Here is a 72,089-nt window from a genome sequence, read left to right as displayed (position 1 = left end):
TGAGAATGTGGTTGGGGGAATGGTGATTAATTTTAAACGTGCTAACAGCTGCTGATTCTTGGTGACTAATCCCATCCTAAAGTTCACAGTTGAGGATCAAATGATTTAAGTCCCCCACATTCTAAATCCTGAGAATCAGCAGCTGTGGGGGCCAGCTCCTTAGGATAGAACTTAAAAAATCAGCCAGGAAAAAGAAGCAGCCTCACCAATGGACATCCTATTATAAAATCAAGTTGAAAGGGAGAGTCAGATGCCTTTTGTGGAGGTAGGATACTCAGGCAGGGTAGTTCATTCCCTAGACCAAGGGCAGAGGCTGGATCTGAGTGGCATCTTGTGAGTGCACAGGTTTGTGGGTATCTGATGTGCTCTCCCTGTCTGGACAATGGTGGGAATCACCATTCCCCCAACCACATTCTTATTCTGTATTGGCTTGGTAAGGGATACCTTACCAAGGTTGCAAAGTTGCTGCTGGGAGCAATTCCCAACACCAGATGATGATATCCTCCACAAGACAAAGAGGGGAGTCTCACAAGAACATTTCTGCCTTCTTTTTCCTTCTTCCCTGACCAGTGTCAGCAGGGGATGTGATGGAAGGACAGGTGTGTGGGAACCAGACTATACCCTGTTCTTCCGCATGGGTGAGAAGAGGAGAAGAGAGCCATATAGTGGATATGAAGCTAAAGCTTAAAAAAACAAAAACAAACAAAAAACATTGAATCATAAAGATAGGAGGTTATTATGTTTTAACAGCTAGCGGTAACTATTCAACTGACCAAAAAGTATAGCATTGAGATGAAATCATTAAGGAATTCCACTTTCCCTGGAGAATGGGACCTGGAGCTGGTCACAGCAGTTATGGCCCTATTGTGAGCCAACCTATGGAGAGGCCCAGGCAGGACTGAGGCTGAGCAGCAAATTAGGTCCCCTGGCTGCTTTGTCACTGACTCAGTGGGTTCTTGTGCTCTCTGTCAGAAGAATCAGATGAAAGCACAACTAGGATAAAAACAAGACTCTTCATTCTTTTGCTTGAGTCTGAGGAAGGTAGCACAGGGGACAGAAATCCCAGGCTGGCTCCAGGGACAAAGGGGTGCAGCTTTCATGGTGTCCATGGGGTAGGCAGGGACTTGTCCTCTTGATGTCATCACACGTAGAGGTGGAGTTTGGGCTGCACCCCTGCTCTGCTTCAACACACCTACTTAGTCTTTTGACTCTTGCCATCTAAGTCTCCACCCCGGGGTGTGTTTTTAATATGCTAATAAAGTAAAGGCAGCAGGTCACTTCAGTGACTATTCTACACATGTGTTTGTTCTTCACCCACCAGAAATCTGCCCCTTATCATCTCAGAGAATCCCTATTATTATTTTCAGGACAGGGTAGACTAATGCCCTGTCTCTGAAGGTTTGATTTGAGTGAGTTTGTCTTCCTTGGCTCCGGCTTCTTGGCATCTCTGCTGACCCTGTAGCCTTTGAAGGCTGAACTGACTTCTCCCCTCCTGTCTCCAGAGGTGTTATCTTCATTTCACAGCCTTGAGGACCTGCCGCTTTTTAACTCCTCATGTTCTGATATGTCTGCCAACCCCGTAGGATCTGAGAACTAGCTTGGATATCTCATTCCCCTCTGAAACGTATTACTCCCTCAGTCTTCAGGGTCCTGTTTTTCCCCGGGGGGGTCACTGCAGTGTCGTGAGAAACTCTGAGACAGAACCTGGACTAAGACACCCCTGGATTCCTGACCCTTGGGCATTGGGAGGTAATAAGTGTTCATTGTCTTAAGTGGTTAGTTTTGGCGTCATTGGTTATGTGGCAATAGACAATGAATAAGAGCTGTCCCAAGTTGGGCTAAGGAGGCCTGGCCTTTCTGTCTGACTCACTGGTTAGTCACTGCTGCAGACTGCCCCCGAAAGGAAGCATGACTTTGAGGCAGTTTTCTTCAACCAGGGCAGCCCCAAAGAGGGCAATCAGCTGGAGACTGCTTCCCAGCAACATTCTCAGCAGATGGGTGACTAAGTCCCTTATTCCTGAGGTGGGTTTGGGCAGCTCATTGCAGTTTGTTCTATAAAGCATTTGGTTTGAGGTACCCATGGGCCTCTAGAAAGAAGCTTTTAGGAACTCACAAGGTAGATATCAGAGTTTGAGAAGCCCAGAGCCTCACACCAGGTCTTCTAGTTTCTCATCTTTACCATAGGTCTCCTTTTAAGTGGTGACATTGGCTGGTGATGTAGCCCAGTGGTAGAGCACAGGCCCAGCATGTCTAAGGCCCTGGGTTCCACTCCAGCATCGCAGACACACAAAGTTGCTGTTTTTCCAGTTTCTTCCTTGATTGGCTCCTTCATCTGTGAGAAGAAAAACAGGGTCCATAAATCCCAGGAGGAAGAGGGTTTATAAGGAGAAAGGTAGTGGTCCGTTGGTATTCACTGAACCTATTTGTTGCGATCTTGGGACAAAAGAGGTGACATGCTCAAGGGGAGGGACAGAAACCAGCTTGACAAAGGGACCCTATAGAATTGTGGGCAGGGGTAAGGGCACCAACAGGGACTGTGCAGTATTTCTCACCCCTTGGCCGGAAAGGGTGAGGACAGGGAGTGAGAGGCAGCACTTGGAGACACCAGTTTTCATGGGAAGAGCTGCTGGTCAGGAGCTTGGGCCTCAGAGAGGTTTATGATACAAATCAGACCCTGGGCACAAAGCAAGGTGGAGGAGGGTGGGAAGCAAAACCGCAAGGGCAAAAATGAAAGGAGTTCAGCAGATAAGAATTAGACATGCTTGTGAGTAATGTCTTAGTAATTTAAAATGTATCATAAATGGACATAGTACTGAATTTTAAGGATGGAATCAGAGAAACTACTGCTCTCTTCTCCCCCAAGTGTTCGTGGTGCTACTAACACTTTCCAGCTGATTTAGTAGAGTATCACTTTTCTAGGAAGTTCTAGTCATTGACCATATTGATTTCAATATCCTACTTATGATACTGAATCTTAGCTTGAAAAGATGTTATCATTAGGGGGAGGTGGGTGAAGATTCTAGGAGATCACTTTGCATTGTTTCTTACAATTGTAGATGAATCTAAAATCACCTCAAGGTAAATAATTAAAAGTTATATTCACTCATTCATATTTTACTTGTTCCATTTGAAGGTATCACAATATGCTACTCTAGAATACGCAACTTTGACATTGGCTATTTTGAGTTAAAGGCACTTTAAAAACAGTAAGTGCAAGAAGATCACTCTGATAGTCTGTTTCTTTCTATTATTTTTAAATTTGTTCGAATTAGTTATACATGACAGCTGAATGCGTTTTGGTAGTATACAATGTAGAGTTGCATCATACGTGCAGTCATACATGTATCAGGGTAATGATGTCCATCTCATTCCACCATCTTTCCTACACCTATGTCCCCCCCACCTTTTCCCAATCAAAGTTCCTCCATTCTTTCCATGCCCTTGATATTCTGTTTCTTAATAGCAGGAGATGACATTCACATGTGAAAGATGGCCTCCATATAACAGAAGGAAAGTGTCATTCTTATCAAGGATGGGAAGTTGAGACCAACAACAATCTATTCAGACATACTCTTTTAAGGGACCCTTATGTCCCTAGTCATTTCTTTACCCAATTCCCTATCCTAGCCTGAGCCTCTTTGCCTTATCACATTTTCATAATTTACTACTCTATGCATTTCAGTATTTAAGCACTCAACTCTAACTGCTTCTTTGGGTCTCTATTTCTATAGGAGGACTCCCATGCCATGTAAAACTCATATTATATTTGTATGCTTTCTCCTGTTGATCTTCCACAGGTCAATTTTCAGGCCCAGTTGAGAAACCCTAAGAGAGTAGAGGTGAAATATCGTCTCCCCTACATACTTAGCAATAATTGAATTTAAGCCTTTAAAAAATGGATGTGGAGTTTCCCAGAATAACTGGGCCAGTTTGTATGGTAATCGAATCAGAACAAAAGCTCTAAGTCAACTGGCTGTCCTGACTTGGATCTTTTTTCAAACATAGCTGTTGTTACCTTGAATAAAGAAGAACAAATCAAAAGTCCAGGAGAGTAGTGTAAGAACCTTGAAAGCCAGTAAACCAAACCATAATTTGATCTGCCACATGTGCCTTCAGGAGTTTATCTCTTGCACTAATACTGTAAAGAAATTTCTCTGATAATGATTGTTCTCTTACTGACAGATTTTAAAATCCTTGTATGCTGTTGCTCTCTTAGAGGCTTTTAAGTTAATGAAATTAACTAGCTTACTTGTCTTTACAATAAAGTAGTAATTAAAAAAGATAAAGCCACATTAATAGGCTCTTTTGGGGAACAACAGCAGCTGCTCCAATATACCAGAGGAGAAGGAGGAATTAAAATACCCAATGCCAGTCAAAGATATTTCTAGATTCAAAGTGCCTCATGTCTAATTTAATTGAAATGAGCGTATGGGATGTATGTGGAATACATAAAGTTCCCATGTCCTTTTCCTCCCCCATATTTTATTTTTCCTCCCCCATAATTTATATATATATATATATATATATATATATATATATAAAATTTTTTCTTCTTTTTTTTTAGCTAAATAAATGACTTGCTAGACTAAAGCTACATAATCCATAATCCTTGGTCCAATGTACAAAATTGAGAGGCAATGTGTTCTTTATTTGTATCCTTGAAGATTAATATTTAATTGGTTTTTTAAAATATTCTTTTTAGTTGTAAATGGACACAATATCTTTATTTATTTGTTTACTTATTTTTATGTGGTGCTGGGGATGGAACCCAGTGCCTCACACGTGCCAGGCAAGTGCTCTACCCCTGAGCCACAACTACAGCCCTTGAGTGGTTTTTGTTTGGGGGTAGAATGTGTTTCATGCTGGATGAATTAGGATGCCTTTTTCTAGATATTATTGTTACAATTGGGATTGAAATTTATCATCCATTTTCTCATGTGAAAATATTGACTTATTAAATGGCTCTCTACCAATAAATACAGGAATTTTAGTGAATAATCCTAAATTCATAGTGATCACAGTGAACAGGCTCAGATTCAGAATAGTGCTAGAACTGATATTTATACTAATATCGATGCCATACGGTACATGCCTGATCAATTTCAATGGAGTTAGTATTTAATGTGTGGGATAAATGTAATGTACATCACTACCACATACAGCCATGCTTGTGAAAAGATGAAAAGTCATTATGGCATAATTTCATACCAGAATCATACTACCAAGACCCCTAGATCTCATGTAAAAAATAGCATCTTCCCTAGGCATAGTCACTTATATCTTGATCATATAAGAAAGGTTGTTCAATGAACATCTCAGGCAGAAACACAAATCCTCAATTTAAAAAATTGTTTTGTTATAGCTGACCCTTTAAATAACTCACTAATTACGTTCAAATAAAAAGGGTAGGACAAATGAGATATAATGGGATTTGTGTGTGTGTGTGTGTGTGTGTGTGTACGAACACCCAGGATTGGACCCAAGGCCTTGTGCAGGAAATTTAGTGGAATTTAAAACAAGGGTTTTCATACATTTGCATAGCTGTTTTGCTAGAATATATTTAGCTATAAGTTATATTTAGAGTTGCTGCTGTTATTCATCTTCAGTTTCTTTTAACCTGCCATCATCAAGGTGAACTGCTAGAGGTCCTACACAGGGGAATAAACTCCCCCAGCCTCTCTGGTAACATCCTTGGAAATTTTTCTTTTCTATTCACCTGTCCTGATCCAGGTTCACAGCCTGGATTAATTCTTGTATGCAACGTGTGATGTTAAGAAACTTAAATATGACTCTCCTGAATTTCAATTTCCTCATCTGTAAAAGGAGAACAGTGTTATAGAATTCAGAAGTAATGTACAAGGCACTCAGCAGGGAACTCAGCCAACAATAGACCCTGAATCAATAATAGTTATCTGGAAGAGCATATCAGTGGGATTGATATGAAATTTCTTTCTGCTTAAGATATTTCATGATAATGAGCCAGAGTAACAGCCTTTCCTGTCTGGTCTCTCCCTGATAAACCTTAGGAAACAGAACACATAAGGTTTGATTTTTTTAAAAGACTATATAGTGTCCTCTAGTGGTAAACAGAAAAAAACATCTAAAAGACATGGACCTTTTTTTTTTTTTTTTTTTTCTTTTAACTTTCTACATAGGGTTCATGCTGAAATTAATCACAGAAATATGATAAAGCTATGTGATCAAATATAATTAATATTTGGACAGAATTTTAACCTTCATGCTATCCTGTGAAACAATATAATAAACACCCTTATCCTTCTAGTATATAAAAATCATAGTTTAATTACATGAGCAACAAAAGAATCAGAGCCAGAAACATTTTTTGTGAGTTAAATGTGAGTACCTTGGATTCATTTTTGTACAAAAAAACTATTACATTAAAATGATTTCAGTAGTACCTTAAGTCGAGTGAACAGACTTCTTTTCATGTGCATATTGTAATAATTATTTCAGGATTTCTGATAGTCTTTGATAGTTTTGTTAAAAAGGGTCTGAGTACAGTGGTACACTTCTGTAATCCCAGATACTCAGAAGGCTGAGGCAGGAGAATAACAAGTTAAGGGCAGCAATTCAGTGAGACTGTCTCAAAAATTTAAAAAAGAGCTGTGGAGGTAGCTCAGTGGCAGAGTGCTTGCCCATCATGCGTGAGGGCTTGGGTAAAATCCATAGTACTGCAAAGAATAATAAAAGTCAGGAAAGAGAAGGGAACTTGATGTAGCAACTTGTGTAATGACTCGGTCTGAATACTAGCTGTGAACCTGTAGAACTTCCCTTCATGGCACATTGGGGGCTAGTTCTCATATAGTTGTTGAATTCTCACAATCTTCTTTTCACTAACACTGCTGCCTTTGAAATTCAACAGAGCAGCACAAATGGTGGCTGAAAGTAAGAACTCTGAAGCCAGACTGGGTTTAAACCCCAGCTCTACCATTCAGTGACTGAGTGAGCTCTATTCCTCAGTTTTCTGTGTAGAACAGCAGTTGTTAATATAGCTGGCTTTCTCAGGACATTCTAAGGATTAAGCTAATATATGCACAGTAGTTAGAACAGGTCCTGAATCACGATTGAGCAGCTAGTATATGCTTACACCCTTTTAGGTGTTAGAGGGATTGAATCAGAGTCTTCAGATCTGGACCCTGCCTGCAAAGGGTATTATTACATGTGAAAATCTCGCTAAAGGAGCGGGCCTTTAGCCCACATCATGGTTTATAAGAGGAGGAATTTTCCTTAAACATTCCTTTGGCTTTTCAGCTCCCATTCTTGTTCTTCCAGTAAAGGTGGGTGACTCACTTGGAATGGCATGACTTTGGATACAATCCCACAAGGAGAAGGTGATGTATTTTCCAATCCAGGTAGGGAATTTGTTCAGCCTTCACAACCTACAATGTAGCTCCATCAATAACAAAGGTGAAAACTTGAGCTCATCTGCCAGCTATTTGCTATAGTTCTCCACTTGTCCAGAACTCAGTCTGAGAAGTAGAGAACTATTTATTAAGGTCACTCTTGGTGACCCTGACTGAACACACTGACTCACAAAAGCAATTCAGTGCTAAGTTCAATGGCATGGTGTGGTGAACCTACCATGCACCCATTTCCAGAAATGAGAGTCTGGTGTGGGCTGAAGCAGCGTAGCAGAGTGTCACAGAAGTCAGACTTCAACTGGCTCTTGAAGAAAAGGTTAGAATTTCTTGGGGAGAGGTAGGAAGAAAGAGCCCTCCCCAAATCAAAGCAATTATTTTCTAAGATTCATAGTAGCTTGTATTTCTATACAATTACAATAAAATATAAAATATTGTTCAGAATGTGTAAGTCATATTCTTGCTTGATGTCGTGTGGTGACGTAGCCTATCTATGCCAGAGATATGGATGACATAGTTCTTCCCTGCCTTTCTAATTACCAAGAATGGTCTAAGTACTTTGCATATATTAAGTCACTTACTTTTTTATTTGTTCATTTTTACTATACATCTACTTGAGATGTATTTCAACATATCATACATACATGGAGTATAACTTCCCATTCTTGTGGTTGTATATGATGTTGAGTTACACTGGTCGTGTATTCTTATATGAACATAGGAAAGTTATGTCCAATTCATTCTACTGTTTTTCCCCCTCCCCCTCCCATTCCCCATTGTCCAATTCAGTGAACCTCCACTCCCCACAACCACATATCAGAGATAACATTCAGCCTTTAGTTTGGGGGGATTTGCTTATTTCATGACAATCTCCAGTTCTATTCATTTACCAGCAAATGCCATAATTTCATTCTTCTTTTGGCTGAGTAATATTCCATTAAGTCACTCACTTTTAAAAACAACCCTGTGACATAGATATTATTTACCCCATTTTAAAGCTGAAGATAAACCAATAAGGGATAGAACTAGGATTTGAACCCAGATTCTCTCACATTCTTCTTTGTGAATTTTTTAGTGCAAGGGAAGGGGTTGGGTGGTTCTCCCTTGCAAAAGGGGTCAGTAAAGAGAAAAATCTGACCAAAGCAAAGGCTTGGACATTGGAGGATGCCATGGGAGGATGGGAGGGAGGGAAAGCTGGTTGGTGGTGGCTTTGAAAAGTCCAGCACAGGAGTTTGGATGTGGGAATATAAAGAAAAGGGGAGCTAGGTTGGTTTCATAGCTTAGTTATTGTGATTTGAGCTGCTATAAACATTGATATGGCTACATCACTGTAGTGTGCTGATTTTTAAGTCCTTTGGGTACAGACTGAGGAGCGGAATGACTTTATGGCATTTGCCAGTAAATGGATGGATCTGGAAGCTATTATGCTAAGTGAAATAAGCCAATCCCCCAAAACCAAAGGTCACATGTTCTCTCTGATGTGTTGATGCTATCACACAAAGAGGTGGGGAGGGAAAGAATAGAAGTCAGATTAGACAAAGGGAATGAAGGAAAGGGAGGGGGGCAGGAATAGCAAAGACTGTGGAATGAATCTGATTTAACTCCTATGTGCATATATAAATACATTGTGAGTGAAACTCCACACATGTACAACCATGAGACTGGGATCCTAACTAGAATAAGATGTACTCCATGTTTGTACAATATGTCAAAACATATTCTACTGTCATGAATAACTAAAAACAAATACAAAATAAATAAAAGGGTGATTCATCCTATCATGCTCCTGTTCAAGAATAATTCCATGTTGCTTATTATATTATTATATTATTATTTCCAAAAGAAGATTCCAAGGGTTTTGTATTCTCTCCTCCTTTTTCCCCAAGCATCTGTCTAGAAGACAAGTAAGGCTGGAGACATGAACTTGAGATTTCATTAATACTTGAAAGCTGAAACTCCAAAATGTGAAACTCCCTGACAAAAAGATGTTAAAAGAGGCAGAAGAGAGGCTGACTGAGCGGGAGTAAGGGCAGCCCAGGGCTGTGGAACTGTACTGACTTGCACAATTTAAGGAGTTCCTAGTCACTACTTCAAAGAACTGTAGAAATAACTTGGGTGAAGCCAGGAAACTTAACAATGGGCTTAGGAGGACTGAAAAGAGGAAACGAAAGTTGGCTTCTGCCCTTGTCACACTACTGCATAGACAAAGAAAACAAAGCCTGGTTACTGTCTGGCTCCTCACTCTTCCCCACCCTCCCAGGTCTCTGAAGTTGGCTAGGCAGGTGGAGAGGTGAGGGGAGTGAGGAACTGAGCCCTTGAATTACAAAACTGGAGTACTTTGTTTTTTTTTTTTTTTTTTTTTGTATATTCAGCTTGTCTCCTCAGCATCACACCTAGTTCTCTCTGAAGTCCGCCCCTCTTACTCTCCTGGTCCTTTGATAGTCTCTCTGCAACCAACTGGACTTGCTCACATCAGAGGCCATTCAGGTTGTGGCTCCTGCTCCTGTCCAACTGCACCTTCAAGGGGCTGCCCCAAGCCTGCCGCATGTCTCAGTCAGCCCCTGCTCTAACCCACCCTGGTTCTTTCTACTTCCTGCCATGAGGACTAATTAGCTATCATTTTTGTCTTTCTGGTTCTACTTACTGGTTGCTACACTCTGCAACCTTCAATTACCTTGAAAGAGCCATAGGTGCCTGGAGACTTATTGCTTTGTGCATCAACCTGCTGTCTGCTTACCCCACGGGTGGTGTGATGGACACCCAGTAGGCCACTCTAGTGAGTCATGCCCTTGTATAATCCCCTCCCCTTGAGCATTGATAGAACCTGTGACTTGCTTCTGAGTATGGCAAAGGTGATGGAATGTTGGGGTGTTGATCATGTTTTGTTACACAAGACTCTTGGAGTGAAAAACTCACTGACTTTGAAGATGGAAACTGCCATGTTGTGAGAAAGCCATGTGGCAAGGAACTGTGGTTGACTTCTAAGAGCTGACAGAAGCCTCAACCAACAGCCAGCCAGAAAACAGGGACTTGGTTCCTACAATCTCAGAGGAACAAATTCTGCCAACAACTTGAAAGAATCTAGGCACAAGAGTGATTTCCCTCCAGCTAAGCTTCCAGAAGAGCACCAGCCCCATGCACATCTTGTCTGTGGCCTGTGAGACCCTGTGCAGAGAAGATACTCAAGCCAGGCCTGGACTCCACCCACTGAGGAACTTGGAGGTCATAGATGTGTGCGTTTTTGGAACTGCTAAGTTTGAAGAAAAATGCTTCACAGCAGTAGATGACTAAGAAAGGCAGAAGAACAGAAAGGCTTGGAAATTAAAAAGAAATCGGGAAAGGGGCAGCAGAGTCTTCAAAGCTATTTTAAGATAGGAGAACTTATCAGAACACGCAGCCCATGTTGCCACATGCCTATAATCCTCCTTATGTAAATACAGTGATTATGTTTTTGAGAAGATATTTGAACTGATTAGGTTCCCACCAGGAAAGCAGAGATCATCATGCCCCTTGAAATTAGGGGGACGTACTGCACATAGTTCGTTATCTAGGTGATGAAAAGCCAGAGGGCAGGGAAGCAACCCAGAGGTCAGCAGCAGCAGGAAGCTGCTCCAAATCTGAAGGGTCACAGAGAAGAGGCAGTGCTGCCAAACTCAGAGGCCTGTTTCACCCAGCAGAAACTGCCAGCCACGGGCCTCTCGGGAAGTGGGACAATGAAGAGGTACCCCAGCACTGCCTTTCTCCCGCTCCAAAAGCTCCTTCCAGAACCTTCCCGAGGCCAAGCCCAGCTGAACATATGCTGACAGGAGAGCCTTGGAAACGCAGCCAATAAGGGTCAGCCCTGTCATGGGCTTACTCCTGTCACCCCCAAATTCACATGTTAAAGACCTAACCCTGAGTCACTCAGCATGTGACTTGTATTTGGAGAGAAAGTATTCTGGACCTGAATGTCAGGGTCCTTCTCATATTCATACATTAAAATATAATCTCCATTGGGAGGTGGAACATTTAAGAGATTATTAGGTTGCAAGGGTGTCATTCTGATTCAGAGGATTAGAGTCTTACAGAAGAGGACGCAACAAGGCACCATCATTTATGAAGGAAGGAGACCCTCACCAGACAACAAACCTGCTGACCACCTTGGCCTTGGACTTCCCAGCTTCCAGAATTGTGAGAAATTAATATCTGTCATTTATAAGTCACCTAGTTTATGGTATTTTAATATAGCAACCTGAATATCCCAAGACTTAAGGCCATTTAAGAGGTGATTAAGTTAAAATTAGGCTGTTAGGGTAGGACCTAATCCAATCTGAGTGGTGTCCTTATAAGAAGAGGAAATTTGGACACACAGAGAGACAACCAGGACAGACATACACAGACGAAAGACCACATGAAGACACAACAAGGTGGCAACCATCTGCAAGCCAAGGAGAGAGGCCCCAGAAGAAATGAACTCCAATGATGCAGGTTTGGGGGAAAGGAAGAGGAGTTTGATTTTCAGCAAGACAACCTTGAGGTACATGTCTTCACTACTATAGTCCCAAGAGACGAAAAAGAAAGAAACTGTTATTTCAACATTACCACCTGAAATTATTTTTCAAATATACTACCAACACCAAGAGGTAGTGTTGGGGCTCAGAAACTACACCCAGAATATGTCACTTTGGACTTCAAACATAGAACCACTGGTGAACAGTAAATGCAGGGAAAAGCTTTCTCTGAAGATTCCTTGTCCTCATAAACACCAGAGCCACAGAGAGAAACATCACTGCTTTCAAATATCATACCAAGGCAGAATAACCAAGGCAGATTAAACTCTTATCACAGAAGAAGAGACTGAAAATTAAACACCACACCCAAGAAGCTGGGGGTGTGGCTCAGTGGTAGAGGACTTACCTAATATGCATGAGACCCTGGTTCAATCGTGCGCAGACACACACACACACACACACACACACACACACACAACAAACACCACATGCAGAACCCAGAAAAACTTTGTTTCAGGCCATTGTGTATTCTCTGGGCTTATTCTCTTTCCTAAAAATAATTTACTACAAGTCTAGTATTGCCTATGGCCTCCCTACTTCCTTCTCCACTGTGAAGAGGATATGTAAACCTCAACATCTGGCTCCTTGTGTTTCTCATTTTGTATGGCTCCCACGCACATGTGCATGTTTTGTTTTTTGACTCCAGGCTGACTCTTGAACTTGCAATTCTCCTGCCTCAGCCTCCCTAGGAACTGGGAGTACAGGGGTACACAATGAACACTACCTTTTTGTTAATCACTGTATATATCTTGTCTCCTGTTGATTTGCTTATTGTTAGTTTGTTTCAGTAAATTTAATTGCTGAGACTTCAGAGGTAAAAGTTTAACTTCCCTTCAGTAGCCAGATATATGAGGAAATAAAACAACAGACAACAGAAACATATCTACAAATAATCCAGATACTGTAATTATTAGAGACAACGTGTAAAACAGCAATGTTCCAGAAAAAAAAAATACAGAGATCTTATCCACATCAATTTATTACAGTATATTTTCATAATTATTCTATTTTACCATTAGTTATAGTTAATCTCTTAATATGCCTAATTTATAAATAAAGTTTTATCCTAGATATGTATAGGAAAAACCTAGTGTGTGTGTGTGTGTATGTGTGTGTGTGTGTATGTGTGTGTGTGTGTGTGTGTGTGTGTGTGTGTGTGTGTATATGGAGTTTGGTACTATCTGTAGTCTTCAGGAATCCCCTGGGGAGTTTAAGAATGTCTCCCCATGGATAAGGGGAGACTATGGAACTGTCTTTACCATCCTTCTCTCACCCTCCCACAGACATTGCTTATCTCTATCATGTTTCATCCAGAATCATTCAGTTATTTCCTGAAGGCATTTCTAACTTCTGATTTACCACCCTCAGATAGGTCTGTCTTACTCCTGCCTGAGCTTTTTATTTCTTTCATTCCAAAAACCCTCATCACATTCATCCACATACCATCCAACTTTCTTACAAGGTAATTCCTTCAACCTCACACCTTTGTCACTGTGATATTATTTATGTCTCCTATTTCCCAGTATCTACCATGCTGCCTTACAGCTTTGCATCCTTTCCTATGAGGAACACCAATCTTCTCTTTGACTAAAACCTCCAGTCAGGGAATGACAATGAAATTATACAAGAAAGGGGAATGAGAAATATAAAATTGGAAATGATATTAAAATCCAGGAGAACCCAAAAGTCAACAGAAAAAAAATATTTCTACAGAGAATTCACTAAGGTATCAGGTTCAGAATAATGCCCAGAAATGTTTATTAAATGGAAGTACAATATTTAAATAAACTTAGGTATGTCCACAGAATGTGATATATTGTTATAAAAGAGATGAGCTCAGCAATGGTGAGGTGCTAAACAACTCAGCGAGATCCTGTCTCTAAATAAAATTTTTTAAAAATGGGGCTGGGGATGTGGCTCAGAGGTTGAGTGCCCCTGAGTTCAATCCCTGGTATCAAAAAAAAAAAAAAAAAAAAAAAAAAAAAAGAGTATACTCTATGGTCTGGGACATGCCATCTCAAAAAATGTCCCTATTTTTAGCATAGGGATTATTCTGAGAAATGTAGGCACAAGGGAGGCTCTGAGAAGTTACCCTTTTGTAAGAGAAATCTATATCTCTAAAAGGCAATTTCTCTCTACCCATGCAGCAGGAAGAGAAGGGGAATTCAATCCCTATAGACTCTTCATCAGTGATACTTTTCCTGGCCATTCTATTGCAGCAGGCCTGTGCCGGCACCATTCCTTTTCTGTTTCCGCAGATCATGGTATTTAAGCCTGAAGTCTAAGACAACTTTTTGAAGTCTATTCTAGAGATTTACTCATTTCTCTGGTTCATCTCCCATGAATACCTGAGGTACTTGTGTCACAGAACTTTTGTTGATTTTCCTATTGTTAATTTTTCACGACAGGGTTTTCTTTCAACTAAGATATGGACGTTAGAGAGAAAATTATCTTCTTTCTCCTACACCATAAACTGATGTGGAAATATTCTTAAGATATATCACTAAATTTAAAAAGCAAATTACAGGATGTATTATTATACTACTTCTAGTGTAAAGCAGGGGAATGGATAAATACATTTGTGTAAAGAAACTGTTGAATGATAACAAGAAAGTACAAAATTGTCTGCTTTGGTACAGAGACAGAAGAGAGGGTTGTAAGTAGAGGCTGGACAGAACTGGGGCAAGACTTTCCACAGCCTGCTTTATGCTATCGAATTTTGAATCCCATCAGCATCATGCCTATTCAAAAGACTTTAAAAACACAGCCCATAGGCAGCACCTGTGTTGACTTCTCCAAAAGAGAAGAAGAACAATGGTAGCTAGGAACAAAGGCTTAGCATCTGGCAGACCTGGGTTTAATCCCATGCCTCCTTCTACCATTTCCTAACCTTAGGAAAGTTCCTTTTCTTCTAAGTCTCAATCTCTCCTCTATTATTTGGGATTGATCATCCTCAAAGCAATATTTTTCGTGAATATGAAGTGTAATGATGTGTTTAACATAATGCTTTATATAAAATTACCAGTTGGTATTTTATATATTCATATGATATACATGCACATACATATTCATCTATATGTATATTCTACATGAAAAAAGAAAATATTATTAACATGCACACGTGCCTATGTATCTATGTGTGCATATGCTTAATACACTGTGTCAAAATGATAAAATGATCTGTTACTGCCTATGTTACTGTTCCTGTTCAAGTACTCAACTCTCCTTACTCCCATCCCCAGACATCAAGTTCCTATGACTTATTCATATATTTATCTCCAATACTGGCACATTGTAGATGCAAGAAATATTTGTTAAATCATTAATGATTTAATTATGGCCAGTTCTTTTTTATTTTTTAAAAAAATAAATGACAGCAGAATGCATTACAATTCTTTTTACACATATACAGCACAATTTTTCTGGTTGTATATAAAGTATGTTGTATATAAAGTATGTTGACACCAATTCGTGGCTTTATGCATGTACTTTGGATAATAATGTCTATCATATTCCACCATCCTTGCTAATCCCCTGCCCATTCCCTTTCCCTCCCACCCCACCGTCTATTCCTCCCATGCTCCCCCCACCCACCCCACTATGAATCAGCTTCCTTATATCAGAGAAAACATTTGGCATTTGTTTTTTGGGATTGGCTAACTTCACTTAGCACTATCTCCTCCAACTCCATCCATTTACCTGCAAATGCCATGATTTTATTCTCTTTTATTGCTGAGTAAAATTCCATTATGTATATATGGCACATTTTTTTTAATCCTGCCCATCTACTGAAGGGCATCTAGGTTGGTTCCACAATTTAGCTATTGTGAATTGTGCTGCTATAAACATTGATGTGGCTGTGTCCCTGTAGAATGCTGGTTTTAAGTCCTTTGGGTATAGACCGAGGAGAGTGATAGCTGGGTCAAATGGTGGTTCCATTCCCAGATTTCCAAAGAATCTCCAAAGTATGGCCAGTTCTATGAGCACCTGAAGGTGGGTGGAGGTGGAAGGGACAAAATAAACCCAAACCAAGAACATTCTGAAAACTCTCAGCCAAATCATTTGAACTTCTAAGGTTGATATTGTAAGCACCTTCTCTTCCTTCTTCCTGCTTTTCATGAAGACCAGAAAAAACATTCATGGGTCCATCTGAGCTGAAGTTGGAGAATCTTTTTCTTTTCTTCACGAAGTTCTTCTGAAACAAGTTGAAGTTTGGTCGTCTGAAGGACAAATTCTGTGCCCGATTGCCCTTCTCAGTGCTCTTCACAGAAAGCGGTTCCTCCAGGTATTTGTACTTAGGAAGCCTGAGATCAAACCTACACAGAATTTTTCTGTGCACACTTGGCTTATAAGTTATGGGAGCCCAGATGTTGGTAAATAGCACAAGTAAACAACGCTAAGAGGTTTCTTTGGATTCACTTTAAAGGAAAGATTCCACTATGGCTATCTCACTCTTATACTTCACCTCCCTCTAGCAGCAGTTTGGTTTAACATTGAAGCTGAATCTACTGAGAGTCCTTTGGTGGACTGCCAAGGAGTTTTTAAAAATACATTAAAATTACAGCTGGGCATGTTGATACATGTCTGTAACCTCAGCAACTTGGAAGGCTGAGGCAGGAGAATCACAAATTAGGTCAGCATCTTAATGAGATCCTCAAAATAAAAATTAAAAAGGACTGGGGAAGTAGTTCTAGTAAAGTACCTCTGGAGTCAACCCCAGTGCCAAATAAAATAAAGTAAAACATAAAAACAGCAAGAAGAGAACCTTCAGGTCTATCACTACAATGTTTCTGGATGCTTGATGATTTAGCCACCAGACTGATCTCCAGATACTGGGATGTTATTTTATAGAGAAACATGAATTTGTTTTATACATAGATATGAATTTATAAAGACCCTTTACACATATGTTTCATATGTTAACAGAATTCTTTACTAAAGAAAATATTCATGATAGGATTTCCTCAAAAGCAAGTCACTTATCCTTGTTTAAAATATTTTGCTTACCTGAATGTGAATCTCTTTACCTGATATTCAGCATGGTGTGTGTGTGTGTGTGTGTGTGTGTGTGTGTGTGTGTGTGTGTGAGAGAGAGAGAGAGAGAGAGAGAGAGAGAGAGAGAGAGAGAGAGAGAGAGATACCCTGTATATTCTTCTCTAGGTATAATTTTGAGTTACTTTGAAAAGCTGTAACAATGACAATTATGGACATATAGATCTTCATGTGAAATTGATTGACAGCAGGGCTGTCTATGCCATTGAAAAGTCATCAGATCCATTTCCCCACTGCTCTTCTGATTTTTATAAACATGTCCTCTGAGTTTGGCCAATATGTGTAGAATGAGATGGGAAAAATGTTCCACCACAAGCAGCCTGCCTTTTCCTGTTATGACAGGGCATTTAAAGAGAGCAGAGGACTTCTCTAAAGGAAGGGCTTGTCCAGAGCTGCTCTGGGGAAAATCCATGACCTCACCTTGATTGGAAATGGGCATTCCTCCTGCTGATCTCAGTCACTCCTACTGCCTGAATGCCTGAAATATCTTCAAACACTTCCAGAAATATAGTGTGTGCCACACAGCATTGTCTGGTGGGTCTCAGATATTATTATTTTTTCTTTTTTTTAGTTATAGATGGACACAATACCTTTATTTTATTCATTTATTTTTATGTGGTGCTGAGAATTGAACCCAGTGCCTCACACATGCTAGGCAAGTGCTCTACCACTGAGCCACAACCCCAGCCCTCTCAGATATTCTTTTACCAGTCAGGATTAAGACAGGTAAAAAATAATTTAAACTTTCAAAACAGGTATTGCCCTACTAGGGGTTGGTAGGGTAAATCCTGGTATTAGATACAAGTTGTTTGGCCTACATGATGTTTTCAAAATCAGGACTTCTTACGTACAAATCTCGATTTCTGGATTCTCAGAAAAATCAAGGCATATGGAATAGAGGGCCCATATTCCTGCATGTCACCAAAAGCCTCCCTTTAGCTGGGGTAAGCTCTCAGTTTGTCAACAGCCCTCATCTCCCTATCACTACCTACCCCTCCACCAGACCAGCTGGTTTTGCCTATCTCATGTGGCAATTTAATTAATAACTTCTTTAAAATGCTATTATCTGTCATATTTAAATAATAATCATCTTATGTAAGGTAGATTGTTGTATTTGCATGCAGTTTTACCTTTACAAAATCTGTTTTATAAATGGCAATACTCTCCTGGAAAGCTATGTTATGTTCTTTGGGTAATAGTCTATTATGTACATATTCATTTCTTTTCCAAACTATTTCCTGGTCTTACAGACATCAGTTTCTTGAAACTTGATAGGTATCTTAGAGGAGGAGTTAATGTATCATGAAATCAATTCTTAGTAAATTTCCAGTTAGATTTTGTTTGGTTCTTTGTTGTTTCAGTTTTGCTTGTTGATTTACTTCACTGAATTTTAGATTCCCCTGCAGTTTCTAACCCTGTAGGCAAAGATGCATGAATAGAATTCTCATATATTAATGAGATAAAGGCTTCACTTGAATTTATAATAGAAGCATGGACACGGCCCCACATAGAGAGCCAGCATGGTTAGCAGTGAAGAACAGTGAGGACTTGGTGTACCTGGAGCAACCAGGTGTGTGTGCCTGCCTGCCTACCTTCTTTTCTTCCTTCCCTCTTTCCTTCCTTCCTTCACATCTTTTCCATGAGTCTACTCACATTCTAACTTTTTACAAATGAGTTTTTCTTTTCTGAACTAAAGAATGATAACTGAAGAATCTTTCTATTTCTATGTCTGGAAACTTAAACTCACATTTATCCCTAAACATCTCCTTCTATTTTCTCAAATTTGGTTAATGTCCACAATTATAATATATCTGTTTCCTATAGCTACTGTATACTTGACCACTGCCACGTAAAATATTACAATACCTCCTGCCCAAAGGAAACCACAAAGACTTCAGGTGATAAATTAGGGATCTTATTGATCTTTAAAAACCACTACTTCGAACTTCTAGACATTTCACACCTGAAATTCATGTAAATGGGAACAGCCCTATAGACTGGTAATAAATCCTTACATCACAGTGGGATAGATGCCATAAGACCTGTATGAATGAACGGCAGTGAGAACACAGGGAAGGAATAAAGCATTCTGCAGGGTTGCCAAGAGAAGCTTCTAGGGAGAAGAGGAGCAGGGTGTCAAAGGATGATAAACAGTTCTGCCAAGTAGATCAAATGGGGCATACTCCAGCCAGAGGAAAGCATGTGTAAAAGTCCCAAGTTTTGACAGGTTGTTGAGCAACCCCAGTGGGAAGGCTAGTATAGTGAAAGTGAAAAGTAAACAACTCCAGGGCATTTGCAATAGCCCATTGTAGTAAGAAGGCAGCCTAAACTCAGGTGGTGGCTGAGGGGATGACAAAGGGGCTAGATTTGGGGTTTGGGTGAGAGATGAAGGATCAACAGAGTTAAGATGACTCTGAGGTTCCCTTGGAAGAGTGCTGTGCATGAACACCAGTGTCGGAGAAGGAAAACCCAGGAGGCAGCAGATCTGGGGTCAGCTGGCAGGGTTTGAACACCTTTAATCTGTTGAATGAACTCTTCAGCTAAGTTCAAATGAATACTTCCTTTTCTGATGGGACTGCTTTTTTCTCTTCCTTGAAATTCTCTTTTATTTTCCAATATGATCTTGTGAAATATATATTTGGCCTTCCAGTTTTCTGGCATACAACTCCTAAAATCCTTAGAAAGTCTAAACTGTCCTTTACTCTGCTCCTGAGTGGACTGATGGTTAGCAGTCCTAGGAAGCTTAAAGGTGGGGACTGGTCATTGGAAAGACCACTTGATCTATTTGAGCAAATGACTCCTCCATCCACCAGACTCTTCTGGACTCTAAGTTCCATGAGTATAGGGACCATTCCAATTACAGCCTCCAGCAATTGAGTGGAGACATGTGAATATGGTACAATAAGTGAAAGAAGCAGGCTGGGCGCTTAGGTTTCTGGTAATCATCAGGAAATAAAAGTCATCTTCTACCTCTTTCTCATCCCACTGTAACCTAATTAATCAAATTAGGCACATTTACTTCAGAAAGCCTTCCCTGATCATGTTAATTTTACTTGCTAACTCCTCAAGGGATGGAGCAGGTATAGTGTATATTCTGGTGCCTACTTGTTTAGTGGAAGAAGGGCAGATATTCCAGCGAATAGCCTGTGGGTGGTATCCAGAAGTGAGTGAGGAGCTCAGAAAGAGATGCCCAAGGTGATACCACAGGGGTGATTATTCTTCCCCTGGAACATGTGAGAGGTACAAACCCTTCTATGTCTATAGGGGCAGGAATGGAAGATAGTCTTGAGTTTAAGACACCAAAGAGTAGTGGGAACCATAGTGTACTTGAGATGAACATACCCTGCCTAATGGGGACAAGTTAATAATTGCTAAGTAGAAATGCTGGCTCAGTGTGGCCAGACATTCTGATTTTTCTTTTTCTAAAAAGAAGCGAGAATCCATATTTTTGGATGAGAAATCTCCAACACAGTTGCTCCTCAATTTATGATGGAGTCAAGACCTGATAAACTCATCACAAACTGAAAATATTGTAAGTTGAAAACTAATTTAATATACCTTAACTACAGAACACCATAACTTAGTCACAGAGTGCACTGCAGAATAAAGTACTGCTTGTATCCCCTTGTGATCACGTGACTGACTCACAGCTTTGCTTCCCTGCTGCTGTTCCGAGCATCATGCCACAAATAAGGAAAGATCAACATTCAAAATTCGTGGTATGGTTTCTACTGAATGCATTTTGGTTTTGTGCCATTGAACAGTCATAAGTCAAACTGTTGTATTCAGGGAACCTCTATATTTCACATGCCCATCCAACCAAATGATAGGCCAGATTCAGGTCTTGGTTTGATAGTTTCTGACTTTGGTTCCATACATTGAGGAATATTGCCTCATAAACTATAAAAATGTGAACATATTGAAAAGTGGAAGAAAACAGACCACAATTCAAAATAGGGCAGTTACAAACAGGGCAATGTAGCTACAAGAACACACTCATCAGTCAATAGCTGAGTTAATTAAATGAAACACATGTTTGAGGAAAGAGGATAATTTATAAAGGGAACTGTCAGACGAATGTTGAATCATGTTCTTTATTTGATTTTGGAGCAGAAATGAGCTGTGTATGAAAAATGTGCAGTAAGGAAAAATGAGGGATTTCTTCAATAGCAGTAGATATCTTTTTAGGTAATTGTACATTTATAACTATAAACATCATTGCAGAGGAAGCTAACATTATAGACTATAAATATGAGAATTCATCCAAATCAACACCTTAAGAATTTATCTCAAGAATGAAGCACATAATTTGGGAAACTGATTTTAAGTAAGAACTGTACTGCTTTTGATTATATGAAAACTACTTTTTCACCTGAGCATTGTAAAACATTGTATGACCTAATTATTTCATTAAATCCTGATACGATGCCATGAAGTAGGTTTTTATTCCCATTTTGCAGTCTAAGGTTTGGAAAATTTCATTCATTTTACTCATCCATTTGACAAAGGGACATAGCACCCTTCCTTTCGAAGACAACACTATTTCTGAATCCAGGCCTCTGGTAAGTGGCCAGTGCCCTTTAATAATAATAGTAATTTTGAGGAACCAGCAGAGTGCAGACCAGTGATTCAGTGGATGGAAGTTATCAGGAAAGCTGAATAGTTATTAGGTCACATGACAGCAATGTGACCTCAGCAGACAGTCTTCTCCGTAGTTGGGTGCCCTGATGTGTGATAAAGGAGGTGACAATGTCTGCTCTGTGTGTGGAGGAGCTTCTGTGAACAGCAAGGAATAACAATAAAGAGGGAAGTGCTTATAAAATCGTATGTCTACATTTGAGAAATGCTCCACACAAAGGAATGGTTTTCGAGTACCATTTAGTGTTATTTTAAAAACAATGTCTCACTTGGCAGTGATAAAATTTCCAACAATCTCAGAAAGTTCACAGTTGTGTTCTGAGTAATTGAGTTAGTTTTAAGGTTGTTAAAGAAAAGTGGCAGCAGAGGGGCCCAGGCCTATAGACCCAGACAGTTCGAGGTACTTCTAGGAGCTAACATCATCTAGGAAATAATAGACATTTTCTCATTCATTCAATTGAACACATACTTTGTTCATTGCTAGATCCTTAGTGCCCAGAACAAACCTGCTGCCTGGAAGAGGTTTATATTCTAGCAGATAACTAATGTGTACATAAGGTTAGGCAGTAAGTACTGAAAAGAAAAATAAAACTGGCTGATGGATGGTGGGATGGGAGGGAGGAAAACCGTACTAGTCAGGATAATTAATGCCAGCTGTCTCAGCAAATAGACCCTGCAATTTCAGGGGCTTAGCCCAATATAGAATTTTTCTTCCACAAAGTGTGATTGGGGTCCATGACTCAGGGACCCAAGCTCCTTCCATTTTACTTCTTGGTTCTCCAAGGGAGGAGGAGAAAGGTTTGGAGGAGCCAGGTCAATTCTGAATGAAGAGAAAGTAGAGCATGGTGGATCTCTGGGGGAATAAATTTCCAGGCAGAGAAAACAGCAAAGGCAACACCTGAAGCAGAAATGTGCTTTATTGTTTCAGGAATAGCAAAGGAACTATTATGGACTCTCTCAGTGGAAGAAACAGCCAACCAACTGGCAGACCTCCGTGTCTCCAGCAAAGGGGAAAAATGAGAAAATCCTGTTGTTTGGGGCCATTTAGGGTCACCTAAAGATTTTTTATAAAGGCATAATGAAATGGAAATTATTGATAGTTTTAATGACCGTGTGAACTAAATTATGAACAATATTCTCATTTTTCTTGAGAAATCTTTTAGAAATGCATTACTGAGTCTACTTCCCTGAGTGAATAGTTACAAGTTGTTAATACTAGAGCACATTTTCTACATGTTCAAGACCCTTTAGGGGTAGGCTATTTCCTGCCACTCAGTGCATAAAGGCAAACACCAGGATAGCCTGACTCCATCTTTTTGGAAGCTAGGTACCTGGCAAGCATAAAGTCCTTGAACTTGACTTTCACAAGCTGAGCACCTGAAAATGCGTATGCACCTGTGCTGCAACCAACCTCAGACTCAGACGCTCAATAATTCCTCAACTACTGCTTCCACAGCAGCTCTGCCTTCTGTAAAAACCATCACCTTGAACTGGATTTGTCACACTTGAAATAAGTCTGAAGTTACTGTAATTAACTCTAGAATCTAAAGAGTAACCACCAAATGAATAGTGAAATTAAGTATGTTTATCCTAAATATTCCAGGTTAGCTTCTCATAAGTTAATAAAATAATCTGTATTGGAGATGTTTAATGTTAACTTCATATTTCTGGCCACATAAAGTATTGTCATTAAAATTCAATGATCCCAGATCAGTAGAGTAGAGGAAAAGACCAGGAGGAGGGAAAAAGAAAAAAAAAAGGGGGGAAGTACTGGGGAATGATATTGGTCAAGTTGTACTGTTTTATCTTGGACATGTTTGAATACGTAACAACAAATCCCATTATTATGAACAACCATAGTGCACCAATTAAAAATATGGAAAAAAGAAAGAAATTCCTTGGTCCCTGGTACTCACTGTGAGAATAGTCATACCAGAGTTTTCAGCTAAAAAATGTTATAATTTAGAATTGATTTGCTGAACTGAATTAAGGTTTTGCATTATGGAATTCCCTTTGGGAGTAGTTCTGTTAAACTATGTTTGTGATTTTTCAGGATTCGTAGAGTAACACAGACCATACAAAAATGGTACACTCCTCTGGCTTGTTTGCCGGAAAAGGGACAGAGAACAGGCTGAAATTAATGACATATGAATGCTGAACCCCAATTAGAGTTGCCTTCAAAGGAATAATTAGGCTAGACTTAATAAGAGGAGATTATGTGAAGAAAAAGCTTTGGGCAAATTATACACTGAAGGAAAAGAAGATACAAAACAAGGCAACTGTAGGAGACTGGAGTTGATTAATATTTCAGGAAGTAATTTATGATCAAATTATCTTTAAAATAACATAAGTTTAGTGAAACATAGAGATGATCTGGAGAGGGATAGTCACTGACCTCAGATCAGGAGAAGAGGTGTGAACACTGAGACTTTTCTTAGTGTGTACACCCTACAATTGCAATTATGGGACCTTTATTCTCTTTATGAAAGAGGCCAGGAATTTGGCTTTCCATAACAATAATAGCAGCAGCAAACACTGAAACTGTGCTTACCATGTATAGTGTATGCCACATATTAATGTTTCATCGGTATGAACCCCCACCACAAGCCTAGGGGGTAGATTCAATATAAGTGACTTGCTCGACATCATAGAGCTAGTTTGTGTAGGAACACTGATTGGAACTCAGCAGCATGGTTCTGAAGTCTAGAATTGCACCCATCTGTCTCAGGGAAGAGAGGGGTCACATGCAAAATCTTAGCCTTCTGAGCACAACTTATTTTACTGGCAACTCTCTAGCTCCTTTCTCCCTACAACACTCTTTGCTTCTGCTTTTGTCAAACATAACACCTTCCCTAACTCTTACTTTGCTCTGTCAATCTCCTCCTCTCCACACCAAAAAAGCTTCAGAGAATACGAGAGGGAAGAGAAGCTCCATCAGTGAACAACTCCTTGACATAGGCATCCTGTCGTGCAATCACTAATCTTCCTTGCAAAATCCTTCCTTACATGCAAGGGTTAACTCATCTAGGAACCTTCACTGAACCTTCAGAGTGTGAAAGTTTATCAGGCATGCAAATACTAACTTACTTCTAGGAAGAATTTTTAAACTTTTAACTTAAAAAAAAATATGTTTTTTAACCCTAAAAAGTCCTCAAATATTTACTTCTGAATAGAAAGCACCTCCTCCACCCACTGTGCTCTCATTCCCCGGCCTCACGCCGCAGCTGCAGCCACAAGGGGGCAGCGGCGCCACGAGGTCGGGTCGGGCGGCAAGCGCGACAGTTCGGTCATCGCTTGCTCTCGCCTGGCACGTGGCTCTCGGCTGTGGATTAGCGCAGCTGGGGACGTGGGAGGCCGCGGGCCCCGCCCCCGGCCGGCGGCGGCCCTGCGCGGCAGTCGGGGCTGCAAGCGGAGCTGCGCGGAGGGCCCTACCGGCGGGCTGGGGAGGCGGGCTGCGCTCTGCCTTCAGGGCTCTAGTCCGTGTACCAGGGTGCGGGTAGCACCGCGAGCACCTTGGGCGGGGCCCGGGCACGGGGCGCCGGTATCGGGACGTCCCGCCAAGGCGCCAGGACCATGGCGCTGCGCGCCCGGGCGCTGTACGACTTCAGGTCGGAGAACCCGGGAGAGATATCGCTGCGGGAGCACGAGGTGCTGAGCCTGTGCAGCGAGCAGGACATTGAGGGCTGGCTCGAGGGAGTCAACAGCCGCGGCGACCGCGGTCTCTTCCCGGCCTCGTACGTGCAGGTGATCCGAGCCCCCGAGCCCGGCCCGGCTGGCGACGGCGGTCCGGGCGCCCCTGCTCGCTATGCTAACGTGCCGCCCGGCGGCTTCGAGCCCCTGCCGGCCGCGCCGCCCGCCTCCTTCAAGCCGCAGCCCGACGCCTTCCAGCCGCTGTTGCAGCCGCAGCAAGCGCCGCCACCGAGCACCTTCCAGCCGCCCGGCGCGGGCTTTCCGTATGCCGGGGGTGTACTGCAGCCGTCGCCTCAGCAACTCTACGGCGGGTACCAGGCCAGCCAGGGCAGCGACGATGACTGGGACGACGAGTGGGACGACAGCTCCACAGTGGCCGACGAGCCTGGCGTGCTGGGCAGCGGCACCTACCCGGACCTCGACGGCTCGTCGTCCGCGGGCGGCGGCGCTGCTAGCCGCTACCGCTTGTCCACCCGCTCTGACTTGTCGCTGGGCTCCCGCGGTGGATCAGCTCCTCCGCAGCACCACCCTTCGGGGGCCAAGAGCTCGGCCACGGTGAGCCGCAACCTCAACCGCTTCTCCACTTTTGTCAAGTCAGGTGGGGAGGCCTTCGTGTTGGGCGAGGCTTCGGGCTTCGTGAAGGATGGGGACAAGCTATGCGTGGTGCTAGGGCCCTACGGCCCCGAGTGGCAGGAGAACCCCTACCCCTTCCAGTGCACCATCGACGACCCCACCAAGCAGACCAAGTTCAAGGGTATGAAGAGCTACATCTCCTACAAGCTGGTCCCCACACACACACAGGTCCCGGTGCACAGGCGCTACAAGCACTTTGACTGGTTGTATGCGCGCCTGGCTGAGAAGTTCCCTGTCATCTCTGTGCCCCACCTGCCCGAGAAGCAGGCTACTGGCCGCTTCGAAGAGGACTTCATCTCCAAGCGCAGGAAAGGCCTGATCTGGTGGATGAACCACATGGCCAGCCACCCAGTGCTGGCACAGTGTGATGTCTTCCAGCACTTCCTGACCTGCCCCATTAGCACAGATGAGAAGGCCTGGAAACAGGGCAAGAGGAAGGCCGAGAAGGACGAGATGGTGGGTGCCAACTTCTTTTTGACCCTGAGCACACCGCCCGCAGCAGCTCTTGACCTGCAGGAGGTAGAGAGCAAGATAGATGGCTTCAAGTGCTTCACCAAGAAGATGGATGACAGCACGCTGCAGCTCAACCACACTGCCAACGAGTTCGCGCGCAAGCAGGTGACGGGCTTCAAGAAGGAGTATCAGAAGGTGGGCCAGTCTTTCCGTGGGCTCAGCCAGGCCTTTGAGCTGGACCAGCAGGCTTTCTCAGCAGGCCTGAATCAGGCCATTGCCTTCACCGGAGATGCCTATGACGCCATCGGCGAGCTCTTTGCCGAGCAGCCCAGGCAGGACCTGGACCCAGTAATGGACCTGTTAGCGCTGTATCAAGGGCACCTGGCCAACTTCCCGGATATCATCCACGTTCAGAAAGGTAAAGCCTGGCAGATAGAACAAGTGGTATGGAATATATCCTTCAGGCTAAAAGCTATTACTTTGACAGCTGTAGTTTTCAGACTTATTTATTCTGTAGGTCTGGGAGTCAGGCAGGTATATGGATCCCTAGACCTTTTTCTAGAGCATTTGGTATATTGTGGGACGTGTACCTTCCAGTCAGGGAGTAAGTACTTTGTAGAGAAGCTGCTGAAAGTACTTTTTATGACAATGCTATCATTTAGAATTTGAATAGTTGGGTAATGAGCTGCTCAGATCTGTAATCTTATGACTAGGGTAGAATTAGCAGAGGACCCAAACCATGTTATGCATCCATTTGAACATTACAGTGTCAACTTAGTATAGGAGGAAATAATGGGGCAAAATTGGATGTCTGCAAATAAAAGTAAGTCCTGCTTTCACTCTCCACATCTCAATCTGTGTGTTGTTAGGGGACTTAGAATCATTTCTCTTGAATTGGGGCTGTATAAAAACTTTTTTGCATAGGCTTCTTGCTTGCAACCTTTTAAAATAAGGTAAGAGGCTCACTGTAATTTCAGGAAACCAACTTGGTCTTTTTGAGTTTTTTGAGTTTGGAACCTGTTAACTTGCTGATATTAAGAATGTTTAAGAAAATGGCTTAGGGAAGCTACATAGAATTCATAGAATATGAATACTGTTTCTGGGAGAATTGCTTCTGGTATCCCACTGAGTTGGCTATCTCACTGTCAGTATGTTTTAGTAGTAGTTGACAGTGTTCCTAGCATTCCCAACTTTTGTTATAACACTGGGATTTCCATTAATTTTTTTTTTTTTTTTGTAAATTGTAGTTGTATTGCCTATCCTAACGTTTGATACTAATTTGCATTCTGATCTAGTATCTAGATTGACAGAGAGAATGGAGAAGTGTTGGAGTTAGGGAGGCCATCCCTACTGTGAAAGCCCTGTGCAGGAGAAGGGTGGGAAGAGTCATCTACTCTAGTATCTCTGGCTGGTGGAAACCTCCTTGGGTAACCAGTTCTGGCCTTCAGTGATGAGATGCTTACTACTTTTCCAGGTGGGCCAGTCCATTTATGAACAACTGATCCTTGAAATGTTCTTGGGTATTTTGAACTGAAGTTTGTTTCTTTTTGATTGTCTTTCTGTACCCTGGAACAACACTTGATAAATCTAAATCCTTGACATGTCAGGCCTTTATACATTTGGAGACGCAGACTCCTGTCCACTTCCTTCCTCTCTGGATCGCTCCTTCCTCTTCCAAGTGTGACTAGGCAGACTTCTGACTCTTAACATGGGGGGAGGAGGAAGTACAAAGGTTCTAGAGTTGGTCTTGAAACTGCTGTTGCTGCTGTGAAGATGCAGTACCCTGAACATCTGCAGTACTGACTTTACTAGGGAATAGTAACTTTCTTGGAAATTTTTAAATGGCAGTCTAAGGTAGAATTAGCTTTTTGAGTTATAATGTTGCTGTTGAAGTATAGTGAACCTGCATTCTCTTTTTGCATCAGTTATTATAAATCCTTTTTGGCTGGTGCTGGTGGACGGACTTCTTAACTCTTTAATGTGAACTTAACATTTAAATTCCATTACCTGCATCATTCTGGATTCATGCTGCCTCCTTATTTACACATTTATGTGAGTTTCTGCAAATGACTTCTAAACTCTTTAATGTGAACTTAACATTTAAATTCCATTACCTGCATCATTCTGGATTCATGCTGCCTGCTTATTTACACATTTATGTGAGTTTCTGCAAATTGTTAGTAAATAGTTGAAAAGTGGGTAGAATCAAGTACAGACATCTGCGGCCCCATGCAGGTAACTGCCTACCCCAGATTAGCATCAGTTCATTTACTCATTTTAGTGTCACTCAGACTTCAAAGTCAGCCTTTGTCAAGTGTCCTGTTGTCAAAATAATGTATTAGAAAACATATGGTGTTTGTCTGTTTTAAATTTATAGTAGTAGTCCACTTAGCCTATTAAACTACTAAGTTTACTTATATTTTATGCATTTTAATTATACAGAAGAATGGGTTTCATGGTGGATATATTCATAATGCTACAATCAGAATTTTCTCCTGTTGCTTGGGATTTGAAAAACTTCATTCATCAAAATTGTTGTCATTTTATGTGATTTAAGTAGGTTCAAGGTCACTAAACATAATCTTTAGGAACTTCTGGAAGAACACCAGTTGATATTCAGTATAGTTTGTTTCTGCTGTTGCCTTGGTGTGTAATGCACAGGGAGCTTGTGTCCCTAGATGACATGTCTTTAGAATGTACTGCCATTTAAAGCTATAGAGTGCAATACATAAAGCTAGAAGCTTACAACCAGTGTTTATTAAGGATGCTAGGGTCGGTGATTTTTAGGAGTACACATGAGATGCAGATAACAAGCCAGGGGAGAGCTTTTTAAGCATGTTCAGGACTTGTGGCTGGAAGAGCAGCTGGACTCCTCTCCCCACCCCTTAACTATGCAATTGCTATTGGAACTGCCATTGGAATGACTCTTTTTCAGTCTGAGCACTTAGGGAGTTTGTTTACTGGTTGATCCCCCCCTCCCCCACTAAGGTCTCAAAATACAATCACATCAAAGGTCTTAATTGTGACTTGAGAACAGCAATGACAAAAATCTTTAAGCAGTTTAACCAGTATTTTGTTGTATTTGGTACAAAGTTTATATTTCATTTTAGGAGAAATTTAAAAATTCAAATATGTTTCAAAATAATTGTTTTGCCTCCCTATTTCTCATCATTTAAAGTAATCGAAAAGCAGTTTTTCATTGCTTGGACATTTTACATTCTAATCATAATAAGGAGGTCTATACTTCAGTGAGCTAGAACATGATTCTAAAGTGCTTTGTAATTACTAAAGCAGTTAAGGAGAGAATTGATTATTTTTTTTCTCCCTTAATTGTTGGGGTTTGAAAGGTAAGCAACATTAGGTTCCTCTGAGCCTCTAGCGTATGCAGGAGGATGCTCTGGTCAGTCAGCTTTTAAAGTATTCTAGATTTGTGCTAGTCAGTGCTGCACCCAGGAGCCACATGTGTTAAGTTAAAACTAAATGGGATGAAAAACTCAGTTACTTTCTCACTCTGGCCAGGTATCAACTGCTTAAATAGCTAGTGATGAGTGTATTGGATAACAGGGATATGGAACGTGTTCATTGTTGCTTCAAGTTCTGTTGGACAGCACTGTTTTACTTGGCTGGCAGCCCTGTGCAGGTGACTGTCTACTCCAGGTTGGCATCAGTCCGTTCATTTATTTTACTGTCTCTGGAGTGGTCACCTCTGTGAGTCTGACATTTATCTGCATCCCTGTCCTGAGTTTCTTCAACAAATTGATTTTCTTTTAATGTGTTCTCCTGATAGTTTCTTTTTGTTGGGTCATCTCATGGCATCTTCTTCTTTCCTGTAATTAATAAAAACTGGGAGGGGAAGCAGGTTCTGCTGGATCCCTTATGACAATTTCCCAGGCACTCCCTCTGTGAGCAGTGTTCAGTGGTGTGAGCATGTCCATCTGCTTGCAGCTGGCCTTCTTGGCTTACTCAGAACACACACTAGTCTTGGACCATCCTGGTGAAGACCCAGCTACAGAATGAGGATGGGAAACTCAAAAACTTCTAAATGTGGTAGGCTGGCTTTTTCCTGACTTCCCTCAAAACTGAAACTATTGCTTCAACTTATCAGGATTTTAGTGCAGTACTTTTCAGCAAAGTGAAGAAAGCCATATTCGGTTCCTTCAGCTAAAAAAGAATTCTGAATGGTTTTTTAATGGACCTATTTCAATTAATGTAGTGAAGAAAGAAGGTAGTTTGCTGTAGTCTACAGTACATTGGATGTGAATTCAGAATTTGTTTGGATCTTACTTGAATTTTGTTCGATCTAACCCAAGTCCCTTACTTTCTTTGTACATACGCAGTTCATGGATTCCTCAGTCACCAGTGTGCACAGATCTGTTACTAACCTGTAAACCCTGTGGTTTTGATTTTATTTTCTTGAAATGATAGCATTCTATCTTCTCCCTCTCTTTATTGTCACTGTCTGCAGTATGCCTTATAATGCTGATGCTGGTGAGTTTGGGGTAGTTCATAAAATACATGTCATTATCATGTATTTCATAATAGATTCAGCTTTGTTTCCAAAGATATGATTAGGCTCTGAAGTTTAATAAAGATAAATCTGGATGCAAAAAGTTGTTGTGGTTTGGAAGTTTTATATCTCTTGGGGGATATTGCAAAAGGGAAAAAGACTATGAAAATTAAATTATGAGAAATGTTTTTATGTGTGTTTTAAAATATGGACTAGATGGCTAGAGGGAGTCACTTAGAGTAAAATTTCTTTATTCCAAAGACAAAGTATAAAATCATGTTAAATTTATTTGGTAAAACCTAGTTTGAGCTCTGTGAAACAGAGAGGCAGTGTAAACAGACAGCACTGTTTTCTGTATACTTAAATATGCAGAATCTACTTCTTTGCTCTCAAAATGTTCCAGATGGAGCCCCTTTTTCAACAAAAAATAGCTCCAGGCCCTCAGGAATGGTATACCAGTAGCTATCAGTCGTGCCTTCTAGAATTTCACCATTGGGCTTCCTTTTACCCCCAGGAGGGTTGGTCTCCAGTCCCTCAGACATTAATTAAAGATAGCCTGAGTCTCTGAAAGGCACGCAAGGTAAGACTGGGCTGCACTGAGGCTTTGCAGTGCTCCTCATTCTCCTGTTGCTAAAAATAGCCCTGAAAGAGGGTAGTGCCCAGGGGGAAAAAAAAATAAAAAGGGCTAAGAATTCAGCTGTTAGCAAACTCATCCTTATTTGCAGACTCATCCTTATTTTGAAACTTCTGGGCTAGAAACTGAGGCCAGTCATCCCTTTTGTTTTAGGTCATCTTTGTCTAACCCATTTGTCCCCTCCCCAGTCTCCACCCATTATTTTCTAGAGAGACTTCACTTCTTGCCTTAACCTTTGGCCCATTTGTATTTTCTTAGTGGAACTCAGGCAATCTTTGGGGCTTTTGAAATAGATGACTCAGTTCCTTGGTTAAAGTATAAATGTGACTGGCCACGGGGGCCATGCCATCTTGGTCAGAAGGCTAGGCGGGTGCTGCTCCTTTCAACCTGCCAGTGATTTCTAGACCTCTTTTTGAGCTATGCAGTCCTCTTCCAAATCACACTTGGAAGCCCCAACTCTGTTACACCCATCACAGCAGAACTGAAAGGAGACAGGGGACCTGCAGTCCCATCCCAGTCCTCCCAGGAATTTTTGGTGCCTGTGGACTCCATTGGACTTTCCTCTTTATTCAGAATTGTCTTTTTTTTTTTTTTTTTCCTGGTTCTCTTTGGATTTTGAAACATGATGGCAATGGTAGAATCCAGACAACTAAGAAATTCTGTGCTTCACTTACAAACATGACATTTACCTTAAATGTTTTCTTTGGGCTAAATAAAAGTTGATTTGTTATCGCTACATATTTTTAACTCAAAGCTTAATAGAAAATTAAGTTTAATGTGCCATCTATTTATGAAGCTACTTAATATCATTAAATGATTATCACCAATAAAATGGTATACTAATGTTTAGCTCAGTTTGATGAGATCATAGGCAGAAGACAAACCTGTACCATCTGTCATCCTACATTTAAAGACAGCATAGACTAGATTCTAGTTATCAGGAGGTAGGGATGGTTAGTACTGATCCTCAGAGAGTTTGTAGACTGGTAATAGAGGCTAGTCAACCAACCAAGGTGATGTGGTATGCCAGGTTGCCAAGAAGCCACGAGATTGGAGGAGGGAGGCAGTCTCTGAAGAGACCCCAGGACAGACAGTGGAGATGGGATGGCTTGTGTCTAACAAGGGAACTGAATTAGCCAAGCCAAAAAGTCATGTGTGCAGAGTCTCAGTGCTGGAGGAGCAGGGCTGTGTTTGGACCTGTGTGGAGCATTGTGGTCAGGTGGATGCGGTCAGGTGGATGCAGGCCGTGGGGAGCTTTGAACAAGTTATTCTAGCCTCTGTAAGCTTCAGTTCCCTCGAGGCCCAGTGGGAGCACTTCCACACCAAGTCATTATGAGGATTGAATGTTACAGTTTGTAGTAGCACTCATTAAATGTTTGATTTTGAAAATGTAAAATGGTGCTAAATAATGCTAAAATTGTTTTTAAAAAATTCCAGTAATCTTATCCCTCCCAGCACCCTACATATTACTACCAGAATTGCAGGCAAAAGTACTAAAACCCAAGGTGTCATTGATGTAGCAATGAGATGTGATATTTTAATCAGATTGTCCTGTATTGCGCATCAGAAGTTTAATTGTAACAGAGGGATAAATGCAGATGTTATTTGGAGTGGCCAAATGTTGTTCATATTAGAGTTTATGTAAATTGTGTCTTTGCAGTCCTTCTCCCCTTCCAAACTCACTTTGCTCTGGAACAAATCATTTTGACATTTCTGAGCTTTATTTCCCACATTTGCAAGTGAGGTTCACGATTTCCTTGATACTATTTTGTTGGTTGCTTAAAATCATTTCTACATTGAAAATAAAATAACTCTTAATTATGCAGTAAACATTTTAGAAATTGTTTCAGGCTGGTTTCCACAGTGTTTTGTCCCAGTATGTGACTGTAAGACATGAAAATCTTGTTGGGCATGGTAGCGCATGCCTGTAATCTCAGCAGCTCAGGAGGCTGAGGCAGGAGGATCACGAATTCAAAGCTAGCCTTAGCAATGGTGAGGTGCTAAGCAACTCAGTGAAACCCTGTTTCTAAATAAAATACCAAAAATAGAACTAGGGATGTGGCTCAGTGGTCCAGTGCTCCTGAGTTCAATCTGAGGTTCCCCCCACCCGCCGCCAAAAAAATCCTTTACCAACTGATGTGAAAGAATATTTATGCACATTTAGTTCAGATCCAGCAAACAGGCATCACAACAGGCATCTCAGGCTTACCCCACTAGGTGTTTCCAGTGTGAAAGATTGATGTCTGACCTCAAAGTCGCTGGTGAGATCTCCCAGCATTTTGAAGCTATGGTGAATGGTGGATAGCTGGAGAAACTTCTCTCTGACACTAATGAGAATGTAATTAGTGGGGTCACCAAAGAGAGAGATTATTATGGTGATTCCCTCCTGCAAAGTGAACTTCATTTTGAGTTCTAAATGCTGTCCCCTCTCCAAAAATAAAAATAATTGAAGTTGATTTTACATCTGTAGCTCAATTAAACTTTAGGGTAAATAAGATTTAGCCAATATGCATTTTTATCCTTTTTCTTGGTTTGATTTGGTTTTTGCAGTACTGAGTTTGAACCCAGGGGTGCTCTACTTTTTTATTTTTTACATTTTGGAACAGGGTTGCCCAGGAGGATTTCAAACTTGAGATCCGTCTGCCTTAGCTTCCTGAATAGCTGGGATTATAGGCATTTATCACTGTGCCTGACTCTATCCCATTTCTTAGAATTTTTTTTTTTTTAAATCTCTGATTTGACTTCCCTCTTCTGCTAAAGAAATTTTTATGTATTACTCAGTGAATAGAAAGATAATGATTAGGGAGAGAAGCTAAAATCATTAAATTTATTCATAGGATCCTCTAAAAGATAAAATATTTTATTGAATAAATATTTAAATATCCATCATAGTCTGGGCACTATTAAAGATGCTGGGGCTGTAGCAGTGGCTGAGACAAGATTGCCAACCTAGTGGGGTGGGGGCACACAATGAAAAATAAACACAATAAATAAATTATAATGTATGTTGGAATATGATATGTGTTGAGGGCAGGGGATAAAAGTAGAGTGGGGAAAGAGGTGTTGGAGGGCAGGATGAGAAGTATTTAAAGAATGGTCAAAGTAGATCTCATTGAGAAGGTGAGATTTAAGCAGAGACTTGAAGGAGGGAGGAATTTACCCAAGCAGGTATCTTGGTGGAAAGCTTTTCAGCAGAGGGTGCAACCACTACAAAGTCTCCCCCTATTGAGGGCCACAGCCGAGTCAGGATGACGCATGGCATTTTTGCCAGAAGTAGTGGTTGAAAGGTGACACCAGCCAGCCATTAAGATGATGACTTTTGAGTTCTCACAGAGTTCCCATTGAATTCCAGTTGAGCTCTAGCGGGGATTCCTGAAGAGTTTCCGTTGGTTGGTGAAGTTCGGGGTGTGGGAGTTCTGGTTGGTGTGTGGTGCTCCTGGAGGAGCCGTGTGGGTGGCGTTGGGGAAAGTTCCTGGGGAGCGTGTGTGGAGTGTGCTGGTGGAGTTCAGAAATAAAGTTTGTTCCTGCTTGAGTGGCTCATGATTTGTGCCCAGCCAGACTGCGGCACCCCCGCCCCGCCCCCGAGGGTGGGTGTGGTAGGGACAAGTTGAAGAACAGTAAGGTGGTCACTGGGTTGGATTTAAGGGGATGCTAGTAGGAGAGGAGATCACAGAAGGTCAAATTTGTAAGATTTTGTTGGTCATTGACAGGACTTGGAATAAAAATTCAAGTCAAAGAGAAGCCATTGCAGGGTTTTGAGCCAAGGGGTGATATCCAGCTGGACATTTTAACAGATTACCCTCATTAGTTGTGTTGCGAGTAGAATGGGTAGGGAATAGAAGCAAATAGGAGCTGGGAACCAGTAGAGACTCTTTAATAATCCAGGCACAGACTCTTTAATAATCCAAACAAAAGCTGATGTTGGCATGGACCAGGGTGGAGATGAAGTGATGAGAGGTGTCCCACCCGGAGTGGATGTTAAAGGTCATATCAAAAGGTTCTCCTGAGTGACTACATGTGGCATGTAGGATAGAGGAGGATTCATCAAAGATGACTCCACAGTTATTGGCCTAACCAACAATAATAAGTGTGGGAACAGTGGTGGCATGGGCAACCAGGACTTGAGTTTAAGACTATTAGATTGAGGATCGGGTTTTTACATTCTGATCCATGTGTCTCCCACCCAGCACAAGCACAAATAATCAAATCCTGATCCTAGTCCTCTTCATTGGAGCATCTGGAGTGTCCCCATTGGAACTGTGTTCAGTGCTTGGTTACTGGCTAGAGTGTGGAGGTCATGATTTTATGATCCTGTATTATGCAGCTGCACTGATTTATTCATGCAGAGCAAGTACTTAGTGAAAGCTTATTGAATTAATGAAGTAGGCATTCCATAACTTGTTTGACTTTGAAATGGGCATTTTCTGTGTTTTACAGGATGTTTTTGTTCTTTCCATTTTTATGTTGATAGAAAACAGTTTAAAAGTGTATCAGAAATAAAGGTGTAGGATATGATGTAGTTATTAGTTATTATATGAATGATTTAAAAGTCTTAGGCTTAAGTTTCTATGAAGTAACTTTCTGAAATTCATTGGGGAGAGGAGAAGAAATTTGAAAATTTGAAAGGTAGGTAGCATTTGGTTTCCCCTTCGAAAGATGGTCAAATTTGACTGGGAGGAATATAGATGAGAAGTACACACCTGGTTTGAACATGTTTTAGGATAGGTTTGGTAAGCACATACTAGTTGATATGCTGATTTCCACCCAGTACTAGCCCAACAAGGAAGACTAGGTGTTGCCATAGAGTGTAACACACTCTATGGACATGTGGACATGTGCCATGATGTGAAATAGCACAGAGGTGGATGTAATCAACTATGGGAAGTGGATAGGTCAATTCAGGGACAATTTTACCAGTATAAGAAAATTTTGAAAATAAATGGAAGTTCATCAGGCAGGCAGAATAGGGGAAAGGCATTTCAGATCCAGGGAACCACGTGTACATAAGTCAGGCTCAATCCTGGTTGCCTCAGAATCAACTGGTGAGTGGTTACAAGTATAAATTGGGCCCACCCTGGATCTTTTGAATCTGAATGTCAGTGTCTTGCTGTCTGGTGCAGTGATGGTCTTCAAAAAGTGCCTCATGTACTTTTGATGTGCTTCTGACTTTATAACTGTTGTTGGAGGTGATGGAGGAACCATCCTAGAAGGACTTGGAGGTGATGGAGGAACCATCCTAGAAGAACCGCGAGGTATTGATGTGGCTAGTTTTATACTTCTTGTGGATAGGTCCTGATAGCAAGTGTCAAAGGTGGCTTTGAGTGAAATGAAATGGGAACCTCTGTGATAATTCAGGAGAGATTTGATAAAATCCTAAATGAAGACAGTATGGTAGAGGTGGGAGGAGAAGAAGTTAGAGGGTTTAGTTGCCTGCGGAAATGAAGAAAGGGTACAGGGAGGAGAATAAGATGATGTGTAGAGGAAGACTGTGGAGCCACCAATTGAAAGATGACCGGAGATGGTTTGGAGCAGAGGTCTACAAACTGTAGCCCACTGGCCACATTTACCAAGGCACATGTTTGTGGATGGCACTTGAGCTAAGGATGATTTTTATATTTTTAAATAATTTTGTTTTTAATAATTATGTAAGTATCTGCATAATAGCCTCAATTTTGCCTATTGACTTGCAAAGCCTTAAATAATTACTATTTGGCCCTTAAAGAAAATGGTTGTTTGACATGAGGACAGGCAGGTAAGTGAAATTACTATTTAGCCACTGTTTATTGAGAACTTATTCTGTGACCGTCAGTATTCTAGGCATGATGTATTTGTTGTTTTAATTCCATGCAGGAGTGGGTGTGATAACAGAATAGTTGTGAGCACACACCAGAACCATATGGGTTTGTGTTCCTGCCCCTTTCACTCACCGGCTCATCTTCTCTCTGCTTCCTCATGTGTAATGTGGAACAGATATCTTCTATAGTATTGGTGCCTAACGTTTTTAAGCATTATTTATTAGCTATTGCATTAATTTCCTAGCTGCTGTAACAAGTTAACACAAATTTAAAACAACAGAAATTTATTCTTTTTACAATTCTAGAGACTGGCGGTCTGAGAAGAAGGTGTTGGCAGGCCCATGTTCCCTCTGGAGACTCTAGGGGACACCCCTTCCTTACCTCTTTGAGCTTCTGATTGTTATTGGCTATGCTTGGAGTTTCTTTTCTGCCTCCATCTCTCTCCATGGTCACATGGCATTCTAATGTCAATCTGACTCTCCCTTCTCCTTTTTCAGGGACACCAGTCAGATTGGATTTAGGGCCCATCTTAGATCTTGTATGACCTCACCTCAACTAATTACATATGCAAAGTCTGTTTCCAAATAAAGTTTCAATCACAGTTTCCAGGTGGAAGTGAATTTTGGGAAATGTTATTCAAACCCAGTACAGTTACTAACTTCTCCAAAGGGGTATTATCCCCATTTGGTGACAACTGAAAACTGTGAGGCTGAGGGAAGTTAAATTTCTAGGTTCACATGGCTGATAAGGAGTGTCAGGACTGGAGTTCATTTTTTGCCTTGAATTCTGTACACTGCATAACCAGAATACTTACTAGAAAATTTTGAGTTTTGGTCTGCAGGCAGTCAGCAACCATTAAAGATTTTAAAGTAAACAGTGATATCTTATTTAAGATAGCTAACATATTTTGAGGATTTTTCATGGAGCTTCATGTTTTATATTCATTATATCCATTTAAACTTCATGGGAGCCTTTGAGGTAAATACTCTCATTTTTCTTACTCTGCAGAAGGAGGTGAGCCACGGAAATTTAAACCTCGTGGGTTTAAATTAGGCATTGTGGATGTGTGGCCTGACTCTCTGAGACAGGCCTTTTGGAAGTTCTTCCTACTGAATGTGTATAGAGAGGAAGCTGTAGAGTAGTGCAGGTCAGGGTAGCTTCAGAAGGAAGCTGGTGAACTTGAGACCCCTGCTAGGTAGCATGACAGGACTTGGTGAGGTGCTGGCTGTTTGGAGGAGTCTAGGGTTACCTTTGAGTGGTAGAAAATAGCGAAGCTGGTAATAGAAATAGGCAGGGTAAAAAGAGCAGAAGAATTAGAAGGAAAGACAAGGAATGCAGTTGAAGGGAATTCTAGGAAATCCTATTTTCCCAGGCCTTTTATTGGAAGGTAAAAACCTTAATTTCTTTGTTCTAGGAAGATAGAGGCCTAGGCTAAAATATGAACAGAACCTGCTAAGTAGAGAAGCCCCTCCACATGGACCAGGAAGAGTGTAAAGTGGCATCAGCTCTTGACAAGATCTACCCTGTGGCACCCAGAATCCCTGAACCAGAGCCTTCCAGGAGCCTGGGTCCTGTGCCTTGTATTTATGTGTAACTAACTACATGTGCTGTGGTTACAGCATGACATTTTAACTACATACTGATAGATGTCCAGCATGGGTCATCTCCAAGTTTTCTTGTTTTAAGACTTGTATTTTGAGTGTATTTTAAAACTTAATATTTCTAGGTACTTTGTTTTGTCTTAAGTTAGTTATTTTTGTGATCTCATTCAGTGAAGTCCAGATGTGATTGGAGTAAAGACTCATAGCCACTGGACACCTGGTCCCTGCAAGCCCAGGGAAGCAGGAAAACCATGGGTGAGGGGTCTTGAGTCTAAAACAGCTGGTTCAGGAGTTATCCCCAAATCTCAGTGATCATCAGGCAATGTGAGGTGCCAGCCATTGGTGCACAGCAGGCAGCACTAAGGAAGATGAGAGTGCTTGAGGTGCCCACCAGCTGTTACCACCATCTTATGGTCTGCTGCAAGGATTAGCATTTCAGTTACAAAGTAGACATTATTTAAGAAAAGCCCTCCTAAGATTTAATATATACACTGGAAATATTCTAACTACGGTGTTAACCATAGAGCTCTCAGAAGCCATCATAAGACTCAGGCTCCTGAAAGGCCCTTGCTCTGGACCTTGGGTCAAGACTCCCCTGGTGGCCTTTGTCAAGAGCTGGTGCCACTTCACACACTTCCTGGCCCAACGTGGAGGAGCTTCTCTATTTAGCAGTTTCTATTTAATTTTATTTTAGTCTGGGCTTCCCTTTATCTTCCTAGAACAAAAGAAATAAAGGTTTTACCTCTAATTAAAAGTATTTTCGAAAGTTTATTCTTCTTTTTGATACAATTACATTGTTGAATGTGAAGGATCTACTAAACCCAAAGTACTAGCAGCTTGAATGCATATCTAATGCTGCTTTAGTAAGATTCCATGTGTATTATTTAAGAAAAGAAACTGTTCCTATTCTCAGATTTTAAAATCTTCATACATGATCTTCATAAGCAAATCAACATTTTCACTATTTTATCCAAGTACTCTTTAATTTGAGGACGATGCCAGGGAGAGGAGTAAACCTAGGACCTTCTGCATAGAGGGCACAAGCTTTATCAGTGAACTATATATACCCCCAGCTACTTATTTAATATTTATTGTAAGTTGAAACGCAGTAATCTTTTTATACATAAAACAATTTCCAGCAATGAACAGCTTATTTTACCAAAAAGAAAGCTATAAGAGATCTAATCATGTGATTTCATTCTTCATTTTTGAAAAAAGATGAACTGTGTGAATATACATGCACAGTGAGTAACATCTTTTAAGACATTTACACTCAAGTTAATGTTTTCATTCATACTGAATGTCATTCTGCCCTTAGTTAGACATTAGGTGATAAATGAAGCTCAAAGAGCTACTTATTTAGGATCTAGCAAGTCTTCTTCCCCTCTGTTTTTTTTAAATACTTGTTTAGTTGTTGATAGATCTTTATTTTATTTATTTATATGCGGTGCTGAAAATAGAACTCAGTGCCTCACACATGCCAGGCAAGTGTGCTACTGCTAAGCCCTAGCCCCAGCTGTCCCCCCACTGTTTCTTCTGTTTGTTTGTTTGTTTGTTTGTTTTTTGTACTAGGAATTAAATCCAAGGGCTCCTAACCACTGAACCACATCCCCAGCCATTTTTATTTTTTATTTGAGACAGGGTCTTTCTCAATTGCTTAGGGCCTCACTAAGTTGCTGAGGTTGGCTTTGAACTTGTAATCCTCCTATCTCAGCTTCCAGAGCTGCTGGTAGCAAGGCTTTTACATAGCACAGACTACTTAGATAAGCATCAAACCAAGTTTAAAGACCTGAATTCTTTAAATGATTAAAATTTTTTATTAATAAGCAACCAGGTTAATTTTTCTGAAATGTAATACTCCTTGACCTATGTATATATACCTTCTTCCCTCCATTTTAAAATGGCTCTTGGGTCTAGGGGTGTAGCTCCAGTGATAAAGTATTTGCCTGGCATACACAAGGCCCTGAGTTTGATCCCTAACACTGCCAAAAAAAAAAAAAAAAAAAAAAAAGTAAATAAAATGGCTCTAAAGTTATTTGTTGTTTATTACATTTGTAAGTTGAAGGTGAAGTTTAAATTAATTTATCTTTGAATTTTGATAGTTCTTGACATTAGTGACTTTTAGTCCCTTCAAAAATTGCTTTCACTGGCTGGAACTCAGCATTAATATTTGCATCCTTTAGGGCTTATTAGCATGGTTCATACTTGGAGCCCATTTGGTATAATTTTATTCAGGAATTGAATTTCAAGGGCCTAGAGGTAGTTTGTGGGTCACCTGAGATGTAGGCTTCCAAGGGGATTTGGCATGCTCTGTGTGTTGAGGCTCCCTTGTGGGGTTTAAGATCAACTTGAATGAGGTAGCCCCAGCAGGCCAGATTCACGGGAACTGCCTGAGCAGATCAGGGTCACATGCAGCCAGCCACCATTAGTAACATTATTTAATGTTATTAATAAAAATCCCTAACTTTACTCTGCACCCCTGAAAATAGGGGTGATGAGTGCATTCCTTTTGGGATTGAAGAATAGAAAATGAGAGTGCAGTCAGGTTTGCACAGAGCAGGTGCTCCTCTGGGACTACTTCCTGGCACATTGCTACCCATCTCTGTGTGTTTGGTGGGCATTCCACACGCCCCTCCCCCACTTCTTTTTGAGATATTTTACTCAAAAGATTATCACAAAATAAATACTGGAAAATAGAGAGAAAAAGGTAATCAACAAATGAGTGGAACCAAAAGAGAGGAAGGAAGGAAAGGGGACAGGAAAAAGTTAAGTTAGCAGGGACCTCAGGTCAGTGTGGATACCAGTGAGGAGCCCTAAAAATAAAATAGGTCACATTGACCAAATTAGCATTTTCTTCAACATTTTACATGTTCACAGGAATGAAGAAAAACAGGCTGAGTCCAGTCTTCCACTCTGCTGTCCCCATGCCCTTCAGCCTATCTCTTGTTCTGTCCTTCACACCATGGCTTCAGTTTCCTGGGGGAAGGTCATAGGAAGACTGAAAATCTACTTAATGTTTTCGGTACATTCAAGATTTAAAAATTAAAGAAGGTGCTTGCTTGCTTTCTTTTTAAGGGGAAAAAAAGCAACAGCCTTTGGATCCCTGTTGCTTAGTGACTGGGCCTTTTGTTTAAGTGGTTTTAGGAGGGACAAAACATACTGAAAAGAAATTTGGGTGAGAAAAGGAACACAAAGTTGAGGTGCACAAGGGGACCCTGGGGTTGAGTGCATGGAGTAGAGAAGCTTGCCAGGCACGAAGAGGGGAAAATGCAAGGGACCAGGCAACTTCTTTAAGGGAGAGTGGGGCTGGCCTTGGTTAAAATTCCTGAGACAGAACAGTGTATGAGGATCCCCCCCCCCCAATTTTCCTAGGTCAGAAGTTTCCAGGAAAGTCGTTCCTTTCTGCAAACCAGAAGGAGAGGAACATGGAACAGCACAGTTCAGTGAAATGCAGAGGCATTTGCTAGTGTGCTTGTTTGTTTAGTTAAACTTGCAGTGGGTTTTTAATATATGCGAAGGGGCTAGATGACACCAGAGCTATCCTACTCTCATTTTAGAAAAAAAAAAGACAGCAACATTGCAGTGCTTCTTAAACATTAGCTTTTACTTATGAAAATAGTGTAATGGCATGCTGTGCAAATATTGTGATGCTTTTGCAAATGATGCTGGGTTCCTTGATCATAATTAATTTCTAAAATGAGGATTGCTGTTGGTTTTAGTTTGAGACTTTTAAGGTAATGAACATTGTCACATGATTATTTTGTTCTACATTCATTGAAAACATGAATAATATAACCTAAAATTCAGTACATATTGTATTAATAGTTATTTCTTGCTTTGCTCTTTGACCCTGAACATATTTTAAAACTATGCAAGGTGGTTTACACTGCTAAGATATAAAGGAAAGAAGTAGGAGATGAGTGGAAGTGTATTTAGGACTATAGATTTCTATGTAGCTGAATAAAGAAATGGGACAAAGTGCCTTTCTTTGAGCCTGGGCAATTGTGATAAGTATGAAAATGAACTGTTAGGAATTTTGCATGAACAGAGTCTGCATCAAAGTCTGGGAAGTTTTGTTAGTAACAGGTCCTATAGCAAGATAAAAACATTTGTTTTCCTTTTCACTCTCAAAATGTGAAAAGGAAAGGCCTTTTGCAGCAATGTAGCAGGGTTAATCTCCATCTCAAGTCTCATTCACACTTCCTCTCAGTCTGTGATCACAGGCTGGACAGATGATCTCTTAAAAGTGACACCCTGCAAGGAATGGACAGTGGGAAGGGCAGGGCTGGCAGGCGGGTAGGAATCCTGGCTTCTTTGCCAGGAATTGGCAGTGGGACTTTGGACAGGTGACTCTGCTTCCAGTTTGTTAGATTGAATTATATCAAAATTTTTTCCTGAGGCCCTTTTAGCTGAAATCAATCTGGCACCAGCTCTGCCAGTCTCAACTATGCATCAGCTGTGGCTGGCCTTCCCTGAGCCTGGAGTGATCTGAAGGACCTTGGGGCTCCTTCTTCTCCTTTAGGAATGAGGCTTCAGGGTTATTCCTGAGTGAACTTTCTGCCCCTTGAAGAAATCCTAATAATTTGCCAAACTAATTTAATAATTAAATTGAATGCTCATCTGAAATAGCACCCTCCACTGTATGAGGGGCATTTTCTTTGTCCCTTTTGCCTTCTTTGCTGAGCTCCTTGGGGAAGGGACAGTTGGAATGTGCTCAAGGCCAAGCAGCCTGCAGTACTTCTGCCTGGTCAGGATGTTGTGAAGTACATTGCCTCACTTCCATTACTTTCAGTAATACTTTCTTGTGTGCTCTGTGTACATTTCAAGAATTTAATTCCAGTTGTGTATCTTGGGGAGACTGCACTACTTCATGTGTTACCTCTGAACTAGTAGTTGCTTCTGAACCAGGAATGTCCCTGTGTATTTTTTAAAAGTACATATTCACACTGCTCGGTGTTGTCAGTCCTTTCTGTTTCATAATAAAATTTTTACGTGCCTGTGTTCCAGATGTAGCCAAGGAAAGTCTGTTAGCCCAGGATATAGCATCACAACTATATACTATGTTCCATTATAAAATGTTTTTCCTCTGATCACCCCATTTAGTATTTTATTATTGGTTCCTTATATTTGTACATAATAGTGGGATTCATTATGCCATGTTCCTACGTGCACGTAACATAATGGCTCAATCTCCTTCCCTTTTCCTCCTGTCCACCCTCCCCCTGATCCCCCTCTCCCCCTTCTATCATTATTACTGTTATTTTAATTAGTGCATTATCATGATGTCTAAGCAGGATTCATGTGGTGCATTTGTACATGGACATAGCATAATCTGGTAAATTTTGTTCTCCAGTACTTTTCCATTTCTTCCCCTTTTCCCTTTCTTGATTTTGTCTCCCTTCTATTTTCATAAGATTACCCCCATCCCTTTTCTTATCCCTTTTACTCTCTAGCTTTTGCAATGAGAGAAAACATTCAGCCCTTGACTGTCTTGAGTTTAGCTTATATTTCACTTAGCATGATGTTCTCTAATTCCATCCATTTACCAGCAAAAGACATAATTTCATTCTTCTTTGGGGCTGAGTAAAACTCCGTTGTGTATTTATATTACATTTTCTTATCCATTCATCTGTCTTTGGGCATCTGGACTGGTCCCATAACTTGGCTATCGTAAGTGGTATGCATATATCACTGTAGTATGCTGATTTTAGTTCTTTGGGATAAATACTGGGGAGTGGGACAGCTGGGTTATAGGGTGGTTCCATTTCTAGTCTTTTGAGGGATCTCTGTTCTGCTTTCCAAAGTGGTTGTACTCATCTATAGTATAACAAATAATATATGAGTATACCGTTTCCCCCACATCCTCACAAGCATTTATTATTTATATTCTTGATGATTGCCATTTTAACTGGAGATTAAATTGTTCACCTAACCATGAGATTTATTTGATTTTTTAAAAAATATTTTCTTGTTGTAGATGGACACAATACTTTCATTTATTTATTTTTAAATTTTTTTTTTAGTTGTAGTTGGAACAATACCTTTATTTTATTTGTTTATTTTTATGTGGTGCTGAGGATTGAACCCCGTGCCTTGCACGTGCTAGGTGAGCACTCTACTGCTGAGCCACAACCCCAGCCCACTTTTATTTATTTACTTATTTTTATGTGGTGCTGATGATTGAACCCAGTGCCTCACACATTTGAGGCAAGCACTCTACCACTGAGCCACAATCCCAGCCCTTTATTTGATTTTTTAAAATTATTATTATTCATGATACAATGAAACCTAAGGTCAAGCATTTTAACCGTGCTTCTTTTGACCTTAAGCTTCATTGTATCATTTCTTCCCCTATTTTTTCCTTTACCTTTTTGGTTTTTGAAAACTGCATAATGTTTGGTAGTGGGGCTGGCAGGGGGCCAGTTTCTCTTAAATTAGCCACTTAAGAAATAGAGCTTTTGAAATCTTTGCCTGTTTTTTTGTTATTGATTCCATAATTTAAAAAAAAAAAAATGTGTGGTTCCTTTCCTTAGGCAACATTTTTAGCTTTTATTCTACCCTCCTCTTGGATTTGGTAAAAAATGCGGTACAGCTGAGAAAATGTTTCAAAGATGCTGTAATGTCTGTTACAGCCCTGCAGCTGGTTGGATTGTACCTCTGCAGTTGTTTCTTAAGCCACTACAAATTACTTGAATTTTAAAAGCTATCCTAGAAGTAGCAAGCCTATAATGATCTAACTCTGCCCCAATAGTTTTCTTCTCCTACCTCCCACTCCTTAAATGCTAGAGCTGACTGAAAACTTTGCAACCTCTGCCTTTCTTGTTATATTTGAAATGTTAAATATGAAAGATGTGAAGCATAGAAATATGTACGATAATTTCTAGCTTGAGAAATGTCAGATCAACTGTGAAAACACAGGTATATAAAACAAAATCCCAAATAAGGGCTGGGGATATAGCTCAGTTGGTAGAGTGCTTGCCTTACATGCACAAGGCCCTGGGTTCAATCCCCAGCATACACACACACACACACACACACACACACACACACACAAAAAAAATCCTCTAATAATAGTATTTCACTTCTCACTGATGCTTGCACTATCACCTCTACTAGAAAAACGTTTCTGCTTTGCTCTGGTGTGAACTCAGAGCCTCTGAGCTCAGGGGGTAATAGAGGTGGAGCTAAAGGAAGCTTCCTGGGAATCCACAAAGCAGTTCTGTGTGTCATCCCCAGGTGTTCAAGTGCCCTTGCCATTTGTCCATATGTGGGGGTTGGTGGTTTAAAAGTTGCCACACTGATTTCTGTTAATTCTTAGTCAGTAAACTGGTAAATTAGCTTCCATAACAACTAGCTTGTTTTTTTCATAGAAAGGCTAACCCTTACTATTTTGTTAGAATGTTTAAGAAAAATGAGTCAGGAGATTGTGAAATGAATTTTTTTAAATGAGTCTCTTGTGAAAAGAAATATTTTTTAAAACTTTGCAGAGTATTTTATAAAAGATGAACTTTATTTTGTTTAGAATGTTGAAGGCCTTTGGAGTTTTGATTCCATTTGAATGTTTGTAGCCAGTTGTTCTTTTCTTATAGAAGGAGCCAGGCTTCTGTCTCTTGGTCAAGATGTGTTCTAAAATGATTGTGGTTTTTATTTTAATTTATTTTTTTAGTACATTTCTGTCAGGTTGTTTTATAGATAATTATCTTTTGAGGTTGGATCTAGGAGAAGATAAGTCAGACTATATTTCAGTTAAAGGAGTTTATTTTTTCTTCATTAAAAATTTGTTCTAAATCATGGGTACAGTTTTGTGGAGAGATATTGTCCTTGATTATTTGCAGCTCCCCCTATTCTATGAGTTTGTACATTTATAGTGTGCTGTTTAATACCTTCATATACTATGTTATATAGTTGTTCATTCCTTTTGCCTGGTCACCTCAGAAAATAATTTGAGCCCCGTAAACAGAAATGATACCTATACTTTTACACACAGATCTCCTCCTCCTTGTCTCACTGCTCCTGCAGTCTGAACACATCAAGCTAGTGGATTTGAATTGCATTAAATGGGTCCGACGGAAATTTGAAATGGAATTGACTTTTGAGCACTTACTCTTCCAAATGGTTTGATTGGCCTTCCAAATTTGCAAAATAATTTTTTACTGGATGTTCATCTGTACCAAAATAGAGACAAAGCCCAAATCCCTAAAAGAATGACATATAATAATTGTGGTGGTAGTTCAGAATTTTTGTCATCCTCCAATAGGATCTAAGTAGATAGAGGGGAGAGAGGGAGGAAAAGAGGGAAGAGAGAATGAAAGAGGAAAAAAAAAGAAAAGGAAAAGAGAAGGAACTCCTCTCTCTAGTCTAAGTTTGGGTTTAGACTTTCAAAATAAGTATGTGCTTCTTGTTCAGTATTTTGTCTTGTGGCCCCCTAACTGAGTTGTTACAAAGGTAGGGAAAACATGTGTCTTAGACATGTTAAGGAACTTTACAGGTGCAATTAGTGAATTGAATGAAGTTAGAATTCCAGAGGGAAATTTTCAAATTTAAACATTTTCTACACTCACAGTATTTTCTGAATTATGTTAAAACAAAAGCTGGGGCTATTTTAAGGAAGGTGAGAAAGGATACAGCTGTGCCAGGGGGAGGCTGGGACCAGGAGGAGAAGAAGCTGCTGACTCCCAGGTACATTAGTTTTCACCATGCTCCCTCCTAGACTGACCTTGCTTTCTTGCCTCTTCAGTTGTGAGTTTCTTCTCTGCATATTTGTAGTGTTTGTTTTGAAGTCAGTTATGATTCAGATCCCATCTTGGCCTCTTACTGGGTTTCCTGGGTGACTTTCAGGCTCCAAATGCTGAGTAACTGCCTCAATTCCCTGGTACAAATAGGAGCACTGTCTGTTGCAAGCTGCAGTGAGAGTCGGAGACAGTCTGGAAAGTGCCTAGCATATATTAAGATTATTTTGGTGAGCTGCCATTTACTGTCTGTGCATTCTTATTCCCTGTGCCTCTTTGCCATCCTCAGCACAGGGCATGGTAGGTAGATGTGCCTCTGAGTGTTTTCTATTGTGACACAGTTCACATGTTATCTTGGGGAAAGCCACATCCAACTCCCATGTGAAATTTCATCACTGTTGTCCTGTTCTACTTTGTGTCCAGGTAGTAAGCTTTTGCTGAGTGCCTTGCCATGTCGCTTCTTTGTGAGATTTGGAGGATGGGAACTGGTTATACATGTTTGATTCTCCCTGTCCTGTCAATGTGTGCTATTCATGTCAGGCCTTCCAAAAATGTTCCTTAAATTAATTAAAACTCTTGCCTCAGAGCCCAACCTTTTGGGGGCTTTAAAAATAGCAGCATTGAGGGTTGGGGATGTGGCTCAAGCGGTAGCACGCTCGCCTGGCATGCGTGCGGCCCGGGTTCAATCCTCAGCACCACATACCAACAAAGATGTTGTGTACGCCAAGAACTAAAAAATAAATATTAAAAAAAAATTCTCTCTCTCTCTTTAAAAAAAAAAAAAATAGCAGCATTGAGTTATTTACCAACTGATCTGTACTTGGAAGAAAAACAAGTCTTTTTCCTTGGCTTCTTTTGTATGCACTCTTCAAAAGCTTAACATTTTTAAATACCAGAAGGTCCTTGGGCCTAACAGATACTCTAATACTTATATCCACGGGTTTTGAAAAGATATGCTGATATGATGTGTTGTTCGTCTCTAAATTGGTGGTTGTAGATGCATACCTGCAATTTAATATAATAGAAGTTGTTTCTAAAAATATGGTGATCTAATTTGGAGTTTGACAAGCTGCAGCTCTGTCACAGTTCACACAACTCTGGCCAGGTTTCAGAGCTTCCCATGGCCAGACTCTGGTAAAAAGCCACAGTCAGATCACCTGAGACACTTCTTTTTTAATTTTCTTCTCTCTCTCTTTTAAGCCATTTTAGAACACATGTTTCATGATTTCATATTCTCAGCTGACTTTTTAAAAAAGATTTTCCCCTTGACTTTTTTTTAATTGTAACTTTCCTGGTCTTTTCAACTTTAATTTCTGTATATAAAAATATGAAACCTGTACAAACCTATCAAAGATAATGTGTTAAGACATTTTTTTTCTTTTGGTGTGGAGAGGCCTTCCTCTGTTTTTATATACAACAGGCAAATTTTAGTGCTTTATCGATACTATCAGCCGAAAAAGAAATGTTGAAAGCACTGTACTTTCAGGGTGGTGGCTTCTTAATTTTTAGAGCAGGGATCTTCCTGAGGCCATGTTGACTTGAATTGGTCCTCTCCATTCAGCAGAGCTCACTCATTTCCACTGGGTGAGGTGGAAGTGGTGTTTGGAAGCAGCTGTGCCCCTGCCTTGCCGGCATGTCAGCATGTCATTCCTGCTCCAGGGCTTTGCTCATTTAGATCTTATTTAGAATTAATGAATGAAAATAAATGTGTGGGTATGCACGTACATATATTTGTTGTTGGTAGCTTTTCATTTCTCAGCTCTTTGAAGTGTGAAAAAGCACACTCTTTTACCTTTAAGAATTTTATTTAGTACCAGTTTATTCTGTATTATTTTGTAGGAGATTTGAGGAAATTTACAAATTAGGTAACTTTCCTTGTGGGTGTCTTCATGGTTAGAACTGAACACTGTCAGCTTCTGACCTCTTAAACTAAGGCTGTCTTTCTTTCCCCTTAGGAGTGCCAAGTTCTCAGACCACCAGGCTCGTAGTTTCTCTCTTCTCTTTCAGTGCTGGCTGCAGTTGGGAAATCTGAATTCATTTCCCTCCCCAACTTAAAATTTCTAAACTCTTTTTTTTTTGACTAAGAGTGCTTTTACATATTCTTTTTCCCATTTTTTTTTTTTGTTAGTGCATTATAGTTGTACATAATGGTGGCATTTGTTGTTAAATATTCTTACACAATGTATCAAGGTAATTTGGCCAGTATCATTCCCCAGTATTTTCCCTTTCCCTTCTCTCCTTCTTCCCCCTGGACCCTTTCCTCTATTCTAATGATCTCCCTTTGGTTTTTGTGAGATATTCCCCACCCTACATCTTTCTTTTCCTTTTTCCCTCTCTAACTTCCACTTATAAGAGAAAACATGTGACCTTTGACCTTCTGAGCTTGACTTGTTTTACTTAACATTTCTCAAGTTCCATCCATTTTCCAGCAAATGACATAATCTCACTTTTATTTAACTGAATAAAATTCCATATATATCTCATATTTTCTTTATTCATTCGTCTGTTGATAGACACCTAGGCTGGGTATTGAAAATTGTGTTGCTGTAAACATGGGTATGCATGTATTGCTATAATATGATGATTTTAATTCTTTAGAATAAATACCAAGGAGTGGTATCACTGGGTCATATGGTGGTTCCATTTCTAGTTTTTGGAGGATTGTTCATACTGATTTCCATAGGGAAATCTGAATTCTTAAACTGGCTGTATTCAGGTGCTTTGGACTTTTAACAATTTCTCATTCCCAAGAACCCATGAATATCCTGTATTTCCTACCACTAAATATCCCCAGCCTTTTGTGTCTTTGCATGGCTATGCTTCCAGGAGAGAATCCACTCTTACATGGCACCTATCAAAGTGATTGATTTCCTTGTCCTCACCCGAGCATACCCTTTCTTGACAAGAAGCTATGGTACCTCTAGGCATCATTCTTGCATCATCATTAGGGCAGACTGAAAACTCACTGATGCCTATGGTCCCTAAAGAAAAAGTAATGAATTCTAATTGTTCAAGTCCCTGATTCTCCAGTTATGGGTCTCCAGATAGAAGTAGTCAGGATGAGGCATTCGTGACAATTCACCTCCTACATCAGGCACTTCAGCTACACATGTACTCTCTGTAACCAAGGCGGCATGGCCTTGCCAGCTCCAGTGTGAGTGACCTTTAACTATACACTGGTAACATTGCCAAGCACCTCCATGACTGTAATATGAATTACAAAATCAGCCCAGTAGGGTGTGAACACATTTCAGAGACTGGTCCTGAAGTCTGATACAGTAATGCTTTAGTGAGACTTTCTGAGGAAGCGGGTTTGCATCCTCTGTGGGGTATCATTTTTATAACATAATTCTCGTGAAATGAATGGACATAAAGGTACCACACCATTTAAGTAAATGAAAACTGCAGAGTTTCTTGGTTTGTCTTTTTTAAGGGCAATTCCATATACTTTATTATTTGCCAAGTATAGTATCTCTCAAGAACTACTAAAGGTACCTGATTAATATGGCAAATGCTAGTTTTCGATGAAGTGAAACTATAGCAATGATAATGTTCAAAAGCATTATCAGATTCCTTTCTTTTTAAAATGATTAATTATAGTCACTACTTTTAAATTCTAAAGGACTTTAGGTAAGTATTTACAACACGTAAGATTCTGTGTAACATGTAGTTGTATCATTGGGATATGTGTACATATATTTTAATTAACCAATTATTGTTATTTTTAATCACAGGAGCTCTTACCAAAGTAAAGGAGAGTAGGCGACACGTGGAAGAAGGGAAGATGGAGGTCCAAAAGGCTGATGGCATTCAGGATCGCTGTAACACTATTTCTTTTGCCACTTTGGCTGAAATTCACCACTTCCATCAAATTCGAGTAAGAGACTTTAAATCACAGATGCAGCATTTCTTACAACAACAAATAATATTTTTCCAAAAAGTGACCCAGAAGTTGGAAGAAGCTCTTCACAAATATGATAGTGTTTAATGACTGGACATTGGATTGTGAACTTTTTTCAGTTCAAGAATAATTTCTACAGCAGAATAAAAACTGCTGTCAAAGAGCTATTGCCAACTATCAGTGGTGGTACAAGGATGGTTTTGTGTTCAACTGAAAGCCAGCTGAATATATAATTATGTAGGAGAGAAACCATTAATATGGCTATATCATAGAAACAGTACCACACATTGTAACTAAATTATACTATGTATGCCTACACTACCATTGTAACTTTTGGAATAATGATTATACTATTTGCCTTATTGCTTTTTGAAGTATGGGTATTTTAGTGCATACTTTGTAGACCTCAAAACCCATGAAGGGTCTCAAAGAAGCTGGCTGGATAAAGCCTGCTGTGGATGCCTTTTCACTCTCAGATTGGGATTACCTAAATTCAACCTGTTCTCTGTTTACAAATTCCAACTAGAGCAGCTATGCGACTTTGTGCCTTTAGACTCTTGGTTTTTCATTTTGCGTCCCGCCCCCCAAGGAAGCCACAACTTTTCTGATTGAAAGAGTAAAAAGCCAGTGTACATGATGATAAACTGGTTATAACCTCATATTGGCAGGGGTGGGGGTGGAGTGGGAGGATCAGCTGTCATCAGTCTGCACAGCAAGTATTATCTCCTGAAACATGCTGGTGAACGCAGCAGAGTGAGACTCGATGCTCATCTCTGGATACGAAGTCTATTAGGGAAGAGATGGTGCACTATATTCTCTTAGATGTTACGGTAGCATAGCCTCTTCACGCAAGTGTCCTGAAAACTGGGCGTGAGGATTTTAGCAAACACGTCTTATAATATGGAGAAAGAGGAGTCTGATCAATCAGGGGAGACAAGTACAGAATCAGTGACAACACACACTTGGTTTCAGTTCCTGGGAGGGTTTTCTTGTTTTTTCTTCTTCTTTTTTTTTTTTTTTAGCTTGAAGGTTTTCTTTTAATATTCAGTTTTTTTATTTGTTTATTTGTTTGTTTATAAATGGATCTACACTGTTAACTGATTGAGACTCCACTGTGATTCACTCGTTTACTTAATCAAAAACTTTTCAGGGATGTCTGTAAATTTCAGTGTTATACGTGATAAAAGTGGTGTTGGTTGATCTAAGGAGGGACCAGAATAATTTCTACTATTCCAATACTGAAGGAAAAAAATTACTGATTTAAACTGTGCTGAAACAAAGAAAGTATTGATTAAAGCCCTACTCCCCGACATTTAACCTTAAAAACTATTTTAAATGTATTTTATTATAAGGGAAATACAGATGGCTGATAAATACCAAAAACATTCAAAAGCAGCTTAATTTAAAAAGCACAAAGAGATTCTGGCTTGAAATGCCAAAACCTCAAATGTTTTTATAGTTGCTGAGCTAAATAATGTGATTCTTGAGTTTACAGATTTAAACTGTCACTGAAAGGTTAACGTGTCTACTGTTTTATGAAATCAAACTTAATGCTGCCTCAGAAATCCCGGTACTGAAATGGTAACATGGAAGTAAAGAGATCAGTATGAAATAGTGGTGAGTCACAATGATTTAAAAAAAAAAAAAAGGTTGGTTTGCAGAAAGGCATAAGAAGAAAAGGTTATTGGAATAGTTACTCAACAGCACATTTACTCTCTCAAAAACAGTCTCATATGGGTTGGATTTTTAATATCAGATTATATAATTTTGGTCTCTGGTCAAAATTTTGTACCTTATAATACTTAGAGCCAGAATTAACGTTTTGTGGCTTTGTCTATTACAGATACTTGGAAATGCCACCAAATATGTTGTTCTCTAAAGAGTAACTTTCTCTTATTGATTGAAAAATACAGTTCTTATAAACAAAACCCATATATAAATAGATATATATAAATTAATTTTATTGCAGAAGTTTGAAATTTATAGCATTTGAATCTGTATTGGACAAAAAAGCACTATGCTTTTCAAATGATTTGAAAGTCACATTTATTTGCCTCTTTATTTTGATGATGGATTGATTTTTTTTTTTTTTTTTTTTTTTTTTTTTAGTAAAAAAAAAAAAAACTAAACTTGTGCAATGATAGCATGGAAATTATCTGAGGTATCGTTGTATGATTGTGCTTTAGCCAGGGTGGACATAGATTAATAAAAACTAAAGATTAAAGTACAAAAAAAGTATAAGTCCATGCTGTCTACTTCTAAGAGAACTTTTGTTCTTCATAACTAGATAACATTATGTCGCTGATTCATAAGGGGTTTAAATTAATTCTGTGGGTTAGAGCACCAGAGTTATTAGTGTCCATTTTCATTTAAGATCTTTATTCTCTTAACGTTCTTGGTCCTTTGAAACATTTCAGTATACAAAAATACTGCAATGTTGATACCCAAGAGAAAAGCCATTATCATGTGTATGCTGGTCAACATGATCAGTGTGGTACAATTTTTTAAAATAAACTATCATGCCCTTCAAGCCATTATTTGTCTTTATTTCTAGAATCTGTAATTCTGACATATGATGTGTTCATAACATGAGAGTGTGTGTGCTTGAGCCTGTTTTACTATTTTAATTACAGAGTTGCTTACGTGCTGTAGTTATAATGCAGTGAGACTGGTTCAGCAGCCACACATTGTCACCCAGAAGCCTTCCTGGCCCTTGTATCTGAAGCGATGGTTCATATCGGGAATGGGGGAACACATTTGAAGGTGAAATGTAAACTAGTGCAAATTGGCTAGAAAAACACAGTCATTGGAATGTTCTCGGGCTTCACCTACACCGTTGTCTTGCATTTATTCATAAAAATATGAACAAAGGATTCTTAAATGTTGATTTTTTTTGATTGTCTTAAATTTTGCTGCTGTTCTTAAGGACTTAAAAAAATGTTGTAGTCTGTCAAGTCAAGCATGGAAAGTTTATGCATAAACTTTTAAATGTTATTCTTTACTAAGTTCATTGCCATAGCTGTTTTTTCCATTTGTCTCAATTTTCTCAGAATCAAATACCATTTCTGATTCTGATATCTTTAAATTTATAAGCATTATACATTTTTTTCTCATTTTCAACTTTATCTTTGGTTAAAAGAATAAGTAAAACAGGGTATTATTTATTTATAGACTAGAAATATTGAATATGTTTTATTTACTTCAAAATGTTATAATTAGTGCAGATCAGCCATGTTTGTCTTTTAAAAAATAAACAAAAGTTGCTTTATTTCTCAGCTTCAATGGAATGTTATAATTAATTTTTGTGCATCCATCACAGAGGCATTTATTAATGTGAGAATTTAACACAGAGAAATGGAAGGGCATGTTCTCTGTCTTAAGCTTTCATCTATAGTTGCCATTTAAGTTGTCCATGAAGCTCTAGCTAATTGGATTTATTTAAAACCATAGCTGGTAGTGATTGTATATGACTGTGGTCCTAGCTACTTGGGAGGCTGAGAAGGATCCACAAGTTCAGTGCCAGCCTGGGCAAATTAGTGCTCTGTGTCAACAAATTTTTAAAAATGTGGGGTGATGTAGCTCAGTGGCAGAACATCCCTGGGTTCAATCCCACTTTACAAAAAAAACACTATTCAAGTGGTTCCACAGAGAATTTTCTTATTAGTAATATCAGTATATAGCAGTAAATTGTGAGTAAGAGGTTTTTAAGTAATAGCTGTTGTGGGCCAAATAACCGACACATAGCACTTAAGTAAGGCACTTCACATGCTATCTTGGTTGGTTGCCAGAAATAGGCCAACTCAAACCCATCTAAGCCAAAGGGGGAAAAAAAAATGGATTCAGGGACTTGGTAGATCCCACAAGGGACCAGAGTCCCATGTAGATAATCTTGCTGTCTTTGTGGGGTTTAGTAATCTGATATCTCCTTGTCTCTTGATCCATTTTCTTTTTTTTTTCTTCCCTCCATGGACTGAGTTTCTTAGCATCTTCTGATATGTCTGAAACTCACAGGTCTACTTGGATCAGTGGTAGACATCTTTTCCAAGCTGGACAAATCGCCCATGATCTGGGGAGACTGAGGAAAAACTTTCTCAAAGGCTGTGGAAGTAGGGAAAGGAAATGGTTGGTACCTCTCAATATGAACTTTTTCTGATGTTCCTTACAACAGACCTCTAAAGAAGATTCTATCTTCAGTTTATAGATGAGTTTAAAAGATCAGAGATTGGACTGGGGTTGTGGCTCAGTGGTAGAGCACTTGCCTGGCATGTGTGAGGCACTGGGTTTGATTCTCAGAGCCACATAAGAATAAATAAATAAAATAAAGGTCCATTGATGACAACAAAAACAATAACAACAACAAAAAGATCAGAGATCACACAAACTAAGTGATGGGGCTGAGATTCGAGTTGGTCTGGGTCTACCTATTCTTCTTAAGTTGGATTTCATTGGATGCCATTTCTTTGCTTTTGAGATATCTTTAAACCTTCCCAAGTCCCCACCACTCTATTGAGAGGAATCTTATCATTCTCTGGACAACCGGGCATGATGATACAAAAGGAACCTCTCAAAATCTGCTCTTGCCACCATTTTTGTTGGGAAAGAGGTGAGTCTGCTTTGCTGCTGTCTCTTAGTAGGAAGGGCTGACCAGTCTGGCATAGATGGGAAGTGTGTCAGGTGGGGCCTTCTGACATGGTTCAGCCCCTACCTCCATGTGAACATAAACACACTTCAGTTGCCATAAGAGTGGTCTTAATCACCCACAGGTCAAATCTTTAATCCATTTGTCAGTCGCAGTTAGCCACAACAAGCCTCTTGGTCACAGATGGGGAGCAACAGTGTTTCCGAGTGGTAAGCTCTGATGAGTTGTCAGTGGTCCTATGGTAAGGATACTGTGGTGCTAGGGCTTGGGGGCCAGAAATCTGAAATACCCAGTAGCAGAAGCCAGGCTTTCTGCCCCTGAGATGGCGGGCAGGGGGTAGTTAATCCAGGACACAGCGTTTTGGGGATCACAAATTCTTTCCATTGATTCTGGATCTCTGAATGTCCCAATCCCATCATTCTTGTGGCAGACATGGAGCTTCCAAAAATGCTACCTTGGATGCTTGTCCAACTTCTCTGGGTTAATTTGTTATAGTAGAGTGCCAAAGACAAGGCCAGTGGTCCATGTGAAGCTACCTTCAAGAGGAATTGGAAACCCTAAGCATGTGTGGTGTTCTGTCGCTGTGTGTTCTGCCAGCCTACACTGGAAACATCTCTTAAGTTTGAAGTGGTCAGAGGTATCAGACCTCGTTTTTCCTGTGGTTTAAATTTCCAGTCACCCCAGGAAATGGCTCTCAGGACTTAATTGCTGAGTTGTCAGGCTTCTCTGCAAGCTGACCCAGCACATCAGGGAGAAAGGCAGTGCTTTGGGCCCAGAGACCTGGGTCAGATCCTAGCCTCTCCACTCTGCATGACCTCAGGCAACTCACTAACCCATCTCTCAGTTGTGCAGTAGGCCTATTTAGATTGTGTTGAATTGTCAAGGATATTAGATTAAATATCCTATAAAATCCTTGACCAGTTTTCAATACTCCTTTCTAAAAAACAAAAAACATGGAGTGTGATAAAAATTTCAGAATTAGGTACTGTGTTAGCTTTTCATCACTGTTACCAAAATGCTTGACAAGAACAACATAGAGTAGGAAATGTTTATTTGGGGCTCACAGTTTCAAGGGTTCCGTCTATGGCCTGTTCCATTCCTCTGGGCACAAGTGAGGCAAAACATCATTGCATAAGGGTGTGGTAGAGGAATGCTGCTTAGCTCATGGAGCTGGGAAACAGCTAGGAACCAGGGGCATGATATATAGTCCCCAAGGGCATGCTCCCAGTGACTGACTTCTTACTCTTCGCCACTTGCCTACAGTTGCATTCAAATTATTAATCCATCAGATGGATCAATCCACTAATTAGGTTACAGCATTCAGAATCATTTGACTTCTAAATATTCCTGCATTGTCTATCACATGAGCTTTTGGGGGGACACCTCATATCTAAACCATGACAGGTTCTTTACAAATGATGGTTCTGATCCTGAACATTTTGTAAATTTGGGCTAATGACTTAACCTTTTGGAACCAAATTCCTCATTTGTAGTCCCCTTCGGAGACCTGCACATGGCCAATGATAAGCCCAAAGCTTAGTGACACAATAAAGATCTCTGCGATTATGTGAGAAGGGATCAGACAAAGGATTTAAATAAGAATATTATGTATATTATGTCAGCTTTGGCATGGAAAATAAAGGAATCCACTTGGGTTCCTGTCAAGCAGGGGTTTCTGCTTCAGCCCAGACTCCCGCCTGCTTTCTAGGCCATGAGACCAAACCTCATTCCAGACTCCTTTCTACTAGAATCCTAGCACAGACTCCTGCACAGTAGACGAATTCTCCTCTGCTTCTCAGACTCACCAAGCTCCTCCTGATGGGGTAGGGATAGGCTCAGCTCTCCAGAGACAATCCTTTTCAGACACCTCCCCTTGGTCTTCAAGAGCTAAGTGCCAGCCCATAACTTCAAATAGGAATATTTGAAGACAGCTCAGAATTCTGTTTTGATTCACCAGGTTAATAGTAGTTTTATTGAATTATTCTTTCACAACTTAAATGTTCAAATATATGTTCAGAAATATTAAATGTTTGCAATATTGAGACCTAAGACAAAGCAGGGAAGCATGCTCAGTGTTTGGTAGTTCAACTCTGACCTCATGTCACACGCAGGCTCTTTGAAATGGTCCGTGCATTTGCTCTGGGAAGTTGATTTTACTGCCTCTGAGTGGCTTTTGGAGCAGCCATGCCTTGAATGGAATAAAATATTAGTGTAGTCCAGGTTCAATCAGTTTGTGGATTCCATTTCATTCAACCTAAACATTGTAGAAAATGTAGGGGGTTTGTTTTGCTTTGTTTTGTTGTTGTTGTTTTTCTTTTTATAGCTTTATTTTGTTTATTTAGTTTTTTTTAATGTGGTGCTGGGGATCAAACCCAGTGCCTCATGCATGCTAGGCAAGTGCTCTACTGAGCTACAACCTCAGCCCTATAGTTTCGTTTTTGAAAATACTTCTCTTGGAAAGAAAAATCTAAAAGAATAAAGTGCAGTTTAAAATTTAGCAAATTAGATTTCATTTAAAACTGATACTGCTTCAGTGTATCTGTTGGTGTCAGAATCTATTTTCAATCTTTTTTTTTTTTTTTAATTGCCTGTGAATTCTCTTGTAGCCAACTGGAGAAGCAAGGTGCTAATGACATATTCAGTGTAAAGTTTAACTGTGTGGGATTGTCAAGTCTGGGAGTCCATGTGTTCTTTGTGAGAACCACAATGCCTTGAGGAGAATAAACCCTATAATTCCAAAGGAAAGGGGCTTTTGTGACAAATTGTGCTTTCTCTCTGTGTGTGTATGGTGGTGGGGATCAGACCCAGGGACTCACAATTACCAGGCATACACTCTACTCACTGAGTCACACCATCAATCCAAATGGTGCTTTTTAATGTTCTAATTCTAAAGTCTATAAGGAAGGAAATTTCCCTTTAAGTTATTTAAGTCTGATAGGTGTTCTCATGACAAATTTCATAGTCATCTAAACAATTTAAAACTATAGTATCACTCATTTAAAAAGAGAAAAACTCTATATCAACAAGAATTTCCCAAGAAAAAATTAAATTAAAAAAAGCAAAGCAATATTTCATATGCTACACTTTGAACAAAACAAATTGTTTTTTGTATTGTAGATTACTTATGAAGGTAAATGCCAAGAAAATTGGTCACAAGGTAACACTGTTTGCTTCTGGGGCTGGAAACGGGGGACCAGGGTGGGAGGGAGACTTTTCAATGTGTATTATAGCTTCTGTATTTGAATGATGAAATGTATTTGCTACTTTAAAAAGTAGTTAAAGATAAAATTTGAAATTGACAGAGAGACTAACAAAATAAAAAAGGATATCTAAAGTTGGGTGAAACTACAGCTCTATACCAGCTATTCTGAGACCTTGAAGTAAATTGTACAAGCCACAAAAACAGTGGACTCAAAACAGTTACCAAACCAGTCTTCACTCTATTCACCCCTTGTCGAAGCTCAACGGTATTAGAAGTGACTCAAGAGAATGTGTAAAGTAGGCAGTGAAGGCAGGTATGACCAGAACACGCTCTCTTATTTTATATGATGCGGGTTATTCTTATGTCTTCTGAATCAAAATGTTTCTCTTTCTCTCTGACCTGGGAAGCCTCTCATAATCCTCTCTTCCCGGTGTCTTGTCCCTTCTTTGTACTCCTGTCACTTTCATGATAGCATTTAGCAACTTATTGCCTATAGATCCAGAGCTAATATCGATTTCTTTTTCTAACCACTTATATATGGAATATTTATTATAAGTATAATTCTGTTTCTTGCCATTAATCCCATTGCTTCATCTATAGAACTCCGCTACTAAGCTATTTTGTAAACAGGAAACTGAGGCTTATCACATAGCCAGAAAGAGACGGAGCCAGAATTCCAGTGCAGTCACCTGATTCCACAGCCTGTGTTGTTAGGCACTTTCCAGCTCACTTGAGAACACAAGGCAGACACACGGCATGATTGGGAGGTGATGTGTTTCCTGAGGACAAGGCCCGTCCCTATCTACGCTTTCCTTGTGGTCCCAGCAGCACCCAGGCACAGAGCAATAAATGCAGCAGAAATAGAGTTTCAAGGACAGAAAGACCTTTCTGACTCGCCAGGTTTGTGAATAATACTAAATTGCACTTTATAAAAGAAAGAAAATGGAGAAATGCAAGCCCTCGAGTTGGCATCACCCCGCACAGTCAGTTGCTGCCTATGAGGGCAGTCTTTCACAAAGACAGACCTCTGTTCTAGTTTCAGGAGAATGGCGGGGTCGGTGGCTACAGGAGGAGCAAACAGCCACAGTGCGGCTTTGTTCAGCTGGTGCTGCCTCTTCGCACCAGCCTGCAGGATGCAAATTTGTGCCTGGGCTTGGTGACAAGTTACTGCACATCATGCCCTTCTGAGCTATTTGCGAAGGGCTGTCTTTTGACTGTCAAATCCCTGTGGGCCAATGTGGTACTGAAAGATGGACTCCAGAAGTCAGTGAGGAAGGCTGGCCTCTGAGTGGGTGGCCTAGGCATCCCCCAAGAGATCAGGACTAGAGAACTCGCCACCATCAAAGCTTTAGAATTCTAAAGTCTTAAATGCCATGAGAAAGTAATCACTCACCATGCTGGTTCTTGTACTTCTCCAGTACAGACACTTTCAACCAGACCAGACTTCTGCTGTTCTCTCCTGAGGACAAATCCTGTGGGGAACCAAACCATCCTCATCAATTACATATTTGAGTAATTTAGTTTCAACGTCTTGATGAAGCCCCAAGCACAGTAGAGGTATCCTGGACCCCAGGGCTGATGGGTTTCTTCCTTCATTCAATAAATGAAAATTTGCATCTAGTGTATATATATGGGGAGACATAAATACATTAATAAGATAGATGATATTTAGCATTTGACAGTGCTGTGGGGAAAAATAAAATAGGGATGATGGGAGGGAGTTTGAATAGTGAGGGATGAGGGAATTCATAATTTTAAATGAGGTGGTCAGACAAGGGATCCCAACCTGAAATAAAGACCAGGAAGATTTGAGAGTGAGCCATGTGAATAACTTGGAAGAACATTCTAGAATATCAGTAGCAGGTTCAACCTGTGGGCTGTGAAGCTGAGCCCTCCTACTCAGGTGAGTGGGGAAGAGACCAGGGAGGTCTGTAAGGAGGATGTGGGCTTTCCTTCTGAGAGAGATGGGGAGTCCCTAGAGGCTAAGAGCAGGGAAGAGTATGATCTGCCTTGTTTTATGACAGGAGCCTTTTGGCTGCTCTGAGTGGGTGGGCAAAGGCAGCAGCAGAAAGACCATTTTTTAGAGGCTCTTTGACCATTTCTGGACATGAGGGTGGCATGCATAGTGGGAGCTGAGGTCAGTTGAGTTGAGTCCCTTGACCGGGTCATTGTGTCCCCAGTAAGGAGTTGGCAAGCACAGGGACAGTCCCCTCCTGTGTATTCTTTGCTTCCACCACAGCGGCTGCCCCTTTTGATGAACTTCTTCCTTTGTAGTTTAGCAGTATTTTTGCCTGACTCAAGTCTTTCATTCTCCTTTGATATGATCTGTTAAGCACTGATTTTATAAGTTAGCTCTTAGAGAGTTATTTTATTTATAAGTCCCCAGATATAATATCCTAACTAGCCGTCAGACACAGAAAACTACCTAGGTTGTCAGTTCCTGGGTGCACACATCTGACCTTGCCACTCAGTGCTGTTAAGTTCACCTGGTGGCCCTAGGTGCTGCCTCTGTTCAGTTCTGGGATCTCCAAAGCAGGGCTGAAGCCCAGTGGTTGCCTCGCCATCCACACTGGGGATCTCATAATTCTGGGTCAGAAGGCTGCCACTTGACATTTTCAAACTGAATCAGCACATCTCAATGGGACATTCACAATTCTTCTGGATTCCTTCCCACTCCCTAATGTTCAAACATAGGAATCGATGCTCTTTTTGGTAGGGCCTCCATTGAGCTCTTGCAGTCTGCCAGCTTGCCAGGACTTCTCTTTCCAACAAGACTGTCCTTGGTGAGGCTTGCCTAGCACCTTTTGTGCTATTCACTCATCTATTTGGTTTGTCTTCTAAAAAAAATGTCTGCAAATGAGCTGGTAAATGTTAAAGGATTATTTCCTCATTCTCTCCTACTTTGGGTTATAGTATTCTGGACCCTAACTTTATACTAGCATCACCTAGAGAGCTTTTAAAAATATTATGATCCCTGAATTCCATTTTAGACCAACTGACCCAGTAGCTAGAGGGTGGGGCCCAGACTTCCAAATGTTTTAAAAGCTCCCCAGATGATTCTGATGTACAATTTCACTTTCTTTCTTCAAGTAAATATAAATAGGGCCTAGCACCACCGACTGTTTAGACTCTCATTTAACATGGTGCTCTAAGGTTTTCTCTAAATGAGGTCTTATAGAGAGTCACAGAGAGTCAGTGAAGGGATGGAAAGAAGAACACATTCATTATATAAATTTAACTCTCGGTTCTATTGCTAGAACACATGGTCTGTAATGAATGATGAATTAATAGTCTTAGTGTGTAATCCACTTTGAATAGCATAATTAGATGTTGAATTTTCAGTCAATGTGTCAGAAGTGATTTGTTCAATATGAATGATTACAATGTATCACAAAATGTTTTTCATTCTTCAATGCCTTGGGGCTTAAAAATCCCATAAGTGGCCCCAGCCTCCCAGGGCAGAGGGACCTTTCTGGAAGCAGCAATGGTCTTCAGGAAGGAACACAGGACAGCGACTTCTGAAGCTGAGTGTCCTTTTCTGGCCCCGAGACTGAGAAGAGCCCTTAATCCCCTCCGGAAAGTTTTTATGGTTCTCCTATTACAAAGGTGGGGAAAGTAAGGGCCAGAGAACTGTACAAAGGTAATTCTGTTCAAATCCATTAGGTAGCATTTTAGAGTTTCCTGGCTTCTCAGATGCCACCCCACCCAGATACCCACATTGGACCTCCTGCCAACTGGCCTTTTGTGGACTGTTTCCTCTGCCTCTTTGGCCTTCCAAAACTTCTTTGTCTGGCTGAATCCTGCTCCTCCTCTGGGACTGGGTTCAGGCATTACCTCCCACTGGCATCTGTCCCTGCTCTGCCTTCCCACCCTGCCTGGTTAGGTGTCCGTCCCTTTGTTGCTATGGTCCCCATCTCTCCTCGGCCTTGACTTCTGTTACACTGTGTATTTCCCTTGCCCATGTCTTTCCCTCTCCATTCATTTGGCTTTTTTGCTTTCTATTTTCCAGGGTTTAGTACAGTATCTGGAATATTTGTAGATTTATCATAAAAGTGAAATCAAGATCAGGTGACTCAAAAATACTACTGTTTCACTGATGTTTTATACGTGCTGTGTATTTACCAGGAGAACAACTTACTAACCCAGTGGGTTTCTTTGCTGTCATTTCCCTGCCTCCTGGTTTACCTTGAATGGCAAATGCTAGCCAGGCAGAAAGGTCATCACCAACAGCTCTCTCTTGAGTGAAAGCCTAAAGTCTTCAGCATCTATAGGTAACACCATTTTATCAGGTTCCCATAGTAAGTTTGTAGGTGGCTGCTATGGTTTGGATATGGCTTGGTCCTCAGTGTGGTGTTGTAGAGAGGTGGTGGAATCTTCTAGAGCTAAGGCCTTGTGGAAGGTGGTTATGTCACTAGAGGCACTACCCTTTGAGGGTATTAACATAGTTCTTGAAGGGCTCCAGTTCATTCTCATGAAAGTAAACATGTTCCTGAATCCCTCTCTGGCTTCCTGTCTCACTGTGATCTCTTCCACACTTGTTCTTGTCCTTGTTAATCCCTCAGATTAAACTGATGGGATCACCCAATCTTCAGGTACTTTGTTTATAAAGTACCCCTCAGGTATTTGGACTAATAGAGTTTCTTACAAGTTCTTTGTTAAAAACATGCTGCAGTGAACATTTTTGTCATTGTATTAGTTCCCTATTTTTGCTGGAACAAATTACCACAAACTCAGTGACTTAACACAAATTGATATCTTACAGTTCTGGAGGTCAGCAATCCAAAATAGATTTCACTGAACTAAAAATCAGGGGTGTCCGTAGGCTTTTGAAGATAGTAGGGGAGGATTCATTTTCTTGCCTTTTAATAGTTTCACGATGACACCTTCATTCCTTAGCTACTGGTTCCCTTCCATCTTGAAATCCAGCAAAGTCTTATGGAGACCTTTCCACATGAAATCACTCTGTCACACTCCTTTGTCCTTCTTGTCTACATCTGAAGAACCGTTGGGATTACATTGGGCCCTCCAGATTAGGAGACATATCCTACAGGATAAAAGGACTTCATAACCCTTGTAACTTTCTCAGAGGCACCCAAACTGGGATTTAAGCCCAATTTACCGTTCTCATGTGTCCTGAGGCCTGATAATTAAAGAGGACCCAGTGAGATCCAAGTGATTTACATTGTCAATATCACTCCACATATTCTCTAAAGTAAAAATGACCACATGAAAAATGACCCAAGGATAGGATTGTTCAGCTATATATAAATATAAAATTCCTAGGAATATTCACCAACTTCTGAAGTAGAAGTTCATCTTACTAAATTACTAGGATTCTTCTTCTTCCTCTCTCCCTTCCTCCTTCCTTGTCTTGTCTCCCTTCATTCCTTTCTCAATCGTTCTTTCCTTCCATATCAGAATGCTTTCTACATCAGAGTCACACACTGGAGCGACTCGTGTTGATGTAACTTACAATTAAATTGGCCCCTGGCCATGCCATGTTTTCATTCAGAGGGCTGGGAGAGATCTGTAAGAAATCAGACAAGGGACATGCCCCGCCTGTCTCCTCTGACACAGCCCTGGATGACATCATATAAAAAGTCATTTCCTGCCTGGTCCTTATCTCTAACTGCTGACTAAATTAATGGCCTTACTTCCTTTATTTGTGTGTATGGAATTTGTGAATAAAAGTAAAATCACTTCCTATTGAGGTTTATACATAGGTCCCTTAGAGGTCATGTACTTGGATGGTTTTTCTTTCTCTGGGGACTAAAAAGTTGTTTGATATAGAAAATGAACAAGTCATAAAATATGCCAAAATTCAGTGAAAGTCCAGGTTTACTGACTACCCTTTTCTGGTAAATGTGTTTCCAACTCACAAACTTGCTGAAGATTGGAATAAGTAAAACCCGACTCATAGTTATGGAAGTTTTAGAACTGATTTAAAAGGGTGGCTGCCATAAACTCGATTACTCTCTGTGTCACTTGGGAGTAGATGCCATATGTAGTATTGGACAAAGAAGAGAGCACTGGATTAGAATTCTCATGTCAACAGAAGCCAAAGCTGCCTGTCCTAAAGGGAGGCCGGGGCACCACATCCTGTGTGTGAAAGTGCCCCAGCAACACCAAGCATGTTTCTTCGGGTATCTCCAGCCCAGCGGGAAAGATAAGGACACCCAGATCCTGCTCCTGAGGGCTCTAGGCTGGAAATTGAGTATCCATCACCAACAGGATGAGACATTTGCATTGAATCAGTTATAAATGTCCATATTTAAAAGTATCAACCTATAAATCAAAATTGACTAAGTACTGATCCTCTCTTACACCCCTCTTATTATCAAAAATTCTCCCTTTTGCTCTCTAAAACTTTTTGGGTGCTATTTTACACATTTGTTGTCAACAAAAATAGGGTGATTTTTATGCAACAAATTGAGGGTGATGGTGCTTATATAAAATTAATGGGCTTGAGAGTAAAAATACTCAGGACCTTTGAACTTTTCACTTCTAAATAAACCTTGTGTGTCTTTATTATTTCTCTTATCAACAGGAAGTATATATATAACTGATAAAATCTGTTGCAAGGCAATGAGTCTTGACATTTGAATTTTTTTTTCATCCAACTATGATGATTTTATTTTTGGGGAAAGGTTAACATCCAGCTGGAGTGTTCTAAAATGAAGTTTTTGTTTTTGTGATAGAAAATTAATATGTGATAAATAATACTTGATAAGTATAAAGAAAGTGTTATAAAACCAATTGCTACTGTTTGCCCTATGAGACTCCCTCCTAAGTGCTGGCCTCCATCCTCTCCATCCTTAGGCAGCCCTTGGGGTAGGCACTAATATTATTTCCTGTTACTGAGAAGGTGCTCAGGCACCCAGAGCAAGGTGACTTGCCAGAGGACCACATTAGGAAGAGGTGGAGATGGATTTAAATCCAGGTAGTCTAACTCCAGTCTTTGCTTTCAGGGTGGTGGACTGTTTGATGTTTGTTTCTGGAGTTTCTTCTAATTATATTTCAAATATGGAGGGAGATAAATGTGGTTGTTAGATTTAAATATTCTTTATACCATGCAAGTGAATATAGTGGCTGTGAGAAAGGGCATGGGAATAAAAGGGCCCATCTCATTTCCACTGCCTTTTTAGTGCATGGACTCAGGCTAGTGACTCCATCTGACATTCCCCTTTTTCATCCAGGCAGAGGTAGCTATGACCTGGCAGCCCCTTGAAAGCCCACCCTTATAGTTTTCTCATGATATTACATGGATTTAATTCTTATATTTCCCTGGTTCCTCATTTCTGCAGCAGAATCCTGACTGGAATTTTATTTGTGTGTGTGTGTATAAAATATATATAATAAATTTAAAATAATTATTATATATATATAATTAAAAACAGATACCAGATTATAAACTGCTCTTTACAACATATTTTCTTGACATTTTACAAATTCTAAAATCAAGTGTTAACTGTGTATTTCTTCACATACATATAGCATCACTTATTTTCCATTCCCTTATTGTTAGACACTTAGAATTCTTTATGTGAATAGATAACACTTCTTGATACAGTGTATTAGTTTTCAATTATTGCTGTAACAGATTACTACCTCCTTAGTGGCTTAAAGCTGCATTAATTTATTACCTTATTGTTTAGGAGACTAGAAGTCTACTAATGGCTCTCACAGGGCTAAAATCAAGAAGTTGGTAGGACTGCATTAATTTCCTTGCCTTTCCAGCTTCTTGAGGCTGCCCATGTTGCTGGACTTACTATGGCTGCTTTCCATCTCCAAAGCCAGCAATGGTTGGTTGAGTCCTCTGCATTACTCTGATCTTGATGCTCCTGCCTCTTCTTCTACCTGTAAGAACCCTGGCAATTATATTGGCTCTATTTGGATATCCCAGGACAGTCTCCCCACCTCAATGTCACCTGATTAGCCACCACCATCTTGCAGCCTAATTTTTCCTTGCCATGTAACATAAAATGATATCAGGCTCTAAGGATTAGGACTGGGGGACTATTTGGGAGACTATTACTCTGCAAACCTCACACAATAATTCTGCTTTTAGGAGTCATCCTGCAGAAACAGCCAGAGGTGCAGATCAGGATGGTTTTTCTTTTCAGTATTGGGGATTGAATCCAGGGGTGCTTAACCACTCAGCTGCATTCCCAGCCCTTTTTATTTTTATTTTTTTATGTTTTAAATCTTGAAACAGGGTCTTGATAAGTTGTTGAGGCTGGCTTTGAGCTTGCAATCCTCTTGCCTCCGTCTCCCAAATTGCTGGGATTACAAATGTGTACCACTGTACCTGGCCAGAATGTTTCTTAAGGCTCTGACACACCAAATGTAATCGTACCAATTTATATCCCATTTGAAAATTTTAAAGATTCCTATTCCATTCATACCACATCATTGGTAACATTGGATATTACAGATTCTCAATATTTTTTTTTTTTTTTGGCCTAGACGATTATTAACCCCATATCTGCATGTGATAGAAAATTCAGAGTACAAAAGAGTACACAGTGAAAAGTCTCCTACTTAGCTGTCTCCTTCAAGGTCTCCCAGGACATTACCATTACTGCTAGGTTCTAGATATCACTGTGGAGATAATCTGTGCATATAGACACACATGTGGATGTGTCTCTCCTTTGTACACAAATGGTAATGTATTAAATACATTATTCTGATATCCTTTTTAGGCTTTTAAAATATGATTGATGTATAAAAAATAAATATATCATCTCTGATCTAGAAGTTCTACATATTAAAAAATGGCCACAATGAATTATGATTTATTTTATTTTGTTAATGATATATGTAAGACTTTCTCAGATTTTTCTTAAAAGCATGAATGCTTTGGGACTTTACATCCCAGCCCTGGGATGCTACTTTTTGTAGCATCAACGTTTCAATGTGCAAAGGTATAATGAAACAACTTCAGTCTTAGAAGACATATACATGACTCCGTCATTAGAGACTGATATTATATTTATGCTATGAAGATGGACATTGTGCTCTATAATAAAACTAGCTGTTTCTAGCTGAGAAAAACTTAGTGTAAAATAAAGCTGCAAAATAAAGCAGATTTTACTACTATGAATTACTATTTTCATAAAGAATTTATGAATATCCAATAATGAGCATCTAATAATCACTTTCTGGATTTGTAGTATTCTCCCATTGTGTCCTGGAAGATTATAGTTGATTCGAAAATAAAATAAACTACCCAATGATGAAGAAATTCAACCAACTTTCTTATATTCATTAAGGGGGAGAAAACATCATTCACAACAGTAGTGAAAATTGATCCCTTGGGAATAAATTAAACAAGAAACATTAAACATTTAAAACAAGCTATGGAATTGTATAAGAATATTGAAGATATAACATTTAAAAATATATAAATCTTCCCTCATCTCTAAATTTAAGACAAAAAATAAAAATACTGTGGAAATTTTTGTAGGAAATTTCAAAAACGATGCTAAGTTTTATCTAATTCAAATGTGATATTTTAGAAAAGAAAATTAACAAACGCCTTTTGCCTTTCAGGTATTAAGCCATGTTATAATTTATAATAATTAAAATAGTATGATCAGGGGTTATACCAAAATATATACCATTATACCAATGGAGCAGAATCTGAGTCCAGAAAGGGACTTAATTTGTGCAGAAACACAAGAGATGCAAAAGAAAAATCTTTCAATCTTTGCAGAAAAGATAGAAATAAATTTGAGCCAATTAGTTTCCTGTTGAAAAAATAAAACAAATTAGAATTCTATAAGAAAATAATAAGTCCTTATAGATCAGGTTTGTTTACAAAACATAAAACCATGAACTCTTAAGAGAAAAATTTGCTAGAATGCATTTATAATCCTGGGAAAAGATTATAATCTTTTATACTTTTGTGCAAAAAAAAAAAAAAAAAAAAAGAAAATGTCTTTCTAACCATAAAAAATATCTAAGAAGTCACAAAAGAAAAATGTGTGATTGCATTGAATGTCTAAAAATTAAAATTTGATATATAGAAAGACCACTTAGAAGAAATGTGAAACTTGGAAAAAGTATTTGCAACATATTACTGATAATAATCCTTCCACATTTGCATGAGTATTTTTTATAGGTTAACTTGTTAAAAGTGGAATTGCTAGAACAAAGGTAATCATAAATGTTTATTTTAACATTCTTTATAATTTCAAAGCATTTAACAATTAAAATTTACATAGAAAAATTAGAATACTAGAAATTTTTTAATTTTTTTTTTTTTTTTTTTTTACTATGCTGGGTCTCACACATTCTAGGTTAGCACTTTACCACTGAGATATATTCCTCAGCCCTTTTTCTGTTTCTTTTTTTTTTTTTTAAAGAGAGAGTGAGAGAGGGAGAGAGAGAATTTTAATATTTATTTTTTTCAGTTATTGGTGGACATAACATCTTTGTTTTGTATGTGGTGCTGAGGATCGAACCCGGGCCGCTCGCACGCCAGGCGAGCGCGCTACCGCTTGAGCCACATCCCCAGCCCCCTTTTCTGTTTCTTATTTTGAGATAGAGTCCAGCTAAGTTGCTCAGGCTGGACTTGAACTTGGGATTCTCCCATTGTAGCCTCCCAAGTAGCTAAGATTATAGATGTGCACCACCACACCAGTTTCTTTTCTTTTTTTTTTTCTTCATGTTTATAAGCGTGAATATCTATAACATTGTTCTGTAATCTGCTTTTTAGAACGTATATACCATCCTGTGTATATAAACTTTGTGCATCTCTTTAAAAAGGGGCCTGGAGTGATAAAGTTGGGGTTGGGCAGGGTGATGGGTGACTTTGTACTTTTAATTTTACGCAATCCAAGTCTGTTTGAGATTTTACTTGTCAAATGATCCATACTTTTATTATAAAAATTGACCAGTGACCATTAATGAGTCTCTATTTTCTGTCCTCTTTTAGGCCCTTAGAGGACACCCTCCCTCTCATTTTCTGTATGGTTTAGAGGTGAGGTGTCTCCCCCAAAGCTCATGTGTACAACACAAGAAGGTTTAAAGGTAAAATGATTGGGTTATGTGAAGTTTTTAACCTAATGAATACATTAATCCCCTGATAGGGATTAACTGGGTGGTAACTCTAGGCAGGTAGGGTGTGGCTAGAGGAGGTGGGTCATTGGGGCCTGCCTTTGGGATATATATTTTATCCTTGGTAAAAGAAGAGATGTCTCACTCTGCTTCCTGGCTCCATGTCCTGAGCTGCTTTCCTCTTCCACATTCTTCCACCTTGATGTCCTGTCCTACCTTGGCCCCTGAGCAATGGGAACTTCTACTCCGTTTCATGAGTGCCTTGCCCACTGATGCTCTGTTTGCTTTTAAAGTTTCTGTGGAAACTATGTGTGTGAAGCCCTTGGCTCCATTTACTGATTCTCTCACCAGTAAAGGTAGAGTACTAAAATTAGCTCATAAGATGCCTTGTGGAGTAGAAGAGATGATGAACCGACCACTCAGCACTAGCTAGTGCAGGACATCTCTGTGGCCACTTCTGCTTCAGCTTGTAAAGACAAGTGGAAGGAGTAAGTTGGATGCAGGAAACATTAGGTTCTGTCACAGAAGCTTAGTCCCCGCTCCCAAAGAGATCTTACAATATGTGACTTCATACAGAAGTTAACTTCTGCTTGATGTAGTGGTCCAGGACAGGTTGACGGGCTTCTTTTTTCCAAATGGTCGCTCAGGAACTCAAACTTCCTTCCACCTCTTTCATGGGGTATTGTCTTCATTTGGAGGTTGAAGTCCAGTCCCAGGTTCCTGGAGTTGGGGGGAACTTTGTCGTGTGTATATGTATGGTTTTAGGGGCTAGGCTGAAATTGGGGCATTTCCTCTGGACTTGTGTTGAGGACCAAGGCACATAGCTTTGCCTAGCTATAGGGATGCCTGGAAACAGAGGCTTCACTGACCGAGTTCCCCAGCTAGGGGCCCATCACTGTGGAGCAAGGGAGAAACTGGTGTTGGTGGACAGCTAGATTTCTTCCCCATAGCTGGTCCTGCTCCAGAACTAGTAATAATTCCAAGGCCATTTCTGCTACCCATCTCCACTTCAGGGAGGTCTTGCCATTGGACCATATGGCCCCAGAAGCCACTGAAGTTTGTTGGTGAGGTCTTACCTCTTTGTCACACTTGCACATACTTGGCCAAACTTGGCTTCTCTTCTCATCTTTTCTAGGATATGAGGAGGCAATCTGCACCCCCCCCCCATTCTTTCTTTAGATTTGTCAAATCTGTGCTATTATAATCCATTTTTACTAGCTGGAGAGCAAAGATAACTTTACCCTTAAGGTTAAATATAGTCATTTGGAGCTGAGTGTGTATGGGCATGTTTGTGCAGGGGAGGGAGTGGTCAGTGTGCCATGAACCTCAGGAATCCTGTGTGAGCACAAAGATCAGGAAGTTATGTGTTAGAGTGAGATTTCTCTGTCACAGGAAAGGTGGGTGAGGGAGGGAATGTGAAGAATCCCCACAGAGCTGAGTACACAGTGACCACCCATTGGAAGGAACATGAACCAGGCAAGGGTATTGCAGAAATCTTGACGTTGGGAGGTTTGGGGCCTGGGCGCTAAAGATTTTTTTGTTTTGTGATGGGGAGAACCAAAGTAGTGCACTGGAAGGAACAGCATGTCTTACTCACTTTATAAAACCAGATCTGCACAAGTAGT

At 40.1% G+C, this 72,089-nt stretch overlaps 1 protein-coding gene across 1 annotated transcript; it reads left to right on the top strand.

Annotated features, from left to right (window-relative positions):
* The first annotated feature begins 25,003 nt into the window (after window positions 1-25,003).
* On the top strand, window positions 25,004-53,664 carry Snx18 (sorting nexin 18). Its single transcript, XM_076856142.2, has 2 exons — window positions 25,004-26,813; window positions 51,396-53,664. Exons 1-2 carry the CDS (start codon window positions 25,193-25,195, stop codon window positions 51,647-51,649), a joined length of 1,875 nt encoding a protein of 624 aa, XP_076712257.1. The 5' UTR covers window positions 25,004-25,192; the 3' UTR covers window positions 51,650-53,664.
* The last annotated feature ends 18,425 nt before the right edge of the window (window positions 53,665-72,089 follow it).

The sequence above is a fragment of the Callospermophilus lateralis genome, chromosome 5 (genome assembly GCF_048772815.1).
Source record: "Callospermophilus lateralis isolate mCalLat2 chromosome 5, mCalLat2.hap1, whole genome shotgun sequence".
In the NCBI taxonomy this organism is placed as follows: Eukaryota; Metazoa; Chordata; class Mammalia; order Rodentia; family Sciuridae; genus Callospermophilus; species Callospermophilus lateralis.
The sequence above is the reverse complement of the archived record's forward strand: the minus strand, read 5'-3'. Positions and strand labels throughout refer to the sequence as shown.

Coding starts and splice junctions, on each gene's coding strand:
- Snx18 (XM_076856142.2), top strand. CDS start 25,193: ATGGCGCTGCGCGCCCGGGCGCTGTACGACTTCAGGTCGGAGAACCCG. Junction 26,814..51,395: donor TATCATCCACGTTCAGAAAG/GTAAAGCCTGGC, acceptor TTTTAATCACAG/GAGCTCTTACCAAAGTAAAG.